Consider the following 72089-nt stretch of genomic DNA (forward strand, 5'->3'; position numbering starts at 1 on the left):
AGGAACGACGCTAAAGAAACGACGATCTTCCCAATTTAGACAACCATGGAGTAGACGCTATCTGACTTGTGGAACTCTTACAGTTTGAAAATGATTTGTCGAACAGAAAGTGAAGACTTCCTTTGGGCTGAAATAATTTTGAATGATCCATGTATTACCTTAGAGAGAAACATATAGTTAAGTATAATTAGTTAAGTTCAATTTATTGTTTCTTGAAAGTTGTAAAGAAATGTAAATTTGGTTTGTTATTCAATGAAGTTATGGGTCTTTGACCCTCGGTGATTTGGACGAGCACGGGTCCTTTGGCAGTGGTGATGCTAGGATAGAGGGAAGATGCCTGGCTGAAAGGCTTTCTAGCCGGGGCAGCACAGGGCAATGGCATTATTCATGTCCGCAGAAGAATCGCCCTCATTCCCTTTATCCTCCAGGTCATCCAGGTCGTCTACGACAACACCAGCACACTCATCATTACTTCTCCGGCATAGTCTTATTGGTTTCTACACCCGCCATTACTTTACTTCAACCGCCTCTTCAGCAATGCTGGGATTTTCTACTTTCTCATCTGTCCATTTATCGACATCATCAAGCGATACCCTCGCTGAAACGGCATCAGTTTTATTGGATTTCAATTCAGTGTACTCTGTGTAGACACTACTACTACTAACCCATCGATGCCAACGGTGCCCCCACCTTGTCAGGTTGGTAGGGCTCACCTAATCTCATGATACCGAAAGCCCTGCCAGGAATCTCAGCTACAGATGGAGCCTCCAAAGCTGGTTGGATTGTGGGGTGAAAGGTTAGACCACCTTCGGTGGCACCGGGGGTTGGAATAAGTCCACGGTGACCCTTGCCTGGTGGGAGATGAAACTAAAAAGGAGACGTAATTCAGTGTTGTTATGTAACCCGTGTCAAAGAATGAATGGCACTAGAACGGTATCCACGCATTCATGCGTAGATCTTTATGGATGTCCACGGATGCCTTTGCTCTTGGGATGCATATGCGAGGAGAAATAAATAAAATGAGGACTCTTCGAGCAGCTGCTCGCAAAAAATGACTGATTTGAGGACTCAAGTGGACCATTAAAATAAAAACGCAAAACTCAAACAGTACCGCAGAAACCGTAACTAGCAAGTGTTGGACTGCAAAACAAAAAATTGTCAGAAGCGCAATTGCATCAACTGAAGAAAGTTAGGAATATCAATCAGATGGCATTTATGTGTGTGATCCTCAGAGAAAGTCAGGATCAAAAATACGGACATCTTCTTGACAGATATATCATAGCTCTGGCTAATATATCTAAATGGAGATCAATATGCGTACAGATTCATGTAAGTCCACAGAAACAGATTTATGCTGAGTCATGAAAAAAGCAGAATATGCTAACAAGAACAAAGAAATACGTTCAGCTGCTTTCTTGCATATTGAGGGCATTTTTGATATTCCTGGAATCGATCATCCAGTCGTCGAGAAGAGAAGGGATAGACGTCATAAGCTGCCGTTGTATATACTGTATGCTTAGATTTAAGTTATTTTCAAGCACAAAATACAAGCACTACAGAAAAATCCTTAAAACGCTTTCAGGGTTTCGATGTTCCAATAAGGTCTCCAATAAGGTTTCCAGCAACTTGAGGGTATGTTTGGTGGCAGAGCTCCATACATGAGAACAATACTACATAGAAAGTCTGATCTAAGCTTTATAAAGCATCAATCGTTGTTGAGATGTGTACATTTTTTTGGTTCGAAACAGTGTTCCAAGCTTTCGAGAAGCAGTCTTTAAAATTCCAGTCCCCAACAACCCCCAACAAACTTATCGAAGCAGAAAGCGGAATTTTTTGTCCTGACATTACCCATGCCTGGGTTTTTGTGGCATTGAATTGAACCTGGTTCTTTTCACCCTAATTCGAAATCCCTTCTAGATCCTCATTAAGATATGCAACCTTCTGCTGCCGGTGAAGACGTGCCCCCGTAGCTAATGTCCTGGAATCCGAATGGTATGCCGAGACAAATGTGCTGTCATCAGCAATGCAATATATTTGATTCTTGGTTGTTGGCGTAAGGAACACGAATTCTCAACACCATATATAGGCCCTGAACCAGCATTATGGTATCAAAAATCTGTTACGGAGAAATGAGTCTATTAGGAACATTATTAGTACTGGTGAAACATACTCCGGAACAGATACGGGAAGAACTTGATAAAATGGCAGTCCCAGAAAAGAACCAAAAGAGGACTACTCTCTGGACCCTATTCATTGAGGGGATACCTGATTCAAATATGGTTTAACAAAGGAGACTTCAGTTGCAGACAACGTAACAAAGAGACAGAAACAGCTCGTCATATTTCATGCGAATGTGAGGTTTCGGATCACAAGAGACTAACACTTTATGAACAACCAAAATTATGTCCAGAAGAAAATGGCATACGTCCAGCAATAGATCTACAGACTGGTACAGGGAACAAGATTGTTGGATTCACTGTCTGAAAAATATGTGGAAATAAGCGTAATTGAGGCTGCAGTGTCTTTCGTTGACTTGAAAGAAATTAATTCAGATGGCTCTTAGAAAGCGAAAAAATATACTACTATTACTACTAGATACTGAGAAAGGGTCAGAACTGCGAATCGATATCAGAATATTTTGGTTGTGCCTTGAGGTTGTAGTGCCTGTAATGTCTTGAAGCTGCAGTGTCTATCGGATACAACATTGAAATCGATCATAGTTTCATTCACCCAGAGGACCAAGACTGATAACTTCGAGGTGAAAAAGAGGTCAAATACCTGAGAGTTATACTATATCTCAGGCTGACCTGGAACCAGCACTTTGAAAGAGTAAAAAGAAATGCGGAGGTAGCACTATTGCTGGCCAGGCGCATCTATGGAAAGACATGGGTGCTGAAACCATGTTAATTAAAACCATGATTATATATGCATTTATGGTTATAATCAGGCAAGGTGCGAATACTTGCATGTTGGGAATAACGGGAGCATTTGAAAATACGAAGATCTAACATGTGCTCGGACTACATGACATCGAAATACATGTTCGACAAGAAATACGCTGTTGAAATTCCAGAACGTGAAGAGTGGAGAATGAACAGTCATCCACAGAACTTGCTCGGCAGAAACACCTGGCTTACAGACGGATCGAATACTATGCGGGAAGAAATCTTCATTAACCGCTCGGTCAGTACACATCACTTTTCCAGTATATGCAGTCTCACAATGCGCAAAGAATACGAATTATCAACTCCATATATAGGATCTGAACTAGCGTTATGGTATTAAAAGCTGCTACGGAACTAGATTTAGAAATGGGACTATAATTAATAATAATAGTACTGAGGAAACATACTCGGCAACAGATACAGAGTCAGCCTGTCATATTTCATGCGAATTTGAGGTTTTGGATCACAAGAGGAAAACACTTCATGAACAACCCAAATTATTAATTATGACGTTGACGTTGACGAACCGGTGGTTCGAACGGCAAGGTTCGATTTTCACTTCCTATCTTCTAACCCATGTAAGGAATCATGCTTTTAAAGGTAAGACCTCGTTTGTCCTCAGCTCGCACAAATTTCGACTTTTGAGAGTTTTCGTTCGTAGGGGGGCGACAGATGGTCAACGGAAAAGCATATGTCCAGCAATAGATCTACAGACTATCACAGGAGACAAGATTGTTGGATTGTGTGATGTCTGAAAAATATAGGAAAATAAACGTAATTGAGGCTGTAGGGTCTTTCGGTGACTTGAAAGATATGAACAATTCAGATGGCTCCCAGGAAGTGAAAAAAAAACTACTACTACTACTACTAATAGATACTGGGTGAAGATCAGAACTGTGAATAGATATTAGAATATTTTAGTTGTGGAAGTGGTACTCTCTCCCACTGTACTCCCATTCTACTCCCACTATTCTCTCTATATGTTGCGATGATTTTTGGCATTAGACACATATCGAGTGGTCTATTGCGACTCTCGAAGTCCATCCATCATGTTTTTGATGATATATAATAAAAAACCAATTTTGTTTTTTTTATTTTCCATCAAGAAGAATGATAATGCCATTACCTTAACGAACTTTCATTGATATATGAGTTGTGATCTTCAGAGAATTCCAATCACTTCACAAATGGTAGACATTCTTATTTTAAACTCACTCCACCAAATATGTTTTGGTATTTTTTGTTAGTTGACCATTCACCATTTGTATTATTACATTTCACAACTTATTTATGAAGTTTGGTGTATAACCTTCATCAAATACATTCTTATAATTGCTGATTTGGACCATATCTCCGATTTTGAATTGACTTTTTCTAGGTTTGGCACGCTGTCTTCATTCTGCATAAATTATTAATAGCCTGATTTCACTCCTGTAGAGTTCATGTCAATAATACACTCAACCACTTGTAATGGACAACTTTTCAGTCGTCTGTTAACTCGTTCCGAAATGATTGGTGTGATGTTTTTCCATTAACGATTAGGATTCTGAATTCTAGAACTCGGAGCATAATTGGATTGCAATTTTCTTGTAGCATTTTTGGCTCACCCACCAATAACTGAATAAAACTTATGGCTGCATTTCTATCAAATTTATTTGCTACAAGTCTGAAAAATCTTCATTATTGTCTTTTGAAGAGGGAAATTTCGTCGCCCTGACTCATGTGCTAATTCAATTCTTCAGTATTTAAGTGAGGATTCATCGGTTAACCATTCAACTTTTGATTTTCCAAAGTTATCACTTGATTGGCTGATTGATTTTTGCCGATGATGAATAGAAGATTGGTTTTTCTCAAACCGACTTATTCTCTGACGTTACAAAGCACTGGTTAATCGGATTGTTGAACAGCGTTCAGAGTTAATTTCTTCATTTCTCTAATATGATCGTCAATATATTTGCTGAACGTCTGTACCGGCTACAGATTTGTAGATATGTTCCGACCGTTTGATCTTGGTGTCATAATTACCATGTGGTATGAGAATACCACATGGTAAAATTGGCTTCCAACATCATCTCTCCTGCGCTCAAATTGATCACTTGTGGTACGAATTGTAAAAGTATCAACTGAGCAAATTTCACATATCATTTTTGACGTCAATACACTATCTCTTCTTCACGAAATTCCTCAATAATGGCTAATATTTTATTACCGTGTTCCGGTTTGTCCAACTTTTCAATAATTCTACCACTTTTCTTTAACACAATTTTATCATCAATGAACTCCAGATACCTCACATCAATTTGCAAATTTTACGTATTTAGGTTCATATAAACTCCAACTTAGCAGTCTGACACACAGGGTAGATCAGGAGATTCAAAGCGAAAGACGCTTTATTGTAGAGAAAGGAACTACTTGGTTGAAAACGAATATCATGAAGTTTGATTTGACATGGGGTGTGAGTTACACTCAAGCCATGTATAGTCAAAGAGGTGTGCTATTAAAAAAAAAAAATTCTCTGAGGTTGTAGGTCTCGGTTATGTAATTTTCAGAAATATGCACCAAGAACAACTCGCCGATATGAAAAGGCGTGTTGATAAGGTGTATGTACCGCCAAGATACACATCACATCAATCTTAAACATGAGAACACCATTGCTGAGCATTTCGAATCAATATATAATGTTACCACGAAAGGGTCGCAAAATATTATATAAATGCCGACCAAGCCTGATAGTCGTCAGTACCCCGAAAATATCACTACACATATTGGATGATAACGGTCATCTGATCAATTTCAACGACGAGAGGATAATATTCAAATAGGAATTGAGAAAAATCTTTCACCTAATAGTCAAGATATGGAATCAGAGTAGTGTAATATATTGATTCAAAACATAGACAACCCTTAGTATATAGTATAAAAATGAGTAAAGGAAGTACATGGGATGAAAAAGTTTCCGCATCAATCAAAGAAGACCTCAGTGTGTTGGGGATAATCAGTAGAATTCTTAAGAAAGAGAGCTGTTGGAACGGGGCATCAAATCGATTGAAACTGATTTGAAACTCATACTGTCAATAATCATTCGAATTGTTGAACTAAAACAAATGGTGAGTGACACTAAACGTCAGATTGCTGAGAAGATCAATCAAGCCTGATGATCGTCAGTACCTCAACGATAGCACTTTACACATATTGGATAATAATGGTCATTTGGTGAATTTCAATGGTGAAAAAAATCACTATTGAGCTGGAGCTGATGAAATTATAATTCAGTAGATATTACCTACGGATGGTGAGAAAATAATTGGAGTCGATAAAGCTACAACTCTTCGATTATTGTTTTTGCATCTCATAATCACATAAAAAATGGGATTGTGCTGCAATTAAGCAGTGGTTGTAGTAGAAGCAGCAATTGAATCAATGCAAAGTGGAGGCTATGATTATGTGTATTCAAAACATCTGAAAATCGATTCATTCCACGTGCGCCCGGAAAACGGTCAGATATGCGCTGGTAGCTCAAACTTTTCCAAAACCAGTGATTTGAGGTGGCGGTATGAAAGAAAGTATTCGAGTAGCCCATGTTTGACGATTTTCTGATCAGCCTCCATGAGGATATATATATATATATATATATATATATATATATATATATATATATATGGCAAACAAATTTCAGGTAATCAATAAAGTTGAAGACTTCTATCATTACCTACAGTGATACATCACCTGAAAGGTATTTTGTTCCTATATTACTTCTGTATTTTTTCCAAATTAGTTTATTTGTTATTGGGAAATTGAATGTTGAACATTTTATTTTGGAAAAAAAAAGAAAATTCGCTGTCGCTCATTTTATTGAGGAAATCAACAAAAGTAATATCAATGGCAACATAATCAACGGATAAAGTGTTCAAAATGACCTCCATCTAGTTCTATACAATAATACAGTCTATTTTCGAAAGCGTTCCTTACATAATTGAAGATGACGGAGTCAGAAATCGGCATTCCCGAGCAATTCTCTGTCGCAGGTCTTCTAGATTTGTAGAATTTAATTAACTGTTAGTAAACGTTTTGAATTGGACGATACTCGTAGAAGATTACAGCCGGTTCTGGACCTCCCCCCCCACTATGACACATTAATTCCTCTTTTTGTTGTTGTTTAGTAACATCAAGGTGATGTAACCTTGAAGTGTCTGGTGCATGGATCGTTCAGAATTTTTTTATATGAGATTTTGTGTGTGTGTGTGACATAGTGGCGTAATTACATTTGATTGGTGTGTGTGTGTGTGTGTGAGAATGCACGGTACAGGGTTTCATCATGTGCTTGTCTATGTACAAACATACGTCTGCATACTTCGAAGATCCTTCAAGTAATGAATGTTCAATCGGTGTGAGCCCACCAAGTTAGTATTGGTGTGACGTCACAGCAGTAACCGTTCAACGGTAAGAAAGCGAGATGTTCACTCCACGGCGTGTGGCTGAGTAATGCGTATTCATCGGTGTGCCCTCACCTCTCTCGATTCGGTGAAGCCTGTGTCGTAACGCATCGCTCTAGCCTCGCTGTTGATGGTGACGCGCTGGCGGCGAGGAGGGCCTTCGGTGAAACGGATGAGAGTGGACAATGCAACACCTATGTATACTTGCAATTGTTGTAATGTGACAATTCCTATGACGCAAGTGAACTCTCACCGAAGAACCATGAGTCATTAAAATAATGCATGTGTTCAATTGTCTGAAGGTGTTAAAATTATAACGAATGTATTCAATTGCCGCATTGCTTCATACAGGGTGGACAGTTCGGTTGTATCCAGTGACTACATGTCATTTTTCAATGAGATTAGGCAGAAGGTCAATGAATTGCTGGAATCGGCCATCAGGATCCATAAAAGCATCAAGGTGAATATGGAAGTTTTTGGGAATTATATTCTCCAGATTCAAAATTCGAGGGACACGAAGTCATTTAAATCCCAAAATGGGCCAAAGTGGGCCAATCTTCAGAGTTGAATGCTGTTTTTGATGGATTCCGCGACGTAATTGTGGCTCAAACGACTGAATTCCAGGAACGTGACTCAGGTATTTATTTTTTGTAAATTACAACGAGATTGAGTAGTAATATTAATTTTTTTTGTAATTTAGGTTGGACTTGTAAAAAAATACTGTTTCTCGAAGTAAACATTAATAAATACAGTCCACTGGGAGGACGTTCATATGTGAAGCTGCCCGAATGCATTGAATAGAGGAAAGCTGTCGTGAATGTTCGTAACGAAGATCAACACTGTTTTGCTTGGGCTATAACATCAGCATTATATCCTACAAAAGGTAGAGTGTCCGAAGTTACGTCATATCCACATTTTTCCAATGTTTTAGATGTCACAGGTATGGATTTTCCGATTAAAGTTAATAATAAGAGTATTGAAAGATTCGAAGATAGAAATGATATTTCAATTAATGTTTACGGTTTAGAGAGTGAATTTGACAAGGGTAAAATGGAGTATGATTAATTGGTCCATTGCGATACTCACAGAGAAGACTCCGCAGACATGTCAATTTGTTACTTATAACTGATGACTCCGGTAATAGTCACTATTGTTGGATCAAAGATCTTTCAAGATTAGTTTCTAGTCAACTATCAGCTCATTATCACAAAAAATATTTTAGTGATGGATGTTTGATATATTTTTCCAGCGAGAGATTGCTTTTACGTCATAAGATGAAAGATTGTAGTCTCGTTAGTACTACAACACTAACCACCAATTTTAAGGTCAATAAATATGGTATGATGGTTGCGGAAAATAAATTAATGTTTGAAAATTTTGAGAGACAAATGAGAGTGCCATTTGTAGTATATGCTGATTTTGAATCAGTACTTGAACTGATTCACGTGAATGAGTCAAATCCCGAAAGTTCATACACGATTAAAATATTCAAACATGCCCCATATAATAATAATAATATTCATTTGTAGTTTCATATAAATACAATAAATATACAATCTATGAAAATGATTGAAAAAACTACAAATAAGGCTAGAAACAACATGTACCGGAAGGATACTGTTGATATATATATATATATATATATATATATATATATATATATATATATATATATATATATATATATATATAGAGTGTGTACATCGCTACGCGTATCTTATTTTGTTATACAAATATGATGGACATTTTTTGATCAATATTTTATGAAAGAGGGTAGCCGAGTGTGAAACACATGTATTTTCCATAGTCAACCAATTGGTTTCTTTAAGTTTATATGAAATTCTGTCATATTTTTTAATACCATATATATATATATATATATATATATATATATATATATATATATATATATATATATACCTAAGACATGATTTTTGAACTCTCTCAATTCTTAAAATATCTTTTTTATCCAGGCATGAACCATATACGACATCACAATATGCAAAATGAGCCAACACAAGAGCATTTGTTAATTATATTTTCAAACTTATTGATAATAAATGACGATGAGAATAAAGCATTTTCAAACTCATATAACTTCTTTGAACACATTTTGTGACATGTTTTGTAAACCTTGAATTCACATCCATTTCGATACCTAAATTTTTTGCCACGTTCGTGGGGCATATTACTATATCACCAATAACAATATTAATATGTCTCTCCACCAAGCTACGGTTAGTACCAAAAACAAGCAGATTAGTTTTGTTTGATGCTGATGCTTCAGATGCTGAAATAAGACAAGCTAAATTTCGATTCAATTTTTGATTAGCAGTAGCAACGTTATTAGGGTTAAATGATTCAAATTTTTATGAAGGATTACATGCATTTACAGAGTATAGTTCAACAAATTTGATTCTGTTATAGGGGAGGTGCTTAAGAATATGCAACATATAGTGAACAATAGTATTTGAGAAAAAAACTTTTTGTGAAAGAGAGGTTAGTATGTATGAAGTGTATCACTGCCATGTAAAACATGTTTCAATAAAATTTTTGAAGACCATCTTCTTTTATTACCTCCTGATATCAGTTTCGCAATAACTATTCATAGCAAATGAATTGTTACTCTTCAAACTCAAAGAAAAAAAGTTTGAATATTTGGCGGTTATATTAAAATGAAACTATTTCCAGAATTTATTAAAAATAGTAAATCTGGGGGATTTTTTGAATATTTTACATTGCGCTGTATCGAAAACAACATTACAAACCAATCGACAAGGGTTCATATTTATACTGTATGTCAAAAATGAGGATTTTTTCATGTTGGCGATCATGATACCGTTCCTTATCTCAACAGTTTTCAAAAAGTTAATAAAACTCAAAAATGGACCTTTTTCTTGTGTCAATATTCTTATTGATTATATTGAATATATTGATTACTTATTGAGCTGACGTTGACGACTACTATAATTTTTTTCGAGTCGTTACCAATAAATTATTAGAGGATGATTGGGAACAAGGAATATATTATGAATCTAACTAATTGATACTATGATACACATTCCCAAGCTGATGAAACAGATATTGGTAGGTGTATCATTTATTTTTCGAAAGTCAGATACGTATGCAAAATTTCGAAATCATGTAATGGGTAATCGTACGGAGCTTGATGAACAGGTATTCCATACGTTTAGCCAATCTCAACAGTACAGTTCCAAGCTGATGAAACAGATATTGGAAAATGTACCGCTCATACTTTCGAAATTTACAGACGATAAATGAAAATTTTTTCAAATTATTCCATTGGCAATCTTAAGAAGCTGAATGAACAGATATTCTTTATGATTGCTCAACTTCAGTAATACTTTCCTTTCTAAGCTGATGAACAGTTATTAGAAAGTGTATTACTCATAATTTGAGGAGAAGGGAAACATGGAAAATTGACTGAAATAATAGGTTGTATATGGATTAAAAAAAAAACAATTGAAGCACAAAACCAACTAATGATTGATCAAAAACAAACCATTCATTTGAAATATATTAAAAATAAGGAAAAACTGTAATTTTCACTGGATGAAACAGCTATTAAATTCTCTCATTATTGGAAAACAAAAGAAAAATACACTTTTCTGCTAATTATCACCACATATTTTCCAAAACTTGAACAATTCAACTTTTTGTATCAGAAAATTAGGCCCATTATGAAGAATGAAGCCCCCGAGAACTCAGTTCTCAACTCAGTTCTCGCTTGGCAATTAACGAGAGGATTTTTATTTGCTGTTTCACCCATTCATTCATTTATCCAAGACAATGAAAGAACTCATTTAAAACTTAAAAAAAATATTTATTGTAAAAGAAACGGAAAAAATACTTTAAATAAACTCACACTCAAATATTACTAAGAAAAAATACATTAAAACATCAAAAACTTACATTATACTGCCACCCAGCAGGATCGAAGAGAAGGAGATGTGCTGCATTGCTGATGATCAATCGATACTCAAATGAATACTGTCTGTTGACTGTTAACTGTTCATGATCTTGACCTCCCTCAATATTTATAAAGAATTATACGCTGACATTGCGACTTTGATCCGGTCACTGTACTGAGGTAAAATGCACAGCATGCAATCTGTGCCAAGTTTGCGTATTTGGAGATTGTTTTATATTCTATATCCTGTGATCGGATCAATTTCGATGTCTATGAAAAATTAAAAGATGGAATTCTGAATACTGAGTGTTCTTGTGTTGAAATATTGAAGTGAGGTTGGAACATCTTTCAATTCATGTATTTAATTAAATGAATCTGAATTATTCCATGTTTATTTCCTATATTTGACAATATTACACTACACCTGGATTATCTTGGGATGATATGGTTTGATTGTAATGAATACACATAGAGTATTGAAATTCAAACAATCACGTTGGATGAAACCCTATGTAGATCTTGATACTGAAATGCGTAATAAGTCTAACAACAAGTCTGTTAAAGATTTCTATAAACTAATGAATAATGCGGTATATGGAAAGACAATGGAGAATGTAGATAACAGAATGGATGCATGAAACAACACTTTAGTGAAAATTTCTTTTTACTGTACACAGATATTGACTCACTCATTCTGAAAGTAAATACAGACTTTTTTATGGATTTATGAGAACTAACATAAGTAGGTTTGATACATCCAATTACAGTATAGTTAACCAATTCAATATTCCAGTTCAATTTTGAGTAACTTCAAAGACGAATTTCCGAATGATCACATAATACGCAAAAGCGTATTATGTGAAATCTGTTGATGGTGAATTTAAGAAAGCTAAAGGGGTGAAACGATAGGTTATAAAGAATAAATTGACATGTAAAGATTACCAAAAAATCGTGGAACATGGTGGTATGATATTCAGAAAGATGAATTCATTCAGAAGCGTGTTGCATGATATGTATACTGAATTGAAGAATGATGTTGCATTATCATACCACGACGATAAACGATTTATCATTCCGAATACTACCCACACTCTTCCTTGGGGTCATAATGATATTGAATTTTATCAAAACGATCCGAATGATAACGCTCGTTGGATAACTAATATCATTCATTAATCACAAACTCACGAGAGTCCACTGTATGGACTAATCAATTTATTGTCTGCCGAGATCAATGACTGAAATATCATTCAATGTCTTTGAAACCGGAAAATCCAATATTGATGTTTATGTAGGTATTCATGAATAAAACTGTAATGTGATATTGATGAATAATGAATATAAAAGTAATAAAAATTGTATTTGTTTCATTTCTATTTTCTTAACCAATTATTGCAATGTATATAGCATAATGTTAATGAAAGGAATATCAGTTTGAAAAGAATCATCGTAGAGTGCACAATGTGTAAAACAATCGATAAGTTTGGTAGAAAAAGAAAATGGGGTGGTAATGTCATTCGAGGTGATCCCGAAAATTGATTTAAATTAACAAAAGATGATCATCATGACACGCAAAGAAAAATATTAAAAAATACAAGCGAACCAATTGACAAGAGTGATTGTGTAACTGTTTCATATCTTGAGGGGGAAATTAATGGAACAAAGGAGGTCATACTTCTAGCCCTACATCGTCGAGCATTCGACGATAAAATTGCAGAGGCTCGGATAACTTTGGCTCGTAAATATGATAATCTTAAAAGTGATGTAGAAATGAAAATGTCTGACATAACAGTGTCTACAATGAAACAATATGACGCCAATGAACAGAGAGTTGTAGTTTTGGAGAAAAAACATAAACTCAAGTCATCAGATGGACTTGGATATCCAGTACTGGACTTTAATCCAAATGTTAGAATAATAGAACCAAAACCAACAGATGACGTATTGATTGAACGAACATGGTGAATTCATTCCGCGCGCGAAGAGCGTTTTTCCGGCCGCCCCACCCGGGAACTACCCACCTACCCGAGGCCCCGCCCACCGCCCCGAAGCCATGCCCACCGCCCCATTCTCAACTCCCAACCTTCACGCATGCACGCACCCACCCCATTGCGCGTGCGCGCCCCTGCCCTATTTCCACCACTCGCGCATGCATGTCTATACCCCAAGGAGAGCACTCCTCAACATTCAGTACGAGGACTCAAGTCATCGAGAACACTCCAGTCCAGTCTAGCCCAGTCTGGTACAGTGAACAACCAGAATTTTGAGTAAGTTAACAATGTTATTTTTTTATATCAAGTAACTTTGTATTATTTTACATTATCAGGCAACCAACACCCAGGAAATAAACAATGCTGTGGCGTCAATCATACTGGTGACACATCAGGAGAAGGCAGCAACTTCGAAAGGTAGGGGGTGATCTCTCAGCCCTGACTTATTCGAGGAGGAGGAAGTCAGGGTTGTGAAGAAAGTCTGTCGACGACCTGCAGCAAGGATTGATCCTATTGGCAAGTTCAGAATTGCTTGCAATAAGACTGATGCTTATAAAGGTAGTTGGCCGACTACTCGTAAGAGCTTGAGGCCCTCCACACCGCCGGCAGCAGCAGCAGTGGAAACACCGCCCGCAGCAGCAGTGGAAACACCTAAGGCGCCTTCTCCGGAGGTCGTCGTATTCACCCCGTTGGCGGTGCCGCTATCACCGCTGCTAGCAACACCGGCGAATCACACAAGTGTGGGTGCCACAAGTGCGACAGCCAATCGGAGAGGTGAGTGAACTGTTGAGCGGTTTCCTACAGAGGTGTAAGGAAGCAGAACATGCTTCCCGAACAAGCGAGGCCGCGTTGGTTAACATGAACCGCCAAAAGGCTGATATTGTTAACCGACGGAGGAAATTTGAAAAAGAAATGGCCAAACTAGTTCGGAAGTATGCATCTCTGGAGGAAAGGTGTAGAGCAGAGACCTCTTCGATAAAGACATGCAAAAAATTAGTGACATTTATAAAGACTTTTCCGTAGATTAAGTGTAAATAAAATATTAGTTTTAGGTTGGTTAGGAATATTTAATTATGGTAGTTTTGAGTTTATATTTGTAATTTCAGAAAAAAGAAATAAAAAAGAAGTGAAATAAAGGGTGTACATTGTTTTGGTTTGGTACACATTGAACAATGCGATGGTTGGAGCATTGTTCTTCACTTCGTGAAGCTCTTCTAGATAAATATTTCATAACAATTTTTGTGTTCTCTAATCTCTTGTGAATAATCTATTGAGAAGAAAATGAAAAAAGACATGTTTCATAATGAAATCAACAAATATATTTCATATAATTCATATTGTATTTCATCCATTCAATTATCTCTTTCATTGAATATTGCTTATGTCATTTTGCAATTCTCACTTAATTCTCACTCCTCCCCACTCCTCCCCCACTCCCTTTCGAAAAGTTTAAAGTAGGAATTATCTGATGGAATATCCAGTTGATCAGCTACCTTCAAGATGGAACCAAATTCAACTAGTGAACCATATGGCGTTCAGAAGCTATATTAAAAAATTATTTTCCTTGATCGCTTTGTATATGTTGGGGAAAAATTTGGCTTCCTTTAGTACATATTTCATTGCATTAGTTATTGTACTACCTGTTTTATCTTTAACTGCTACAGTCCTCAGATATTTTGAGTAATAATCAATTACTACAAGTATATATCGGTATCATTCGTTACTTTTTGCATGAGGTTGTAGTTCAGCTAGATCTATTTGCCATAGATCTGCAAAACCTTTGATGGTGGTTATTCTTCTGCGAAAATTACGTCTTGCAGGTCTATGTAATTCATTAACAACTTGTCGTTTGACATCACTTATTTTATTAGTCATTCTATTTCAATATGATGAAAGAGAAAAAAAGTGATAATGTTACTGCATTGACTGATGATGTAACAGTGATCATCACTTGTGGATATATTAATATATTATACCTTCTTCACGTAATTTTTCAATTATTAAAATTATTTCATTGTTATGTCCAGTATGCCTAGCTGACTTTGGAGCTACCAATAGTCGTATGCGAGCAACTAACTCTTTCGGTGAATTCCAGTACACATAATTCACAAGTGAAGAATTATATGTTTTCTCCATTTTCATTCGTTTGAGTGCTCCACCAATTGTACTTCTACTTCTTATTGGATATTATGGTGAGTCTAATAGAGGTTTGATAACTTCACGAAATTTTTTAGAATTATTTTTTTCAAAACTATCCTTCAAATGATATTGTTTATATGGAGCATTCGTTATTTCAAATATTTTGGAATATAATTGACGACTTTCTTCATTATCAACATCTTGCGGATTCTTCAAAAAGATCACATCATACAAGTCTGGACTACCTGCGCATTCATATTTTTTCACTTTATTAGCATCCCAAAATAAAATGTTTCCATCTGTGAAATGTACCACTAGACTTTCCATTTTCAGCTTTTATGTAATAGGATCCATACGTACACCAAATGTTACATCATATGCTGGATTTCTAGATTTCACATAATTCAAATGTGTGGCCAAAACATCTTCACGACTTTCAGTCATATTAGGTGATGAGTCAGGATCCGAGGAATCGATGTGGGACGATGATGGTATTTCGAATAGAGTTGTTCTCATATCGTCTTGAAGTGTGCTCGTGTCACTATTCACAGATCATACACTACTCAAAGATCATTTTTTCCCTATTGGAGTACTCATGGGATAATTTGAAGTAGATTGAACATTTACATGGTTTGACGATAACACTGATGATTTCGAAGTAGCGTTTGATGATAAAACATTCAATTGTTTCGTTATGGGCTCATACAATTTTTCGAGTGTCGTACGATTTCCAATATTATCATTCTTGATAGAGTTGAATTTCTGCCTGACAGCTTCCGTTGTCTCTACTAGTTGACGTTTCGAATTCATTTCATTGTTTTTATTTTCAGAATCATTTTTTGTATTCATATTGCCTTTTTCAAATTATAGCTCAATTCGCTGATGAAGTGACCTCTACAATATTCAGTGATCAAATAAGTTTGAATAACAAGATCATGGATATATAAAACTATCTAATCCTTTGCGATATCTACCTTCATCTATTTTTCTGTCCTTATCAATGACTAGAAATCCATATAGATCCTCCCAGCATTCAACACACATCAATTGGAATTGTTTGAATGTAACATCGGGTGATACATAATCTGAATAAATGTGGTGTAAATTCGTCTCATCTTGTTTGAACATTATGATGAAATTGGTATTGTCACGCACTAATTGTTTGGGTACCCGTGAATATGTCTGTGCGAGATAAAAACAATCAACATCCTTATGACGTCCCATACAGAAATATGATCTAATAATATTCTGCTTTTCACATATCACATCATCGAAAATGAAAACAGAATTAGGTTCAGCGTCGGAGGGTTCCACTATTTCTGCATTATTGCTGAATGTATAAAAACCTAATCCTTTTATATGTTCCAAAACATTTCGCAAATACTGATGTTTAGGTTGATTGAGTGATTTCGAATAGAGATACACATTTCTGAATCTCAATTATTGTTGATGTGTTAATAGCGATATCATTGCATTCGTCTTTCCACAACTGATAATGGAAGTAGTGGACCATGTCTGAATACCCTTTGTCCATTCAATCCACACCCAAATTTATCATGTAAATTATCTACAGCAAACTTTTCTTTCTGTTTTACAATGCGCATCGTGCCGAGGTTGGAGACTACATGAATGTTATTAGCTTATTCATTTCAATGTATCAAACGATACGGCGTATTGAAAGTGATCGTAAAATTAAAAGAGGTTGTGGGTTTTTCAATGATTCAATAAACAAACTTCCTTTCGAATTACATATACCCGGAGGTTATCAACACCGTGGACCTGGTACAAAATTGAAACAACGTTTAGCTCGCAACGATCCTGGAACCAATAAATTAGATATTGAATACAAAAAACACGATATTCAATATTCTAAGCATCCATCCGATCTTGAAGCAAGACATTTAGCCGACAAAGAACTTGAATACAGCGCTTGGGATACATTTAAATCGCATAATTCTGTTCCCAAGATCGGTGGACTTTTGCCATTGATACCAATTTTTGCTGGACTATCCGCACTAGGGAGTTTAGCGGGAGCCGCTGCTGGTATTACCAAGGCCGTGAATTCAGTAAAAGCCAGCAGAGCGGCTTTAATGGAAGCCAATTGCCACAATAAAACCATGGAAGCTGTAGCATTGGGCAAACGCGAAAGTGGAATATACTTAAAACCGTACCGTAAAAGTTCAGGACTATATTTTAAACCATACAAAGCCACAAAAAAAACAAAAAACTAATTGAACCCCTACCTCAGAGGCCGATCTCGATCTTAGTTATTATGCACAAAAAATGAAAATTCCACATTTTCGTGGTGTTTTTATGTGTGACAGATTACCCTCTTCAGGTCCAAGACAAAACGAGACAGCTATTGTCAATTTAGATGGAATAAGTGGACTAGGAACACAGATCTAGCCCCACCATTGGAACTGACTCGATTCTTTCGAAAATGTTCGAATGTAAAAATCAAATATAACTATGATCATCAACAGAAATTTAATACAAATTCTCTGTGTTCACTTGTGCTTACAGTTTCCGTCTATAAATTTTCCAAATGAAATGGATACAACACCAAAACTGGATCGGGAGGCTATCAAGGGACTGGGGTTTTCACTTAGAATGTTTTCAAAATATGGTACCTTGAAAAAAATGGATAGAGTGATGCTTGCAAATATGGCCAAGGAGGTGATACTTGTATGTGTTGCACATAAGATTGCATATGTTCGAGAAAATTTATCCAAACATCTACAAGATGACATCGATATAATGAAACATATATATTGTTATGAACACCACCCTGATGAAAATTCAGATTCGGATGTGAATGATGGTCCTTTACCTCGAAAGTCTGTATGTTGTATTTGTAATATAGAGGATATGAATATCGGTATCAATAAAAATGATATTTATTACAATACAACACTTTCGAAAAAGTATAAATTGTCTCAAATGTGCTGTTGCTGTGCACAACAATAAATTGAAATGTGTTTCAAAATATTCATCAGTAATGTCACGAAAGTTCGAGCTACAAGCTGTCGGGACAAGTGTCTTGAGTGCGGATTTTTTCCAACTATTGAATTGGATAGGAACAGCCGTTATAGATTAGGACTTTTGGGAATCATTGGATGCAATACAATCAATAATATATAACTGAAGCTGATTATTTAGTGTGTTTCAGAATCAGTGATGACAACTCATCGATACTCCAAAAGTACACAATTGAAATTATATGTGGTGCTGACGAAATAGAAGAGATCAATGCCGTCATACAGAAACATATTATGTACAGGTTGTTTCATGATAAAAAACCAATTGATATCGTTGCAGATGATATTTTCTCTCTACACGCCAATAATAATACATTCAAATGGTAAATGCGATCCAAATATGAAATTGATCTGACACATCCAAATTCTATAGCAGAAATGATGGGATTCGCTCATGGCATATTTCCACCAAATCAGATACATGAATTCTCATTACCAATGAACATTACAATTGTGTTGTATTTTGGATGAAAAAAATGACCTTATCGATTTTGGAAGTGAAGAAGAGATTTTCATTATTTTGGAATTGAAGAAAATCGAATAACTATTGTTATGGGTTTGATTTATAATAGACAAAATCATATTGAACAATCCCAAACCAAAACGAGCTGCACCATCAATCATATTGTTGAACAATCCCAAACCAAAACGAGCTGCACCATTAAAAAGAAAAGTGTGCATAAAAAGAAAAGTGTGCATAAAAAGAAGCTCATTTCACAAGTGTATGCTAAACAGTTAACACATAACGCTCTGTCTGTGGGTGATCTCAAATTTTTGAAATCGATTGGATTGAAAGTGAGAAAATAACAATGGTGCTCGAAACAAACAGTGAAAAGTTGAATATATTCGATGGACCATTGGTCGATCATTCTCCCATAAGTTTACATGAGCACACATATAAGCCCTATGGATCACCGCTATTCAGGAATTCGGATGAAATTAGAATTGCAATCAATAATCAAGATGTTATACTAGATATCGCCGAGAGCTTCATTTACATAGAAGGTAAATTCACCCCCAAAAACGAAGCGAAAACATGCTATCTCTGGAATAATGCAATTGCATTTCTCTTTGATGAAATTCGTTACGAAATGGGTGGTGAACAAGTGGCTGTTGTTAGAAAACCCGAGATAACATCTACAATGAAAACCATGATATCATTTGGACAATCACATGCTAACACATAATTGACATTTTGCTGGGGACAATTAAAACAAGATATCTTGGATACAAACAGTCATGTATTTAGTGGAAAACTACCACTGAATGGGTTGATGGGTTCTACTGAAGATTACAAAAAAGTATCTTGAATGCTAAACAGGAGTTTATTTTGATTATCGCTCGATCATTCAAGAACTCATATATAGGTGAGGTTGATGCTGATTTAGAAATAAATAAAATAGAATAGAAAATAAGACATATTGTACCAGATGATAAACACAAGCTCAAGTTTTTGAATAGAATGAACAAAATCGGTCTGAATGCCAAAATCAAGTTGGCCTATCGTATGTGGGACCTCTATGAACTACCTTCATTACGTGGGACTTCTTCGGACATATGGGCCATCAAAACAAATAACGCTCTGGAAACTCCTCGTTTTGTCATCATCGCATTCCAAAGTACTACCACATCTGAAGATAGAATACAGGATATTACAAAATTCACAACTGCCAACATCAATGATATTCGAGTATACTTGAATTCTGAAGTTTATCCATATGAGCGCTGGAATTTGAATTTCGATAACGAACTTGGTGCTTCTGCTCATTATGCTTTTGAGAGTTTCCAGCGAAGTTATTATGATAAAGATATGAGTGAACCTCTGATGGACATTGGACAATTTATAGAGAATCCACTATTCATCATGATTGTTCCCATCAACCGAATACAACAAAATCACCAAATATTGATATAAAGATTGAGTTTGAGACGAGGAAGACCAAGTTTCCAGACAACACTAAAGTATATGCATTGATTTTGCATGATACAGTTCAAACATGCAATGCATTGGATAGTTCAGTTCACAGCAGACATTGAAACTCTTTACATCATTGATACTATTTCATTTTTCCACTCTATCATGTACTGTTTTATAATTTTCTTTTTTTTAAATTTGTAACTGACTCATATCATGTATTGTAATTTTTCCTTATTCATATTTATCATATTTATTGTTTTGTTATCATTTTCAATTGTATATAATGGGATTTTGATAAATAAAACATTAAAAAAAGACAAAGTATTTCATTTGACAATATTTATGATTTACAGGAACATACAGACTATCTAAAATAACTTCTTTCTCATAGTCATCATTTTCGCGACCATCTTCAATTTTTTCTCGATTTTTATCATTCAATTCAAAATGATGAATAATCCATTCTGGCAAGTATGGTTGGAGACTATACAGGAATCTTCTTAGGTTCAGTTCGATCATAACCTCACAAAGTTGACACAATTCCAATTCATTATCAAAAAACTTGTTACAAACTTCTGCACCGTTCCGATAGTTCTCAGCATCACGAAGACATAATTCGATTTGATTTTCATCATAGCAAACACTCATATCATAAATGCTTGCATGTTCGGCACCATTACCCAACACCTTCAATTCAGAAGACAAATATTGAACCGATGATTTGAGATCTACAACATCGATCCAATTTCGACTTGCATACTGCATCCTCATCTTGGAATGGTGAAAATGAAATCGAATAAAAAAACAGTAAGCAACCTCCAACTTGTTTCCATGATATAGTACTCACATTCCCATTTTATTTGTACTTATAAAGTGAGTGTATTCAACTAAGTTATTAATGTTTATATTTGCATATAATTATCATCTAAATCATCTAATATATGAATATTATTAAAACAGAAAGAAATTCACTATAATTACTATTATTATTCATTTATATTGAATTTGACTAGAGATCGCGTTTTCATGCCAGCAAAACTTTGTTGGCTCTGACCTGAATACGTCATCGTATATTTACCACCCGATGAATTGATACAAGTCATATCGTCATCACTGAATTGCAATGAAATACGTTTTGGTAGCCATGTTAATTAAAATTGAATTACCAAACCTTGTAGAATAAGTTCACATATTTTTAATCATGTACACTTCATCAATTGGCAATGACGATAAGGCCTTCTGCTCTAGTATTTCAACCTCCTGTGCAATCAAATTATTGATTTTATTTAGGTCTACTTTTATATGAAAATATGTATGAAAATATAAACAATATCCAACAGACGAATACACTCACTGTCTTCCTTCTATTACGAACTGAATAACACTCTACCAATTGCTAACTGCTGCAGATATATTCGACTACTGATTTCATAGTGTGCCAGGCATTTCTTTCATGTTAAACAGTGCGAGTCACCCCCACCATTGCTAGTTGCTGCCCACTAGAGATGCCTGACGTCGCAGCCAAGCCCACCTCCCAGCTGGATGCGTTAGCAGATGTCGATACGAACGAAACGACAGTGGTCGTTGTGCTCTCGTAGAGGGTAGACGTTAACACAGTCCTTGCAGCCTGCGCGTCACCATCGACAGCGAGGCTAGAGCGATGCGTTACGTCACAGCCTTCACCGCATCGACAGAGGTGGGAGCACACCGATGAATACGCATTACTCAGCCACACGTCGTGGAGTGAACATCTCGCTCTCTTACCGTTGAACGGTTGCTGCTGTGACGTCACACCACTACTTACTTGGTGGGCTCACACCGATGGAACATTCATTACTTGAAGGATCTTCGAAGTATCCAGCCGTATGGTATGTTTGTACATAGACAAGCACATGATGAAACCCTGTACCGTGCATTCTCACACACACACACACACCAATCAAATGCAATTACATCACTATGTCACACACACACACACAAAATCTCACATGAAAAAAATTCTGAACGATCCATGCACCAGCCACTTCAAGATCACATCGCCTTGATGTTACTAAACAACAACATAAAAAGCAATTAATACGTCATGGTGGTGGGGGATGCCCAGAACCGGCTGTAATCTGCTACTGACACTGTTAGTTTTTTCTGCATTGGTAGTTTCTGTTGAATCTAGTTGTCGCAGAACAAAAAGTAAATAGTTGGCTACCATTCAGACATACTTGTTCACTGTGTTGCAACATAGTTTATTCTACTGAAGAAAGAATAGAAATTGTTGCAACCTATTATCGAAATAATTAATGTGGTAATAAAGCTGCTGCAAGAATTTATAATACGAATCATCCAGACCAAAACGTGAGCCATCAATACATTAAAAAGTTAATGGATGAGTTTCCAACTTCAGGTTCTGTTTACAACAGAAAACATGAAGTATCCAAAACATGAAATATCCCGTCCTGCTAAAAATGACGGAGTTGAAGTTGCAGTTTTAGGACATGCATAAATAGCAAATCAACAATTTATCAGACAAGAAGTTAGAGCGTCTGGTATATCAACTACTAGTGTTTTTTCAGATTTGAATATATATATATATATATATATATATATATATATATATATATATATATATATATATATATATAATTGTCGTTACTGGAGCAATGTGAATCCTCATTTGGTGATGAAAACACATTCACAAACTCCACAAAAATTAAATGTCTGGGAAGGCATTCTTGGTAATTATATTGTTGGACCATTCTTCAATGAAGGTAATCTCAATGGAGACACATACTTGAATTTATTACAAGACTGTGTAGATCCTATGATTACAAAAATTCTAGAAAATGATGACAATTCAGTAAAAAATGAAATAACATTCCAGAAGGATGGTACATCCCAACATTTTGATGTTCGGGTGAGACAGTTTTTGGACGAATGTTTTCCAATGCGTTGGATCGGCAGAAGGGGTCCAGTGGAGTGGCCACCTAGATCACCTGATCTCACACCGTTGTACTTCTTTCTATGGGGACACCTGAAGTCGAAAATGTACTCTACCAAGCCTACAAATCTAGAAGAACTGCGCCAGATAATTGTTCGGGAATGCTGATTGCTGACTCCGGACATCTTGAATAATGTACGGAACGCTCTCGAGAGTAGACTGTATTATTGTATGGAGCTAGGTGGAGGTCATTCTGAACAATGTATCCGTTTATTTTGTTTCCATTGATGTTATTTGTTGTTGATTTCCTCATTAAAATGAATGACAGTGAATTTTCTGTTTTTTTTAAATGAAACATTCCACATTTAATTCATCAATAACGAATAGACCAATTTCGAAATATAAATACAGAGGTAATAGGAGGACAAAAGATTTTTCGAATGATGTATCACTGAAGAAAATAGGGGGGGGGTAGTTGCTGACCGCAAGGGAGTGAAGTTTCGGGTCTGATTTCCATATCATAATTAGTCCCTCTAGAAATAAAAATTGAGGTGTTCTTTCAAATTTTCGAATACACGTCCGTTTCTGACTTAAAAGGGGGTAGATCAAGTTTTCGTTGGAACGCAGTGTATAAGGGCTTATTTTCAGTTTATTGTAATTGTTTCAAAATGTCCTTATAGGACGAAACTGCAGTAACAACAATAGTTACGAATAAAAGTGGTAAAATACCATGGAAAGTGTCATTTCTCATTTTTCATGATGATCTACCACATAGTTAACGGCTACTTCCATTAATTTAATATTTGACTGTGAAGTAAACCCATACGAGCATTGGAATCTGGATTTTGACAAAAAGTTAGACTCAGTCCATTATGAATATGAAAACTCTCAACACTGCTACAATAATAAAGCTATGATTGAACTGATGATGGATATTGGCATCTATCGCAATAATGTACTAATTATGATGTTATGAAGGCATCCACTGTCGCGACCAAAATGAAATTCGGAACACAAAAAATTAATTTTCCAGAATACACCAAAGTATTATGCACTCATCATCCACGATATTGTTTTGTCTGAAAATACCTCTGATGACTCTGTTTAGACTGGGATTTTGATAAAATTTACATTTCAAGTCAACATTATCAATTTGTTGAATACAACTTTCAAGGATTTTTTTTGCCATTTATTCATCAAAGAAACTAATATAAGCACCTCTTCAGCATCATAATATAATTTGACTAATTCCCAAGACAGAAGAAGATAATGTTTGTTTTTACTATGATTTATATTAAATTACTTGCCATGAACCAATTTCGTGCATCATTCATCAACTCATTTGATTCAGTTATTTAATCTAGAAAATGATTTTCTGATATAACAAATTTGTGTCATCAGCATAATTTGTTATCTGATTTTGTCTTTCAAAATTTCTAAGATATCATTCAAGAAAATGATGAATAAAATAGACCCAGTTATGCTTCCCTGTGGGATGCCTATATTACTTTTCTTCGTATCTAACTTAACAACGATACTATCTGAGAAGATTTTCAATTGTTGTCTGCGGTCACTTAAATAAGAGTTGAACCATTCTCAGCATTGTCTCTTATTCCATATATTGCAACTTAATTAATAGAACAATATTTATGATTTAAACAATCGTATGGTTCAGAGAGATCCAAAAAAATTGCTAGTAGTATATTTCCATTCTCAATCAAATGCATTGACAATACGTTATGTGGATTGTACAATAGCAGTTTCAACATATCTTCATATACATATGTTGATTGTTATTTAAAAAAATTACAGTATTTTATCTGTTTAAATCTGTTTAAAATCTGTTTTTCCGATAATCAGGGGTGGTGCACCCCTACGAACAACAACCCTCAGGAGCCGAAACTTGTGCGAGCTGAGGACTAACGAGGTCTTACCTTTTGTGTGATTTCTAACACGGGTTGCAAGTGAAAATCGATCGTTCAGCCTGGGGTTTGAACCAGCGACCAACACGACGGTCGATTTGAGTGAGTGAACGAAGCACCCACATCGAACCAACCGGCTACCGTCATCAATCGATTCATAGCTATTTTAAACAATTCAGAGAATGAACGTAACACGCTAATGGGTCTGTGATTCTCAAATATCTCACATTCTCCTTTTCTGTAAATTGGAGTTATTATTGCTATTTTTAATAAAGATACCTTTCTGTTATATAAATAAAATTTCCCCACAAAGAGAAAATACTATGCAGGTATATTTAAATACTCTATGTTCCATTCTTTCTTGTTCACACAATAGAAGGAAAAAGAGGCCCGTAACTTTTTTTCAACCAAACCCCGCTATCTAATGGTTGAGGACCCATCCCTTCTCTGTAGCAGGTCATAAGCACTTTTCATTCTTACTTTTTATAACGTTTCAGCACTACTTAAACTTTTATCATGACACATTATCAAAACCACATCTACCTGGCCAACCTTTTATCCAATTTGGGTTCATTTGTAATTTTCATTGGGAGGCTGGATATGAAGAAATGACATTATTGGCCTATCGAAAAACTCCAAAGAATTTGAACATATGTCTAGTGAGGTTTATTGTTGGATGTAACATTGAACTCTCTGAATCATTATGACTTCACGAAATGCCCCAATGGTAATCTGCATTTGACACACTTATTGTGGTGTAAATCGTAATTGATGGATAGAATAACACACACAAAAATATGCATATGGAACTTTCCACTTTTGTGGAATTGTTAATGAAAACTTGAAAATTGCATCAAAATTGATTGAAATGATCCGTCTATCGGAATTTAATATCAGTTTTGATATAGAGTGAGTATGCTGTATAATTTCTCAGATGAGGTAGTTATGTTTGTTATTGCAGCTATTTGATTTTATATCCTAGTTTTCAAATTGTATATTATACCTCCAAGAATATTTTTGACAATTTCATTTTCAAAATTTTGTGCAGTAGTTCGTAACCATAGGATTATTGGATTGGATTGGATTGATTAACGGAAAACAGATTTTAAACAGATTTTTTTAAACAGTGCTGAATCTGTATGAGGATAGGGGAAAATATTTTATCGAAAACAGGTACACCAGAAATCTGAAGATGAAATACACTGTGTTACTCCATTTTCTGGAGACGAAAACTTGGTTGGTGCATTGGAACGCGCATTGAAAAAAGTGTTGAGTTCTGGTTCTTGGAAACAGTACGTGTTTTGGATTTATTCTACGTCAAAGTTTCCAGTTGCATCTTTCTCATGATTTTATATTTTTCTGGGCATTTCATTGAGTTGGTAGATCATGTTCACGATATTTAGTAATTGTATTTGTAACTTTATAACATTGTTGACCAATCTTGTAAAAAAAACTTTGTGAAAATTACTCAAAACGAAAAATACAGTGGAACCCACTCGTAAAATCTTGGCTTAAATTAGTTATGTATTTTTAGATTTTCAATCTTTCGAATGTGAAAACTCGCAATAGATATTTAATATTTTTATAAAATTATGACAGAATACCTACGTATTCTTCAGACTTCAGATTTGTGATCAGCGAGTGAAAAAAATATATAAAACTTTAGCCCGGTATTCACAAATTCAGTTTATAATAAAGCCACTAAGAATATTTTTTCTTTTTCCCTCTCTCTGCAATGAAGCTGAAATTCAAGGAGCAATTCTATCACTTCTGACATATCTCTGTTCCAGTACGGTATTTCTATGATCAAAACAAATCATTTTCATCTCGCTTCCAATTTTTTGCATTTTTATGGTTTGTGTTCGAAAAAGTAAGGTACAGTCATTTCAAAGAAGTAGACTGTTTCCATATACATAATATCACCTAATTAATTGTCTGCTTCAGATCTGGTACCTTCGGGAAAACTTTGTCGTTACTGATTACCAATTTGGCAGCATTGACTAATAGAAGAATCATATTCCTCTGATACTTCATTCGAAGATATCACTTTCAATTGGTGATAAAAAGTACCCATAGTAGTTGAATCACAATATAAATTGAATTGTTGGCCACCCTTGCAAGATGAGTTATTTTCCTAATGAATTGAAAAACTCATATCTGCTCTGTTCATTATCCTATCAAACCGATTTCGATTTTACTAATCAGGTATAAACAGTATACTGGTGAGTATTTTTGGCAAATGCAGTGACAGCATCTCCAATTCCATTTTGAAACTCGTTTTTCACAAATGGTGTTTTTATAGCATTACTATTTTTCTCTCATTTTTTATTGGCATCTACCTTTTCAAAATAATGGACGAGATGAAAACTGGATAATCCTTGAAAACTATGCTCTCTGTCTGAAAAGGTCCAATAGTGAAAAGAATTTATCTTCTAATATACTATGAAAACTCATATGTAATTCTATATACTCTTTTGTTCTAGGTGATTTGTATATAAACTGTTGATTTTATATTTGGGAAAGAAACGGTTTGGATTTCGACTGTTCCATATTCATACAAAAAAACCTAAACCCTTCGTATTTGATTTCATACTTCTCTGGGTTTCTGATGGTTCATTGAAAATTATTTTTTCAATATTCTAGTTTAGTTTAGTGAAGAGCTAACTTCTAAATTTTTGTAAAGCAATATTACTATAAATAAATCGTAAAACCACTGCTGCTTTGATGTTTTCTCTCTATTTCGATGGAGATTTTGATGAAAGAAAGATTGACTCATCGGCTGATCCTTTGTTAGTTTTCTCAAATACAAGTTGTTTTTGTATCGTGTATAGTGTACCACCAGTAGGTACAGAAAATTTTATGGTGAATGTCAAATCAAATCAAAATGTACTTTATTGTCGAAGATGAAATCTCATTGACAAAGTGTTTCTATTCTAAGAAATATAAGATACACAACTTAAAAGATATTGTCGAAGATAAAATATCATTGTGAAAGTGTTATTATTTTAAAGAATATAAGTTATACAAATTGAAAGTAATATTTGAACATTTGGTGATTTCAGCATTTTGGGGTGAAAAAGTAGTCAGAGGGTAATAATATATATATGCTACATATTGAAATAAATAATAATGATAATGATTATTCCCATGAAACACATAAATGTAAGTATGAGAATATAAAAGCTATAAAGCATAAAAATATAAAAGTTAATGCATAAAAAATAACAGTAAGTATCAACTTCGTAAACATTTTTAACTATACAGTTCAGAGCAAAATGTAAGCATCAAACAAAATATTAAAAAAGTAACATAGTTTAAATACCAGTAGGTATTGAAACACAATAACTAAAATTAATTGTTTATATAATTCAAATGAAAATTTCTGTCCTGTATTTTTTTTGCATCAGACATAACATTTCCAATATAAGTATGGAAGGCAAGGTCAAGATTTTATGCTTTCTGAATAAAGGTCGACAGGAATCCCTGAATCCAACTCTACACATATTTCTAACTCCTCATTTTTATAGTACAAAAACCCTATCAATGAACTCAATTTTTCTGTTACCGTCATTGGAATGGATAATAAAAGGACAATGAAATTTGTCAATAATTCTGAATTACACAAAAAAACTAAATATATTGTTGTAAATCATGCCTCGAAGAAAATAACTACAGTCGCCACCGGTAGCCATAAACCAATTGTGACGTGGCGAAGACTGCGGTCAGTTCAACCGACATTTCGCGGCTATTCTACCGACTTCGATAGAATTCCGGCAAATTTTCTACCGCCTTCGATTACGATATATAAACGCTAGCTACGGACATATCGACACAGTGGATGACGTTAGCTGTTAAACTGACATACAGAATATTTTTCGCTGCGATAATTTCGAAGTTTTTTCAACAAATACGACTATTTCTGGTGATGATCAGCCATTTACCAGTAGTTACATATCTCCTATTAGTGAGTGCGTTGGTTGTAGTGCGCAAGGACCCTCCAGACTTCTGGTGGGTGCGTGAGGGTGTGAGTTTTTTGACAGCAGTATGGAGGAACTGCTTGACAGCCTGATGGCCAGAGGCAGGGGTGAAGTAATTACCTTCATGGGTTTATTGCCTGATCGCCTGGGCCTGAGTCCATCAGAACTGCTAAGGGGCAGCTCCGTGGTGGTAGTTCAGGAACCCTCTGGCCCTCTACCAGGGGCCAAGGAGCTTCTCGAGCGTCCGTCACGGAATGTATCCTCCAGAGATACTCCCGTCGGCACTACCCTCTCTGCTCAGTCTAAGACCAACAACGACGACGATACGATCAAGCCTCAAGAACCGGCCAACAAAAAGCGTCGCCTTCCAGAAGAGTTTCCTCATCTTCCATCTAAATTAGTTGCTCCAGTAAACAAAAATACCGGCAACAAGCCCAAAAAAGTGCCTAAAAAGATGTCAAAGCTCCGGGACGAAGCCAAGAACAACACTTCGGAGTCAGAACTCTCAACAACAGAGTCTTCCGTCGAAGGTGACCATGAAATGTTGGTTGACGACAATAGGTCTGAAAAATCGATTTCGACTATACAGGGTGGCCCAAAACAGCCATCCCAAAATCTAAATCAGGTTGAAAACCCCAACGATCAGGGAACTAGCTTCCCTCTCCTTTCGCGTCCTGAGATGCCCCAAAGCACCAGAAAAACACGCGTTCCCCCAATTGTCGTTCACCAGAAGGACAAGTGGGTTCAATTCACAAAGCTGGCTGCCTTCCAAAAGATGAACTTTACGAATAAGGCAGTAAACATAGCTGACGGCATCAAGGTTCAGCCTTCTTCGGCCCAAACTATTGGTGAGGAAAAAAAATCTCCACCACACGTATACCTTACCTGAAGACAGGCAAATCAGAGCCGTCTTCAGAGGAGTCCCGGAACATCTGGAGACCACTGACATCCGTCACTAGGATGATGCGAGGAAATCGACCGCTCTCCTTGGTTTTGATTCAAGTGAACCAAAATCAGAAGAATATTTATGACATCCGGGATCTCCCCAACGTTAAAGTTGAGGTTGAGCCCCAACACCAAAAAACACTGGTAGGGCAGTATCATCGATGTCAGCGGTTCGGCCATAGCTAACGGAACTGCCTAGCTATTTCCATTTGCGTCACCTTTCAGGTGAGTTCAAGAAGCCACGAGTAGATTCGCCCAAGTGCAATAATTGCAAGGGTGTGCATACTGCAAACTACCGCGGTTGTCTTGAGTTCCCCAGGGTTCGCAGGAGGACCAAAGTAGCTTCAAATGCCCCCCGAAGTGCACTCACACCTGGAAAGCATCCTGCCGGAGCATCTGGCACACGCCCGGGAATGAGCTACGCAGGAGCCGCCAGGCCGACCGAGGCGCCCAGTAGTCCCCGCCCGTCGAAGGTCAGTGACATCTGTTTCGCTCTGGACCAGATGAAGAAACTCTTCATTCAGTTTCCCGTACTCGAAATGATGTTTACGGTGAACACCAACGTGCTAACTGGAACCTGTTAATGGCTAGACAACCAACATTGCCTAGTTCTCTTAAGGTTGTATTTTGGAATGCCAACAGTATTTCAAACAAGAAATTAGATTTTGAGAATTTTCTAATACAACAAAACATCGATGTTGTACTGGTGCAGGAAACCCACCTGCACAATGAACTTTTTGGCATTCCAAACTACCGTTTTTACCAAAGAGAACGCGTTGGACGTGCTGGAGGAGGAGTTGGCATTTTTGTCAAACGTAATCTTCCTCACGTACAATTCGGCATTGACTCGGATCAGTTACACGGCTCGGAAGCCGTGGGGGTTGAACTCCAACTGAGAAGAGGTCGTCATAGACTAATCTCAGTTTGCAACCCTCCTTGGAATCGTCTACTCCCACAGTCACTGGATGAACTGCTGATGTTGACAAATACCCCCACAATTGCTGCTGGTGACTTCAACGCCAAGCACAATATGTGGAGCAGACTCACCAATGCGATCGGCCGAGCGCTCCTTGCGCATGCTGGTAGGCATGAGTATCGAGTGATGGGTCCAGATGAACCCACGTTCTACCGTGGGGATTTAAGTCCTGATGTGCTTGATATCGCACTGCTCAGGAACGTCTCCATGTCCTGTGAAGTGTACACTTTCTCGGAACTTGACTCAGATCATAATCCAGTCATCCTGATGCTGGGTGATGATCCCCCTCCCGACTACAAAAAATGACATTTCACTTACTAATTTTTGACACATTTTGAAACGTTTTGACACATTTTGTAACAATTGCAGTTAATATCGGCGCAAATATCCTGTCCGTAAAATACCACGGAGGATGGGAAACCTCAACAGTCGCTGAGGTTTACATTTATGATTCGATTTCCAATAAAAAAAAAAGGTTTCAGAAAGCATTCCAAGACAAAAGTTTTGAAAATAGTGCTGCTGCTGCACCTGCATCTGTTGAATTAACAAGTAGGTATCCAAAATCAAAACTTGTCTTTTGCATCTTCTTCGACAGCAGGCATTATTATCAAGTATAATCTAAATAAGCACTTGTTACACATCAGAGTATAATTTGTTTAAATTCATTAAAAATATAATCGGGCCTGCAGTTCGAAGGGCGGGGCGTAGCCGAGAGTAGCAAACAACTGAGGACTTATATTTTCATAAAGGTATATAGAGGTCGACAAAAAATATTAATTCATCTTGGCAAAAAAAACTGTCTATTGTCTCACCTACTTGCTATAACTTCGGCTGGGTTTGGTTATCAACTTGCAGACTTGACAAGAATAGACAGTTTTTATATCCCTGATACATAAAAAGCTATTTCAGTTCGTTATTATCAGTAATTTCATATTATATATGACGTTCAAAACACACCTGTCACACTGACCCTTCGAAAATATTGCCACTTTTAATTTGGTAAACTTCTACTTTTTATATATTTATGTAGAAGTAACAACCAATTCCCCTCCGAATCAAAATCGCGTACGCTGGTGCACTCTTGATGCAACCAAATTTCATTTGGAGTTTTCAATCTTTTACCATAGTAATTATCATGTACCTTACCAAATAATATAAATTCAAAAGGGAATGGAAATGATATATTTTCCATATAATTCAATTTCTGAAACATCTTTCATTAATACTTTTGACAATCCTGTTCACAGTGAGTCTAGAAATAAAATGCCAAGGTTTTTCAGATCATTGACTTCCTAGTCTTGAAACAATAGCCAGAGTTGATGTCACATTGAGAAAATTGTGAAAACTTCAATTTTCATGAAACTCAAAACAGAAACGAGTTTCGATTGGTCTACAGTTTCTTCACCATATTCTATTTCCTGAAATAACTAAAATATTACAAGTTACCAATAAACTGAAACAATAAGTCTAAAACACGCTGAACTCGCTGTATATCAAAACAATTTGATTATTTTTAAAAACTTTCAATTTGAAATGAACTGGTAGCTGTTAGGTATGTAGATTTTTTATTTTATTTATATGTAACATTCACGAGGAGAATAACTATATACTTAAGGTTTTCCTGTATAATAAAATCCAGGTCAATACGATACCTAGTAAAAGTTTGAATTAAATTTCAGCGTAACGCGCGTCGAGAGACCGTAATTTTGTTATGGCATTGGAAAAGTGTTTTCAATAATTTGAATTCAATGATTTTTTATTTTTGTTGCCGTGTCAGAATTCTTCATCATACAAACTTTGAAAATTCTATTTCGTTCAATGAAAATTTACTTGAATTCTTGCTGGTAATAACTGAAGTAATATTTTTCTAGCATTTCCCGCGCAAAACCCTCTTGGTTCCTCCGCCACTACATGATGAAGGAGTAAAAAATAGAAAAAGTCGAACCTTCAGACAGAGAGCATACAAAGCAGAAGAGGACCGGTTTCCTGTTCTAACAGTGACTTTTTGCCTTCGTCGGGCCCCCTCCAGCCTCACCTGTTGTTCGAGTGCGAAGGATACTGGTGTCGCTTCACTGGCCAGTGCTTCGTCTGCGACCAGTCTGCAAGTTCTGCCGTTTGCCGGCTACCGGTTCACATTTTGACTTTCGAAAAAAAATTGTGTGTCGAGTAAATTGGAAATGGCCAACGAAACGCAGTTTTATATGTGAGAGTGGACAATTCCTCATAGCGATTGGTTAGGCTGTTACTCGACGATCTTTCATCGACAGAGTAAGTTTTTTCACAATATATCTTAATCTCATGTATATACCTACTCACATATTCCCTGAAGTTAATGACACAACACAATAATAATTCACCATTTGAATCACCAAGGATCTTTATAAATTCTGTTAGAATTATTCATTATTAATCAATCGACAAACCGTCAAGTTAACTTTTGAAACAGACATTGTTATAGACAAAACCGTTGATTATATCTTGAATTAGCATCCATGTCTGAGGTGGGCGATACAATGTCTAGGAGAAGCTAGATCCAGGGACAGGTTTAGCAAAATATCCAATGTTTATTCGTGTCCAAAATAGAATCATCAAAAATACTAGAATTATATAATCAGAAATTCATAGTGGATGAGAGAAAATTTTCAGAAAACGTCGATTAAGTTTTATCTCTTGAACATCTTAAATAACATAACGCAACTAAACACTTTATATCATATTTTATGTACATATTGTAAACACATCAACAGAAAACCTAAGAGAGGAAGGCCATTTGTTGGTGTTAGTTATTTATTACTATTATCACGGTCATATTTTAATCGCTGTAATGACAAAATAAAATACAAAATAAAACCTAAAGAATGTCATTGGTATCCCAATAAGAAGGGACAACTTTTCTTTATTACATTAAGGGGCATATTATAAAAGGTACAAATCTCCGTTTAAAAAAAATGTTTCTCTGTTCGAATATTCAGTTCTTATTAATATTTGAAGTGAATTTCCAAACTGAAAATGCTGGATGTTGCCGTCTTACAATAATTGTAAAGTGTTATATATATATTACCATGTATTAATTTTACTAAAGGTATATAATTACCTATCAATACATATCAATCTGATCGCCTTACTATTCACGAAGGGCTTACTGATGCCATTATGTTACACTCCAGGTGAGATAATCACATGCAATAAACGAACGAATGAATGAACTAGGATTTGAAAAAACCGAAATAAAAACTTTCTATAAATGATATTTCTCTCATTACTCACAATATATTCAATAACCTTTCGAGTGTGAGACCCCCGAGTCTCATTGATGTCGTAAAAGTACCAATGATAATATACAATTTCTAGCAATTTCTAGGACAGCGTTACGCCGGTGGGTGGAGACTTAGATCCTATATGCTAAAAATGAAAATGCCTAATGATCTCAGGCACCTCGCGATAAACCCTACAACTAGAGTCAGCAATTTTTATACCCATCACGTGGCTAGGGTAGAGCCTAACAGGCTGCGATTGCAGTTCATAGGATCTTTGTGGGTATGTGGCCCTAATTATTAGTATCACCATTACTACATCGCATTCTTCACCTTATACGAAGTGGGTACTTTGTTGCAGCCTTCCATAACTTATTTCGAAACAGTATTCGATATATCTTTTGAAAACTACATAAAACTTTTCAATTCAATATCCTTGGGATATCAGCGTACATTTCATGAAAACCGGAAACATATTTTTTTTAATTCAATATTCATTCAGTTGGTGATTTTTATTCTTACTAGAAATGTTAAGTATGTGAGAAGTCAAGATCAAGACAAAAATTATTTTACTACCGTCATAGGTACTTAATGAGAGTCTTGTTATAACGTTTCAGCATCTTATTAGCCAGGAGAATTTGATATACTCTGAAGTAATTTCATAATTGAAATTATCATGTAACCGTTAAAATCATAAATGTTTCCATTGCCTAAAAATCCGTTCTACACGAAACCGTTCAAACTGGATTTGGTACGTAGAATTGGAACCTCTTGTGTAGAAAAAATCCAACAAAAATATATTTATACTCTGTGAAACAAAGTTGGCGCCAACAAGAGAATATTTCAACTGGAGATGGTTGGTGAAACTCGTGAGTCCCGAGAAGAGTTATAGTTCCTTATTTCGAAATCAAATTTTTTGCTGTATTTCCGTTATTCGCAAAAATATTGAAAATTTGTTTACACTTTGTCAACTATCAGAATATGATCATAGAATTTTTATACAGGGTGTCACCCGACTTGGGCCACTCTCAACTTTGGAATTTTAAATAAGGACCAATAATTCTGTAGCAATATTTTGATAGGAAATGTTCACAAAATATAGTGAAATCAAAGTGTTTCTGATATTCCCGCAAGTTTCGACAATTTGAAGGTTATTAAATGAATTTTTTTTATCGTTATGGCTCGAATGTAGGTCATTCTTACCCTCTTTATGTATCACATCTGATTCCGAAAATAATCGGAAATGTGTAGTTATCTCAAAACCTTTAAAATATTTCTGTTGAGGTTTTCCCACATCGTAAAACAACCATTTTGGCTCTTTCATGGTTTTTATTCGGGAATCAATTAATTATAAAAAATACGAATTATTGTTTAAAGAAATGAGTATTACTGACAACATTGTATATGAATTCATCTTTTCTAGTTTGAAATTCATATGAGATTCCATAGAGGTAGCATATTCCAGAAACCATTAATATACGTTTTGACACGTTCTAAGTTCCGAATATCCTGTGAAATGAACCATAATATCTGGTTTTGTTGGTATCTAAAAACAAAATCATCTATGATCAAACACCATACACGCCATAGGTTTCATTAATGATGCTAGGCGAATGCTTTGTTGACCCAACTGCCCTTGAAGGACGAACCTGACTATAAATAAGCGGAAAGAATTCACATTACGACGACACCATTCATAGGATCGACAGAAAACTTAAAATTATCCAAGAAAAACAAATGGCATCACGATGGTTGTGCTCATTGTCAAAGCTGAGTTTTCATATTGACCGCCGAATGATAAATGGTTTTTTTGCAGCTTTCACTGCAACTATATCAAACCAGAGCCCAAAACGATCGATGTCGAAGCTTTTCTATGCAGGAAATCACCTATTGTTCATCTTCGACAAGCAAGGTTTTTATTTTCAGTCGACCTCATAGTGAGGATACTTTTATTATCTCGATATCTGAAGTCAGTACCGGCTCATTATTATTTAACAGTAATTCGTAACTGTTTATACTACCGATTTACTGAGAACTGAAATGGAAGCTTGACAGGAGAGTTCGGGTTTTCTTGAACTTCCAGGGGTTGTAATGAGAGAAAGCTTGTATATTATGTCTTAACATTTCAGATACTTGGTGGAGTTTTTGCGAATCAACTATGGTAAAATAGTGAGTGAGAATGGCTTTCATTGTAGCGAATATGAGGGAAGGAATAAAAATAAAATTATTTCCTGATATTAAAACTACCTACCGAAACTCTCGAAAATATCAGAAAAACTTCACTTTGCGATATTAAATGAATTTCAACAACGCAAATACTGCTACAAAAATACATGTCCATATGATAATATTCTGATGAAGTGCAATGGCAGATTTCTACTTTTTCTGTTAATGAGGAAGATACAACAAAAAATATTTTCGATAATTTCCGTTCTCCAGAACCAAAAAAGTTATATTCAATTTTTCAGTATCCTCCAATAGCGTTCACGAGATCCCCATGTTAAGACTCGAATTTGGATAGTCCAATATGAAATACTATATTTACGTCATTCAAAATTTTGATAAATAACATATTTCTATAATCATGATTAATGGTGCTGGTGGTCGCACTAAAATAAAAAGACATTAGATATAACTGAATAAGAATGTGCACCTTCTGAAATCAGTTATTTTACCAAATATACCAATTCTTCATATTTCGAAAACAATTCAGCAGATAAAGAAACATGTAGTTTCATGAGGGTTTTCAAGATAGATTACTTTCTATCTTCCTTTCATTAGAAGTTTCCCACATTTTTTCTATAAAGATGGAGAAGTAGAAAGCCAAAATATTTCTTTCCTAAACCTGTATTATTTGATAATGGAACCGATATCTTCGAACATATTGATTGTGACCCTGCGCTGGTGATCTCAAACTGTTGACTGTCGCTTTTAGTGGTGACAGTTGTTGTGAATGCAAAAAGTATCAAAATGATAATTCAAATAAAAATTAGAACTTCCCTATTGTGAATTGAGCCGCGAAAATGTGACACAAGGAAAATGAATTTGACATTAGTAGGTATTATAAAAAAGTCTTTTTCTTGTACAAAAGTTTGACCACTGTGTATACAACTGACTTCATATCATTTTTATGGCTGTCAGCGAAACTCACAGTTCTCTTTTCCCAACCCAAATAACTTTTTTCAAAATCCTTTCCTCGTATTTTTCATTTACAATCGTAGCGTAATTATTAAGAACACATGTCTCTGAATTTTAGGTAAGTAACTATCTTCCATTTGTGCATGATAGCATGATAATGTTTATTTTCTGTCTTCTACTCGTCTGATATTTGCTTAACAAGTCGCATTGTGTCGGTAGGTAGATAGACTGGTTTATTGTTCACTCACTAGTTTTTTATACGGTATTCTCTTCACGGAATTTAATGTTGACTCTTCATTTCAGGTGTCAATAGTCGCACCTTTTTTCTTCCTATCCCAATTCGTAAACCGGTTCAGAACAACATGGAACTCCTCTTAATACGACAAAGCGGAGCTACCTGCTAAGAATGCTATTCTTTCTATATAAACAGGATGCCAAATTTGAAGATTTTCGACCGCGTCAGTAACTTCACTATTCAATTTTTAAGTACATGTTGTTATTTACCAAAAGTAGGATATGTATTTTTGGGAAAGAAAGATGTTGGCTTTTACTTATCCATCATATACAAAAAATGTGGGAATCTTTCAAAGAAAGGAAGGAAGCAATTGATTCAAAAAAATATATTGTCCTATACAGTTTATACTCCAAGCATTCTTTATGGAATTGAATCAGATAGCATTCACAGGATTCCTCACCAATATAGTATATTATGAGGATGACTGTGATGTATGTGAAATTTTTCCTTTTTCAGTTTTTGGCAAATAATTAAAAAAATACCACAGATATTCTCGATGTGAAAAGAGATCATCCTAGTTTAATTTGAAAAGGTTATATTTTTGGGAAAGAAAGTTTTTATGAATTATTTCTGATTCAATTCCATAACGAATGTTTGGAATACAAACTGAGTAGAGAAAAGTGTTTTTTCTATAATTCAATATTCACATAAAAATATATGTTTCAACAGAATTTTTCTTCTTTCGTGTCAGTCAATGTTTACATGGAAGTAGCTGTTTCAGGATGGCTTTTTCTTTCAGTTTGTGTCTGAAAGTTACTTCTTTGCGTGATCTACATATAATCTATGTATAGAGTTACTTCTTTTATAATTAATTGCTTCCTTCCTTTCTTTGGAAGATTCTCACATTTTTTGTATCAATTCCCAAATCGAGTTCCCCAAAATAGGAAACTGTTGTCCAATTCAACCGATCTTATAGGTTTTACCGTTTCCGAGATAACAATAGTGGGGTCAGCTAAAAATGGCGTGTATACATAGGTATATAAATATTTTTTGATAACTTCACTGCTTCATCTCAAACCTCTCATGGAACCTCGTTATACTTTTCAGCTCCAATCCCAATTCAAAAGTGAAAAAGAAAGTAATCATATGTTGCTTTTTTTCTATGAGGTATAACACCACTGGTCATATATTTAAACCTATTCACATTATCCTTTGCCACTTGGCAGTCTACTCGCATCTTGAATTCTCCCAACACCATTGTCTGAAATAATTGCCGAATGACTTATTCGATGTTAGTATTTTTTTAATTTACTGCCTTCTACAGTTATAATAATGATTCTTAGTGATTGTTCGATGGAAAAATGTTGTCAACACTATAAGAACAATGCTAAGGTGGAGTTTGTTGAAAAAAATTTATACAAGGAGACTAAAGTAATATAAGAGTAAAAACAGTGCTGGAGCAGAATGTTGTTAACAACATTGTTAAGAAATTGCATACAACAGTATATACAAGTATTGTTGAATTGCATTAGTTCGGACTTCCATTGTTTACCTAATAATATATAAAATGATTTGAAATCCCTAAAAAAACCAACACAAATTAAAAATTGAAAAGAATAGCTGAAAGTAACAATTATAATAAGCAACAAAACCCTGCGGTAAAATTACAGTGAAATAAAATACAAGTGAAAAATTGAACAATTAAACAAAAATAAAAAAAATTAAGAGATTCCAAACCAAGTTACTTCATTACGTTTCGATTGTTAATATCCACAATCGTCTTCGGGTGATGACTGGACTAATTCCTCCGAGAGATAACTATTAATGGGTCATTCGGGTACTTTCACTTATCTCCTCTTTCCGCTTCACTGGTTTAGTGGGAGATGACCGTTTGGCGGAAGTTGGTCATTTTTCGTTTGATTATGGGTTTCCATATGTTGTGTATCTTTACGCTAGCTTGGCTGAATACTTTGTTAGACAACATGTATGCGACTTCTTTGAATTTCCTCCTGAACCAGTGTTCCCCATGTGTATGATGGGACCACTCGATGTTATGTTGATGGGACCAAACATGCTCTGCTATTACTGATTTTCTTGTACTCGGCAATGCGAATGTTCAATGGGCTCTTAGTTTCACCGATATATGATTTTCCGCACTCACAGGGTAAATGCAATATTTGGAATCGCAGTCCGTCTTAGGTGGCCTGGTTTTCCTGAGGTTGCTACGGATAGTGTTTCCGGTTCTGAAGCAGGTTCTGATGTTGTACTTGGACCCAGTTCTTCTCATCCTTTCCGATAATCCTCTGATGTAGGGAAGTGCAAGCACTGGTTGTAACGTTTTCTCTTCCTTGCGAGGCTCATCTTGCTGTCTTTTTGCCAAAGTCTGTTCCATCATCGCTTTGGAGTAGCCATTCCGTTGAAGATCATTTTTGATGATGTCTAGTTCCTTCTTGAGACCTTCCTTCATATTACAGAGTCCGAAAGCATGGTCTAATAGAGTCTTGATGATTCGTCTTTTAGTCGATTGATTCGTGGTTCAGATACTGTCCCGTGTGAGTGAGTTTTTGGTATACAGATGTTTCCCACTTAGTGGGAAACATCTGTACCTAATATACTTACGTAATACTGTACTATTGTACTACTACTACTACTACTACCGTAATATAATTGTTACTTTCAGCTATTTTTTTAACTTTTAATTTGTATTTGTTCCTTTATGGATTTTAAATCATTTTATTTATTATTAGACAATGGAAGTCCGAACTAATGAAATTCATCATGAAACATTGTAAATCACCTTCAAACAAAAGTATTGTTGAAATTATGAAAACCACGCTGGAAGTGAAGTCAAATTTTCTTATAGTGTACTTTTCAACATATGTATTGAAATGTATTGAATTGAAGCATCATATGGAAAGTACTCGAATAATTACACAAAGAATGAATGCCAGTATTGAAATGAGTATAAACTTTCTTTCGTGTCACATCTTTTGCAGTATGACTTTACATACAACATACAGTTTAGGTAAGCTTGATGATATATAGGTTAATGTATATATTCTGAAATTGATCAAATTATCATCAGACAATGTGAGACATTTGGTTAGACGGTACCAGCATGACATATGAACAAAAATTGTAATGTATGAAATACGTATTATACCTATTAGGTACATAACCTTTTTTAACAGTTTGACCAAATCCAAATTGAATAAACCCTGAAAATATCAAATCAGTTCTACGATAATAGCATATCTTTTTCGATAGAAATCGAGGATTGGATTGGTTCTATGGATGAATGAAACAGGCAGCCTTAATGATGGAATGAAACGTGTAACTTTTTGTACAAAAAATCGTTCGTGGTTTCATTCGTTTTCCACAATTCGAGAAAATATGAAGAATACCTACACGAGAACGTGTAGGTATCTCTTTCGCCAATCAATAAGAATTGCATTACGAAGTACTATAATGAGACGGACATCAAGTTGAGATTTTTTGATTTCTGTCGTTTCATGAGTCCAATTTGCACAATCTGATAAAATAATTTCGACATCTGAGTGACGATTGCAACATCTCTCAGGAAGAGTAAGGATCGTGCGCAAAATGTGTGGCATTCATTTGAAATCGAAATTATTTGGCAAATAAAGATGGACATTTTACTCTTTGTGGATATTTTTGAAAACTTTTGGAACAATTTTCACAGCATATATGGTCTAGATCCGTCTAGGTTTTATGCCATGCCCGGATATACGTCATTGTGCATTTTGAAATACACCAAGTACAAACTTGAGATTTAAATTGATGAATGTAGCCATTGTTACTATGTGGAAGGAAATCATAATGAGAAAAGAGAATTGAAACTTTTTTACCACTTTTATTTGTAACTAACGTTACTGCAGTTTCGTCCTATAAAGACATTTTCAAACTTATACATTAAATGTTTTTCAAACTTATACATTAAATGTTCAATGTATAAGTTTGATTTAATGTATAAGTTTGAAAATGTCCTTATAGGAGGACATTTTCATCTGTGAATTATATCTGATTCAATTCCATAACTAATGCCTGGAATACAAACCGAATAGAGAAAAGTGTTATAATTCAGTATTCATAAAAAAGCAGTAGTTTCGAAAGTATTTTCCTTTCGTGTAATTCAATTTTTATATGAAAGTTTGTGTCTGAAAGTCAATTCTTTGCATGATCTACACATGTTTGTATAGAGTTCATTTTTTTGAAATGATTGCTTTCTTCCATTCTTCGAAAGATTTCCACATTTTTTCTATAAAGATGGAGAAGTAGAAAGCCAAAACTTTTCTTTGCCAAAAATTATTCTCTTTTGAAAATATACTCCTTTCAATTTAGTCACAGTTATATTTTATCATTTTATCACTGTAGACAATGTTCACTGGTGAGCAACAGTGATTTGAATTTCAATTGTCTAAAATCATCATTAGATTTGACTCTTCCAAAAGATAATAAATGAATGAGTAAAGTATTATAAAAACAAAATGTTACTGGTATGTATTCATTTTTCTACTCTTATTTTCAGACTAGGGAGATTCAAACCTCTAACATTCAACAAATCACGATATTTCAAAAGAAATTAGGATTCGAAGTGAGGTAATAACTCACTTCAATAGATTCAATATGATTTGATTCATTTTTGGAGAATTTTACTTATAGAGTTTAATTTCTCATACTGTGGTAGAAAATTGGATCATCGCTCTCAGTTGAATGTTGGCCAACTTTCTAGGCATAGTTCTCAGGCATAGTCTCAGTTATAGTCTTAGTATCAGTCTTAAGGAGTGTGCTTCATAAACCTGATATTCTAGCCAATAAGCTGTATCGCAATAATAACAACTCCACACAAATTATGTGTAGTCATTCGTAGATTCACGCTTGTATGTGAAGTGTCAGACCAAGAATAACTACCTGTGGAAGGGATTTGCTTGTATCATATTACAGTAGTTAGTTCATCGAACAAAAAATTGATACGCCATACTCTTATAACAGCTATACGGCTACCTTTTACTCATACGTACATATACATTACAAAAGGTATAAGATACCTCAGTCTTGAATAAGTATACATAATAATTTTATAATTAATTGACATGTGAGCATCGAAGCGAGCCGGTCAGGTGGGGTTGGCCTCTCAAGGTCAGCCGTCCTCAGCGGCGAATAACCTGTGAGAAATTAGGCGGGTAGAGAGGTTCAGAGGCGCGTGTTTAAATATTTTATTTAGGGTGCAAGTCTAATGTCTGATAGAGAGTTATCTCAAGAAAATGAACTGAAAATTTATTGAACACACCTCTATTGAAATCATTTTTGAAATATTCAACTTTGTTGTATCAGATACGCTTGAAGAAATTGTTGTATAGTGGAATAGGTGTTGAGGTTTTGTAGTTTAGTCAAAATCCCACAATAATTTGTAACTTGAAAACATTGAAATTTCACATAACATCTTATAACTCTTCAGATCCACGATTTACTGTTGACCTAAATCACACAATCTTTAATTATTCGAATTAAAAAAAAAATTTAACTCATCTACTTCATCTCACTACCTTTTAGTGTGAAGTTAGAGGATTATTTCAAAATATTGTGGAACTAATTGATGTGAAACAAAAAAATGTTTCATTCATTTTGTAGCTATGAAATTTAGAAATTGATTCCTAATACTAAGGTTAATATAACATCGTTGAATTAATAGCTCATAAATAAATTCGTAAGATAGCCTTAGACCACCATGAATGAAAGTTTGGTGAACCCGATGTCTTGGGTACAACTCGAATAACATCACAAAATATACGTAAAGGATCTGGTAGAATCTATTCCACCTCGAATATTTATAAATTTGAACATATAATTTTTCATATTTATATATATTTTGAATACAAAGAGACTTCTTTGAGATATGTCGCAAAAAAATATATTTACCAAAAATAAGTTGTTTTGTATAAAAGCAAATAATAAATAAAAATAAACAATTTTTTGAAAAATTATAAAAATCAAATCTGTGCATAAGGATTAATATGTGTTTTTGATCGTGAGTTCAACTCAAAGTGTTTTGTTGAAGAGTTTTAGTTTCACTTAATATCCCTCAATTACGAACTGTAACGAAATGAGACTCTACAACTAATATAATTATAAATGATATTGTACAATATGACAATGACGTCGAACCTTCGAAATCATATCAAATATGCTCGAACTTTGAATTTCGATGACAATTTTCCTACTTTACTGTTATTCCAGATAGCTAATTATTTTATGCATGAAACAATGCAAACAATGTGAAAGGATCATAACAGTAAATACCGAAGAAAACTTTTCTCGAAAAATACTAAAATATTCTTGAACGGGTTCGTCAGAAAATTCTCATAAACTCCGAAAAATGCATAATAGGAAAACTACAATAAATCACATAACATAAATAGAGGTGATTCTGATAGACTTTGAAGTGTCCTTTCTGAAAAAAAAAATTGAGAAGTTACAAGTCTGCTGTCCAATAGATCGTTGATGTATAATAGAAAAAGAGTTGTGAATACGTCCGGTTTGTTCCAAATCTTCCAACACATCTATTGAGTGTTAGTCCTAATCATTGAAAATGCACACAAATGCATTTTAATGCAACGGTTGTTTGTGAAATGTTTAACAAAAAAGTTTTGGTTGCTACCGGAAAATGTATGAACTTATTTAAATTGAAAAGGGAATATTTTTGGGAAAGATTGATTTTTTGGGAAAACACTTTTTATCTTTCTACTTTTCATTTATTGAACAAATAATGAACTTTCTGGTATCTTGGTATCTGGTATCCTTTCCTGCACCAGGTGCAGGAATCTTTCGAGGACTTCAAATCTTATATGCAGAGAGAAACACTGGAAAAAATAAAAATTATCTATACAAACGATCTTTTTCCAACACTCTCTGAAAATCTGTCATGAAACTCCGAACATCAGTCTTTTATACATCAGTAGCTGGAAGATTCTGTAGAACAATTGCCGAGAAAGGTATATATATGTATAATAGCTGAATTAGACTTCTCAACAGAATATTGGGAAGTAGCTATTCCGACCCTCAAAAGTCGAAACTTGTGCGAGCTAAGGACTAATGAGGTTTCACCTCTAACGTGGGATTAACACGAGACAATGAAAATCGATCATCCTGCTCAAACTACCCTTTCACCTAGCGGTTGATTGAATGAGTGTTGGAACAAGTCACTCCCGCCAACTCAACCGTCAACATCCCCGGAAGAAACTCGGTCCAGACAGAAACCAAATCTTTAACATCTTCATATTCATATATAGAATTTGAAACCTCTAGCGTAAAATTTATCTATTTTAAATACTTTTCCACACCAGGCTGGATAAGGTTTCTATCACATGGAATTGTAAAACTTACTTTAGCATCAAGTTGTCGAAAAGTTCTGTAATTAAAAAAAAAGTTTATGAATTCAAACTAGAAACAGAAACTCCTTTGATATTTTGTGATAACCAGAGTGCAGAAGTAGTGTCTGAAAATGGTACCTATCATCATCAAGCATTTTTTGTTTTCATCCTCGAAAGCGAAAATAACCAGTACTGCAATGACACATTGGTTCAAAAACAACTTGGCTATGTAGTCATACATTAAGAAAGTATCATTCAATACTCGTACAAATGTTCTCAATCTCCAGAATGAACAACACGCTTTTGGACCAAATCATATTAACTTGTGATGCATTGTTTGGAACCTTTGGTATAGTAATGAATATTATATTGCTTAGGGAGGTAACTTATATATCCCAATGTCTAATAATATTGTTAGGTATATTTATTACTGACAATATTCGTAAATTTTGTAAATCAACGTCTCAACATTTGATGTAAACTTCTGATATGTTACTCATATTATTTACACAAAAAAATCAAAATTTTGACAATGAAATACACCAAGTGATCCTCTTCAAAAGGATCACTTGGTGATCGCAACACGTGTCGAGGTGTTGAATTAACGGTTTGGGGTTGGGAAAATTGAATCAAAATTCTTTATTGCCTATTTCTCAATAGTAAATCTAAGGTCTAATGTACAGAGTATATATACAATATTTACATTTCTCACAATCGGGAGTCGGTAGGGGAAAGGAAAAGGGTTGGAAAAGAAAAGGTGGGGATCAGCAAGATGATTCTTCAATATTATGAACGCTCACAGGGTAAAGCGCCACCTCATACACCCACGACAGGCCGATGGGAGGTGTCCCGCTGGTGTTAACGGGTGACTCTCTGCCCAACAGAGCCTCATTATAGCATTCTATCAAATACTTCCCGCTTCCTGCCGTGCCTTACGCGAGAATTATCGAGATGTTGCGATTTCGATATCTAAGTGTACTAAGTGGGTGTTACAGGATTATCACTAGCCACCTGGAAAAAGTTAATGAGAAAAACAGGTAGGTAAGAGTAATTCAGATGTCACGAGAATACGTGAATTAATTATCTTAGTCAGATTTTCCATGAACTAAGCGCCATCGCATTCGCGCCGTAAATGGAAGATATCTAGCATTTCATAAATCAGCCCGTGTTTACGGGGTTGATTTTGATAACTCCTAAACACCGTGACGTCTCTCATCAGCGGGCTTTCCGGCTCTTTTTTCAACGGATAGATCATTCCAATAAATTTAGCAGATCAAAGTTGTTCATACTAGTTGATATAGTTCAAAAAGGGGTTTTGTAAAATTGCAAAACTTTGACAGTTTATACTTTTCAGGTTATGATCCTCTTTTCTAATATCTCACGATCCATAGAATCAATGCGAGAATTAAATTCTCTCAGTTTGTGATTAAAATATTTGAAGAATACGGTTTGAAAACCAATTTAAATTTTTCTCACTTTCTTTTGACAATTATACTTCCTGGAGCTCAAGAATAACGGACCTGAGGCAGTTATATGGAAGACGTTCGACTGAATTGATTCCTCCTGTATGTGCAAGTATATCAGAAGTATGAAGCGAAATGCACTAATTAAGAGTTTTATCCCATGGAAGTTATTTGGCGAAAGCTGCTAATGTGAGATAAAAATCTTTTTTCAGACGCGACTATCAATGGTTGTTTTTGAGATATTCATTATGTCTCTTAGCTATACCGAATAAAGCTTGTCGCTCACTTGTCCGGCACAGCACAGCGCGTACGTCGCCTGATGGCGACGGGCAATAACATCGCCCACTTGTCTAGATACAAACAGCATACTGAAGGTGCTGTTAGTTCGATTTCAAGGTAATTTCTCTTGACATTGAGCGGTGATAGAAACATGTCTATCACTAGCAGTTCTGACGAAGAAGTCGTCATTACAGTGGCCGCATTATTGAATGTTGAAGAAAATAGTCACATGAAAGGAGGATGTGGGTCCGTCCATCCCTTTAATCAAAAGAGTTCAAATCAGGGAGAGTTTCATCATCTTTTTAACGATCTGAAAGAAGTCGAAGAGAAATTTTTCCAGTATTTACGAATGACTCCAGGCAAATTTTCAGAACTTCTAGATATTCTAGAGCCTGCCTTAAAAAGCAACTCAATTTTTCCTCGTCCATTTTCGTAGGTACCGTCTGACACTGCGCTGTCAACTGATGGAAACAACAGAAAGACAGAAACTTTTGGACAAGTTGATGTTGGCAAGCGCTGGCCGGCGAGGCCAGCGTTTTCATGGTTTCAATCCTATCCGTATTTTGACGGGACAGGCCGAGCTGTGCTGTGCCGGACAAGTGGGCGACAAGCTTAAAAAAAATAAGACAAAATACATTTTTGTACAGTTTAATGTTTGTTGTAATCTGGTACGGACTGATTTTAAATACGACGTTTCGTTCGTTAGATTCCACCATCAACTTTTTCAATACGAGTATCTAGTTTTTTCATCAATTTAAGTAGCCACGAATTCAGCCAGGTACACATGTATTCAATCTACATTTCTCTTCGGAAAACACATCATCAGTATCAGGTCAGACAATTTCCCGCCAGAAAGATGCCTCAGAAAAATTGAGACATTATTATTCGTATTTAGAATTTGAACAAATATACTAACTCTCAAAAATTTGCAAAAAGATCTTTATTGTCCTTCCAAATAGACAACTTTTATCTAATCTAACCAAGCATTCAAATCTTATTATTTCCGAGGTAGCAATAGTCAGATCATTTAAAACAAATGATATGTATAATCCGCTATTCATGCTCCTATGTTTACAATTATTACATAACAACCGAGTCACTCATATTGCAAATACCGTTAATCCAATCATCAATAATGAATCAACATCACTCATAAAAATACCTACATTGACTAATGATAGGGAGAATTAGAATATATCTATAAGTATTTACTAATAGCTTTATAACAACACTGCAACAATGTTAGTAGTGCTAGTGGCAAATAACTCATATTGAAATAATCAGCTTTGAAAGTCATGCAGAAACTTTATAATATGAATATAATATTATAATCAAAAGTATTGAGTTTGTTAGGCAAATTATGTTATTGGACCAGTCAATATTTTTTTATATAATTTCCGCAAACAACATCGATGTTCATAAATATTTTTATTTAAGTTCTATTCATCCTCTACTGCAAAGTTGACCCTGTTCTGGACCTTGCTTTTACTCCGGGGGTGGAAGCCACCCCTTCTCGGAGTGAAAAATGTCCGGGAATGAATGGATTGACCAAGTTTAAGAAACTTTTCCAATTTAAGGTTTTTCTGAACATCAATACCATTCGCAAGTGAAAATGTTGATTGTTCAACCAATATACGAATGATTCAAAAAGTAAGTAGGTATTTTACCGAAAAAAAAAAGAAGAATAATGGGTTTGTAGTGCTTGTAGACCCAATACAAATGGAGTGATAGCTTGTTGAAGGTTGAATCTTGTTTGTTAAATGCGAAAATTGAAGGTTTTAATGTGATGTGACCAAAAACACAATACACTTTTCTAAGGAAACTCAGGACTATCTGTAAAGTGCTTGAAAAAAACCTGTTTAATAAAGTTCTTGGCATCAAAACTAAGCGAGTTATGACGAAAATGATGTTAGTCCTAATTACCACTCCAATTGTAAGTGCTGTCATTAATTTTTTACAGATTCTTTCAGGGATTTCAAATCAATTTATATCATATTGGACAATGAAAAATTGTCAACCACCTTCAAAAAGAAAAAAACAACCTCCAGCAAGCTTTCATTCCGTTTGTGTTGGGTCTGCAGACACTATAAACTCACCATTCTTTTTATTTTTTACGAGCTATTTTTCACTATGATTGATTTTTTTTATGAAATATATTGTTACTTTATTCGTGATAAATCGTCTGAAAAATTGATACTTTCGCTCGCGAATAAGTAGAAAAATTGTTACCAAAACAAAGTAGTTAGAATTTATCGTTCTATCTATTCTCGGACTTGTTTTCAATGAAAAATGTTTCACGTCCTAGAAGGGGTGTCATCCACCCACAGGTGAAAAGGAACCTCTGAGACAAAATTACCTTTGAAGTAGAGGGTGAGTGGAATTCATTAAAAATCCAAATTTTTGTGAAAATCAGTGCAGTTTGGCAAAATGATAAGTATCGCCATATTTCATCTCTAAATGGACTTTATACACTTTCTTCTGAGAGTTGTCATTCATATGGGGGCGACAGCTGATTAACGGAAAAACATATTTTATACAGTTTTTTTTTCATTCATATAGTGCGCAACAGGCAAGTTCAATAATAACGATAATTATTATATAAGTTTATTCATGGAAAAAATAATAATATTTAAAAATTCATACCTTATTATATATAAACTAAAATATGAACCTTACGACGAGAACTTGTTGTCAGGTTAACTCAAAAATAAAAATCAGAACATTCCTTATTTCATGAACATTAGTAAACCTAGAATTCATACAGGTATTCTATAATGTGTATGAACATTTCGAAAATAATTTGATTTTGATTATTCAGAAGATCATTCAATTTTTTCTAGAAATTCCAATTATCTAATTATTAGATTTTTTTATATATAAAAAATAATTTTATTTCCTTCAGTTATTCAAAAGAATAACTGATACCTATCATAAAACAACTACTCCCCTGGCTATTACCACGAAGGGCGTTGGATTACATCCGACAGGTGTCAGTGCAGGATTCTTCGCTGAAGTCCTGCATATGCTATTGGCGATACAACTGCCGAAATCGATTTTCAATTATCAATCATCAGACCGGTTTCGGGCTGTTTGGCCACTCGTCAGTGCAAGGTAGTGTCTATCATCAATATAAAGTCGATGATTTCCGATAATTGAAAATCGAATTCCCTCAAAGTATCATTCCTCAAACTAGGATGAAGCGAACGACAAACAACAAGTTTGTCATCACCCCATCTGCCTGTAAACGAGGTAACCAACCGCATATCCAAAATTCGGATATGCGGCCTTCATGGTATTATCCATAGGAGTAAGTTTTTTTCTGATAGGTCTCAGTCCATCAACCTTTAGTGAAGGTAATTTGAGACTGCTTAAACGAATTGTTTTTTAGATAATTCGATTTACAGCCAATCTCCAAGTATGACCATTTAATTTGTGATATTTAATTTCTGCAGTTATTTTAGTTTTATATAAGTTTTACTTTCTTCAAACAATAATTTAGTTGAATATTTCCGATTCACTAGATTCCATCCAGAAAAGAGCCATCCGCCTGATTGAAGACACGAACATCACTGGCAACCTTGATAGTCTGGTCTGGAACATGAAGAAAAGTTGTGAATTTGTCTGTTTTCTATAGATACTTTCAAAGAAAGTGTTTATGTGACTTGGCACATTTGATTCCACCAAGAGCGTTACATATCAGCAATACGCGACGGACTGTGGCTGCTCATCGTTTTGAGGTTCAACTCAGTACACCTCGAACTTCACTATTCAAGAACTTTTTCATTTGGAGAACTGCGTTTATGTGAAATAAACTTCCCGAGAACGCTTTTCCAAATGAATTTAATCTCCAGCGATTCATATTTAATGTGAATCGGTACTTTCGCACAGGCACTTCTATTATTTCAATTTTTTTTAATGTATTCTTTTCACACCACCCTAGTTTAAAATTCCATAACCCATCTGAGATTGTATCAATGAAAAATAAAAAATCTCAAGTAAATGTATGTTTGAAAGTCGTTTCACAAGTTTGGAAGAAGGTTTCTAATTTTTTCAACAATATAATTCATTTGATCGTCCCATCATTATTTCAAAATATTTGACACAGTCACTTTCAAGAATTTGTGTATTATTGATAATTTTGAGAGGGCCTAAGTTAGGTAATGAATTTTCATAAGGAGTGAACGAAAGACATGGTTTTAACAAAAATTATTCTAAAAATTTATTGACAAACCACTGACTAATATTTTTGAAATCATCTAGAATAATGGTTTTCAATTCAGTCCAAGTTTCAGCTGTATATAGAATAACCGTATCACCTGCAAGCGGGTGAATTTATCCTTTAATTCCTAGTGAAAGCAAATTATTTATGGTAAAAATCTAAGAATCAAGCAAAAATTATAATTACTTTCAATCGATAAACGAGATGGCAAATGAATGATGATATAGGTATCTAGTAATCATCTGTCGTGCATCTATATAATTTATATTAATATACGGTTGTAGTGTTATGAAATAACTAATATCCTATTTTTACCGCTCTGCGTATTATTTATATCTTTCATTATCTATTTCATATAATATGTTTAATATTGATCTGTAGATGGAAAAAAATAGGACTGCTCACGTTACTGACTAACAGCAATAAAAAGTAAGCGGCTTCATTTTGAACAACTGCAGTTATTCATCTACGATTACAATTTCTCTGGTAGTTTCAGTATTCCAATATATGTTCTGAGCTTAACTTAAGATATTTTTGCTCTTGAAATAACCAGCTAGCAACATCTATAGTTTAATATTCCCTCCTCCTGGATATATCTTATAGGTGATATATCCCACTACGAAGACCTTATCTATGGGGTCGATTGAAGACTCATTCCACGAATATCAAGGATAAACGTGGCTCTCCAAGGCAACTAGATGATCTCGTGATCAAACACCAAACAGCGCTGTGTTGACCCGCCAAGGTATCATCAGTTGTGCTACGCTGAATCAATCAACTGTACTAAAATAGACAAGCGTAAAAGTGAATGTGATGACATCTCCCCTTACAAAGACGCCATCTATTGGATCGCTAGAAAACTTAATCCACGAAAATCAAGAATAAACGTGGCTCCCCAAGGCGGTACGATAATCTCGTGAACCATGTGCTGAAAAATTTTTTTTGTTGAAAAACGTACCTTGATAAGTGGAGGAGAAATAATATAACTAAGGAAAAATTCGTTAAAATTTGCGAATAACTGAAAAAAATTTACTTTGAAAAAAACATTTTTAGTGTTTACGTTTTCTGGCAAATTTTCCAATGGATATATTACTCATTGTGTACCATCTAGAAAATATTTCAATAAAAAAAGACCATTGCTGATTTTGAAAAACAGTTTCTAGGATATTTTTAGGTTTGACATCAAAATAATATGTATACGTCAGTTTATCACCGGTACAGATGAAAAGTTGAGTTGGATGGTATTTATTAAGTAGATAATTAGAATTGAATAACATTTCTGTTAGAATGATAATCAACAATTTCCATGAGTATTTAATTTAGTTTCTTATATAACATAACATTTGTGAATGGTTTACATTCTTAGCTATATATTTTATAGAATTTTATATTTCATAAATATCACCGAATCTGATGAATACATTCTTATGTACTCAAAAAATATGTCAAATCATATATTTTTTCACTAGCCGATATCATTTGAAAGCTATTGTTCAATACTCATACTTCGTTTGGAAATGTAACATTACTTTCTACATTTTTGAAAAATTCCAACCGAAACTTTCTGTAAATATCAAGAATTTCAACTATCACTTTGAAAACGATTATTTTAAATCACGTTTCAGTTATTCGCATTTCTCGGACAATTTTTTACAAATAATCAAAACATGTTTGCCATTATTTTGGTCAAAAAAATTTAATTATCAGTAATTTTCCAATAGCCGAGATTAATTTGAATAAGTCAGTTTTCGAAACCTTTGTTCCTAATTAAATAAATAAATAGGAAAAATATCATGTGGTGTAGTTTCGTGAGCTAGGGCGTCAGCTAACTGTTAAACAAGTAACACATTTTTTTTGTTTCAGATTTTTTCAAGAAATACTCATTGACGACATTGCATCCCGTATACGTAAGTAATGATCATTATGACTGCGGGTTCAAGTTCAAAGTTGGAACCTGAAATTAAAATTAAAAATATTGTAGTCAGATTCGAAATTGTTTTAGATACCAACTCATAGTTTTTGCAACTCTGTATCAACAGTTTCAATATTTCTTATTTTTATAAACTGTTTCAAATGATAAATTTCTTTTTTAACATTTTTTTCCAGAAACAAATTGACTTTGATTTTTCCCTATCTCCGCTTCCAAATCTAATTACTATCAACTTGACAATGTGTGTTAGCTTGATTTGTGTAATAGTAAGCAAATTGGGATGTCTGCTTCCTTGTAGTAGGAATAACAGAATCACTCGTGGTGCTATTATTTCCTTATCGGGTGGTGGTCCAAAAATGGTTCTGTCTAAGGCGTATATATCCGTGTCGAAAGAATGTATGACTCAATCAGTGTCACCAACAGAATCTTTGAGATACCGAGCTCCCTCTCGTAGAAAGTCCTGTCACGGTAATACCGTGATGGACCTTTCCCTAACAACTCGTGGGATTCTTTATGAACCCTAAAGCAATCAAAATCCGGTGAGAAAAAAAACAACTTACTTCTGTTTTGTTTGGTTTCCGGATTTTGTCGTGATCTTCTTTGGTAACAATCTCCAAACGTTTCATATGCTACTGCGCAGTCATCTTCAGTGGCGTGGTCGAAGTACTCTTCTTGACGTATCAAGTGAAAATATAGAAGAGTTCTTCGACCACGCCACTGAAGATGACTGCTGCAGTTGCAGTTGAAACGTTTGGAGATTGTAACCAAAAACGACCACGGCATAACGTGGAAACCAACCAACGCCAACCGTACATTCCTGTAACCTCCTTCTATTTAGGTTTGTAAACTCTTACACTCAAAAGAAGTTTCACCAAAACCAGTCGCGAAAAAGCTCTGCTCGGCTGATGTATTGGCAGGTAGAATAGGAGAGGATAGGACAGGATAAGATAGATATATGATGGAATCGGCCGATACTTGATGAAAATCCATAACTACTGTATTCTAAGAATACTTTATTTGTGATTTTCACTAGACAGTTTTACAAAAACGCAACACCTGTTTCGCCACACAATGGCTTCTTCGGGCGTATCTTAATCTCAAGACACGCCCGAGGATAGGATAGGATAGGATAGGATAGGATAGGATAGGATAGGATAGGATAGGATAGGATAGGATAGGATAAGATAGGATAGGATAGGATATAACAAATTGTATGTCCACACATAACGTACTCACAATCGTCATTATATATACAATGAGTACAAAAAAATTGCTAGTTAAAAAATTTGGGAAACTTCTGAAGAAAGCAATTAAGTTCAGATACAGAAATCACCCCCCAATTTGTATTTGGGAAATCATTAATTTGTGTCTGAAAGTGAAAGTAAAAATATATCCTGTAAGATATATATATATATATATATATATATATATATATATATATATATATATATATATATATATATATATATATATATATATATATATATATATATATATATATATATAGGGAGGGGATTAGTGTTAGGAATTAGTCCAGTTTTGGTTATTGAAACGCACATCGAAAAGGGTTGCAATTCTGATATGTAGGAATTACAAGCAATAACAGTTTTTCATTCAATGCTGATAAAACAAAATGGAATCAAACAACTATGAAAGTTTCTATTCACAGCAGATATTAAAATGAATCATAAATACACTGACCCGTTTCTTAATGAAAAGCAATAACCCTCCATGATAATAATCAATAGAATTCTTACAATAAATAATATTGTGAAAATTCTAAAATTATTATCATGGATATTTCTGTTTTGAGCTATACTTAAATTGATTCTATCTACAATTCCTTCTTGAACTTCAATTATAGCAGATCTTGTGACAGCGCGAAAAACTTCTGTAATTTTATTCTTCATGTTCTAGTGTCATTGGTTTCTCATATAGACCTCTCCTTCAATATATTCGATAGGAGAGTAAGATCTAGGGAAAATGCTGGCCAATCACTAGGTCCGTTACTTCCGATCCATTTATTCATTCGCCACCTGTTCTATATCTTTCAATTGAATGGGTATTCAGTTGTGTATTGCAACTGAGGTTGATACGTACCCTTACGTAGTTTTATATTATCACAGGTCCAATTGAATGAATTCGATCCTAGAATGTAATCATTAGTCATCACATACCTAAGTTGTGGTTTTGTTAAATGTTTTTCCAGAGGTTTCAGGAACAGTCTTCAGTTGATTATTAATTGAAACTACATCAAAAACAAGCACTTTTTCCATCAATCACAACTGTAATACTCTACTCGACGAGCGTTTCAATAACCAAGTTGGCGTCACCAGGAGATGAAGAAAATTGTTTACTTCATCTTCAGTTTTATCTTTCATTGAAGTTAAACTGCTTTTGAAACATCTCTATTAGGCTACCATCTCATCAGAACTTTTTTTATTAGATTTATATTATCTGGAGATAAGTTAAGTGATGGATTTACTGAAAGAAACCAACGACGTTAGAAGATATTATTAGAAAAAAAAATTTTCAAGTACAGACTTTTATTCACCAGCTCTAAACAGAACAAAATCAGTTTTAATACTCGTATAATGAATTGATGGGTTTGATGCAATTCAATGTTTATTTTCCTTTTCAGAACCGGTGAATAAAAGCTTGAAAATGTTTTACTAATACTTTGTTTTTCAGTTCGTCGTTCATTTCATTCAATGCTTCATTGAAGAATGGTCGGTTTCTACAATATTTGTTGGAGCACCACCAAATTATCCTTAACGTTTGCCGTACAACTCTTAAAAATTGGTATGAAGGCTGATTGACCAAACAGAAAGGCGAAGTACTAAGTGTGGCACGTTATTGAAAAGGTAATTTCATAAGAAATTCAAACATGTGACTGTTCACTACGTTACTTTTCATTTCGGCGCCCTCTAGCGGAAATAAATCGTTTTGTGTTCCAATGGTGATACTTCATAAGAAATATAATGTGAGGTTATAAAAATATAACACAAATTGAAAAATTATACATCGTATGGAACAAAAAATGAAAAATCGTGCATAATTTTAAACTACATTAGTTCACATAGTTCACACAGTTCACCATTAATTGACATACGTCAGTATGTTAATCTCCTAACGTTATTTGATATTTTAGATCAATTCTGGAGTTACTTGGTGATACTGTTTTTCCCGCAAAATAGCACTAGAATGAAAAGTTACGTAGTAAAGAGTCACTTGGATAAATTTCTTATAAATTCACCTTTTTAGTATAGCCCCCAGTAAAAAAAATCCAACAGTCACCAAATATGTTTGAGACAAAAACTTTATGAAGATATTTGATAATAATGAAAAAACATTCTGTCAATGATGTTTTGACTCTGTTTTATATGTCTGTATGAACATTTTTGATAAAGTATTCAAGTAACACTTTTCTTCTTCTTCAACTCATTTTTGTTTCTGTTTTCTAATTGAACAAATATTTGAAAAATACATTTCAAAGGGAAAATTTGCCTCGAGGGTGTAATATTTTTGGCATCTAACCGACGCGACGGTCATCGTGCCTTATCTTCTCTCTATGTATCTGTAGAGTAGGGAGGGTGAGTGTAAGCCCACGCACTTAGGCCACATGTGACCCATTGTACATCCTCCCGAGGAGTTGTCCTCCTAGGTCATCGTCCACCCTGTCCTTTCCAGGAAGGTGGACAGGTCGCTGGGAGACATCTCCTTTATATCGGCAGGTGTAGGCCAAGACTCGCCAAACACACACTCTCTTATTGATGATAACTCCGGGCACTCGCACACAAAATGCCTGACAGTTTCATTTTCCTGTTCACACATCCTGCATAGAGGTGTGTCCACTAGCCCCATATTATGGAGGTTTCTTTAGTTGACAGAGGCCAGTCAGAAATTCTACTGTAAGGCGTAGATTTTTCTTGGTCATCGCCAGATATTTCTTCAGCGCCAGCTTCCTAGGGTCGCCTAAGGTGATCCTGGCAAGATTACATCCTTTGATTCCATCCCATCTCTTTAAGGATTGAGCATGGATGTAACATTTGACTAGTTCCGCAATTGTCGAAGTCATCAGGCCGTGGGTGCCACTGGGTCCTAAAATTCTTAGTCCACCCGCTCCCTTGGCTAAAGAGTCGGCAATGCGATTACCTTTACTCCTGTCGTGCCCTTTAACCCACCTCAGGTAATGTTATTATCTACCGAGGCTTTGGCTAAATCTTGGTGGCACTCTAGTACTAGCCCTGAGGTAACACGCTGTTCAAGGCTATCAAGGCTGTTCAAGTGCTTGTCTGCTATCAGTGCAGATTGTTATGTTTTTGCCAGAAATTCCTTTCCTGGTTATTTCTTTTGTGGCGATTGAGATACCAGCCAGTTCTGTTTGGACCACGCTGGTATTCCTTCCCATTCCCCACTTAATCCTTAGGCTTAGTGATCTGGAGTACACTCCACATCCTGAGCCTTCTTTGGTTTTCGAGCTGTCTGTATAAATCCGTATTGCATTTGTAGCATCTGACTCTGTGTTCTGCTTAATTTGTATTTTGTAGGGTTTATTAAACACAAACCTGGGTTCAATTGCATCACTTGTTACCTGCAGCAGAGGTTGCGCAGTAAGCACTTCCCGCCATAGGCCCAGCCTCAATTGACCCATTCCTACTTCGAGGTTCACACCAGCTGTGCGCAATCGTACCATGGCCATTAACGCAACCTCCTTAATGTACAGATCCAGAGGGGTCAGACCCGTGATTAATTCCATTGCCGCGGTTGGTGTTGTTCTCATGGCTCCTGTAATGTTTAAACAAGCCAGTCGCTGTATTTGATATAATTTTTGGATGGACGTTGCTTGTAGAACTTTCGGTCCCCATGCAATGGCTCCATACGTTAACATAGGTCTTATTATTGCAGTGTAGATCCAGGCGACCACACGGGGCTCATAAGCCACGTATGCTCTTTTTGCTCTACTCTGTAGATGAGAGTTTCATGTCAGCTTCTTGTCGAGGATAGTACCAAGGTATTTCACCTCTTCAGAGAAGTTTAGTTGGCTTTTGAATATTTCGGGAGTTTTTAGGCCCGTTAAACTTCTTCTGGTGAAAAGGACCATCTCAGTCTTCTTGGGATTGATCGACAGTGAGTGTTCCCTACACCATATTTTTATTAATTTGAGCCCATCCTGCGCTCTATCGCACAGTGTGTTTACAAATTTGCCGGTCTGCAAGATAACTATGTCATCTGCGAATGCAATTGTGTAGAATCCATTTTTGTTAAGGTAATTAATTAGGGTATCCAGAACTATGTTCCAGAAAAGGGGTGACAAGACCCCTCCCTGTGGAAATCCCCTCATGACCAGTCCTTTCACTGTGATGTCTTCTACATTAATACTTATTGCTCTACTAGAGAGCATCTGGAGTATCCATTCTCCTACTACTAGGGGTACATTTCTGGAGTGTAGTTGCTGGGTAATTGTTGGAAAGGTTGTTTTATCAAACGCTTCCTCGATATCTATGAATATACCCAGAGTGGATTCTTTGTTGTCCATTGATCTCTCGATTCTGCCAACCACATGGTGAAGGGCCGAATCAGTAGACCTTCCCGAAGCATATGCATGCTGATTTGGATGACGTAGGTTGTGAACAAGTACTTCATCTCTCATGTACCACTCACATAGCCTCTCTATGGTTTTTAAGAAAAACGATGTGAGGCTAATTGGTCGGAATGCTTTTGGTAGGGTGTAGTCCATCCTACCTGGTTTGGGTATAAATACTACTCTTACTTCTCTCCACTTACTGGGAATATACCTCAGAGCTAGAGAGGCTCTGAATATTCCAACCAGGTGCGACCTAAGAGTGTCCAGTCCCCACTGAAGTACGGCTGGTCTTATACCGTCAGGTCCTGGTGATTTGAAGGGGGAAAAGCTCGATATAGCCCATCTTATTTTGTCCTCATCAATTACTGTACTAGCATATTGCCAGTCATATTGTGAGGGTGTTATTGGTACATCCGTCCAGTTCGCCATTCCAGGAAAGACAGAACCTGGGAAGTGAGTTTCCATAAGAATCTCAGCACTCTCGTGGAGGTTGGCGGCTTTGTCGCCATTTTCCCTCGTCAGGATGCCGATACTCTTATGGTGGTCATTTGAGAGTGCCTTCTGTAGCCTAGAAGCTAGTAGGAAGTCTTCGACTGCCTCACAATGCTTCTCTTTGCTTTTGTCTGCAGTCCTTTTCGGGTGTTGTACGTTTTGCCTTGTTGAAGGACGTTCTCGCTGTCTTCCTGAGGTGTTCCAATTCAGGGCACCACCATGTGTTGGTTGTGCCATGCGTTTTAACCATCCTCATCGGACAGGATTCCTTATAGGTAATGTCTATTTTGTTGTGGATAGATACTGTGTACCTTTCCAGTTCTTCATTGTTGCCAGGAGTCAGGACCTCTGTTTCCCGCAGAGCTCCTCTTAAGAGTCGATTGTAGAGAGCTACATCCGTCCTCTTCGGGTCACGGGATTTTACAGTAGTCCTGAGATCCTGGCTTACCGTATAGGTCAGCCAGCGGTGGTCTGACATAGAGATATGGTCCGAGACTTGCCAGTCTTGGATTTTGTTTGATATTTCGGCTGTCGTGAGCGTGATATCTATTAACGTTTGGCTACGGGCATTAATAAATGTTGGCTCCGTGCCTCTGTTCAAGATTGTTAGATCTTTCTGTATTATATATTCATATAGTGACTTACCTCGGGCGTTGATATCCTTGCTGCCCCAGCTCACGTGGTGAGAGTTTGAGTCGCAACCCAATATGAGCTCCACTCTCTGGTTGAGGCAGTTTTCCACTAGTACCTTCATTTCTCTGGTCGGTGTTAGGGTGGCTGCATCTGAAGGGAGGTACACCGATGCGATTATCAACGCCATATATTTGCCTTTCCCAATTGGACATTCAACTTTAACCGCAGTGAGATTTGAGGTGCTGAATTGTGCCATCGGAAACGCTCTGTATTTCCTAGGAACGTAAACAGCCATCCTAGGTTGCTGGTTGCTTGGTAAGCTGAAAATTTGACCAGTTTGGCTACTGAAACCAGTAATTTTGGTCTTTATTATCCAGGGTTCCTGGATCAAAGCGTTGCCGCCTTTTTGTGTTGGAGATTGCATTGTATTATTTTTACTTTTTTTCCAACGTCCTTGCCTATGAGACAGTTGTTGGATTCAAAGTTACCTTTAGAGGTCCATCTACTCCCCCGTTAAGGGCGGTAGCTTGGGGTGAACATTTCCGTTCATCCCCAGCCCTCGCCCTGGATTGAGGTGAGCATTGCTGTCCAGCTTCGAGATTGGTTGTTTTTTTGCTTTTTCTTTCGTTAGTGTTCATGTATGCTTCCACGAGTAGCAAGGAAAGGGTTGGTCACCTCTGGCAGAGCCCCGCATTACCATAGGAAGGCTAGTTACAATGAGGTTTCGCCCGGTTCCTCAAGGGGATCGTTTAACCGCGTATCACCCTGCGGCCATTCAGCTGTCGGCACGATTCCTTACACCTTAGCTTGGGTAGGCTGGTCCGCGGTGGCATGTTTTGCAGGGCTTTTGGGGGGTTTTAGTTCCCCTGACCCTACTTATTTCTGCCACTGACCAGGAGTCCGGCAACCACGTCCGTAAGGCCACATTGGCTTCCCGGACAGGGCCTCCAGTCCCCTGGCCGTTCCCCTATCCGCCACTTGGGTACGCGCCTGATAGGTAGCCCAACCCACGGGGTGTTTTATCTTATTACAAGGTCACGAAACATTGCGATAACACCAGTTATAAAATTGTAAATGTATACAACATGCCGGCCACTTGAACGAATCGATACCATGTTTCAAAAATCGAATCGAAGTTAATTTAGAGAATTACACACTGAAATACCATGCAGGTACGCTACTGGGTTGGTTGTGAACTTGATGCCATTTACCTCGGCCATGAATTTGCTACCTAGAGGCCGCACCGCCTTCCACTGCCTTTCTAAACGAGCCAGTGAACTCGGCTCAGTATTCAGTCACCTCAAAAGAATTGAAACTGAAATTTTAATTCGAAAAATATTTTTGTGAGTAAAGTATAAATTATTAGCAGTAATTTTTTTATTTCTTATCTTTGTGTTTCAAGGAAGCTCTTGAATGAATCATATAGTGTATTCCAGTTAAAACGACCACCCTCAATAGTTTGTCAGATATTGAGACCTTAAAAATCGAGAAACACATCAATTTCAGTTTTTAGAGGGACACAGTTTTAGAGTTTAACATTCATTCACATTCAAGATGTTTAGTTGAATGTAACTCTGTACCTACATAAAATTGTCGTAGAATAGTAATAATCTCTCAGGTAAATTTTGAGAAATCTCTTTTATATTTGAATAAGTGGAATATTGGTTTTCTTTGCTCCGCTCTAAACAAATTTTCAATACCTTGTGATGGAGAGGATCAACCCATTATACTAAGATAAAAGGGTTTCATCATTTAGAAGATTTCTCAATTTTTTGAAACTATAAATAAGTACCACAGCTTTTTCATTGAGTTATTGATCTGGATGTTCCACTTGGGTTTTGGGTCCATAATTACCCCAAGTTATTTGATTGATTGGGTTATAATAATGAATGTTTTGAGTTCGTGTCATCCAATTGATTTTTTTTGGCATGGTAGAGTTATTTTTATGAGAAGTGTAATACATATATGTTCCGAAATGGACTTTCGAACCATTCATCTTTCCCAACGTGAATACACAGTATGTTCTGATAAATGCCTGCCGGGAAATAACTACTTTCCCTGCTAATACTTTCTAATAAGTATCTATCTTTCCTCGATGTAGTCATCAAATTTATTTTGATTTCTGTTAGAGTATTGGTACATGGGACTTTGTTCACGAGATGGAGCTGTAACTAAATCCAAAAGAAATACCTTTTCCAATCACTAGAAATGCCATACTCTTTTTGATACGTGTTTCACTAACCAAGTTGGCGTCTTCAAGAGATGAAGTTATTCCCTGGTGATTGAGAAAGGTGCTTGTTTTGGATTTATTCTACGTCAGAAGTTCCAGTTTCACCTTTTATGAGATGTTACTAACTAACAATCTTCCTCTGACAAAGATTTCATACATGAAGTCGATGCGCGTTGAAATCAATCGAGACCCAGGCACACTACTGTTTGGATCATTCGGGTCATTCTTGTACTGGCGAGAGATAATATCTCGAAACCCGTCTGTATTTGATCAACTCGATTGATTTCAGAGTGGATCTGCTGTTGGATGAATCAGAAATACCTGCAAGACTAACCTCTGTGAGGTATCTTGCGTAATTGTCTGTCGGATATATCCGGCGTGCTATTAGCCAGAGAGGTAGTTGATTTTTGGCAGGCATTCACCAGAACTTACTGGTAAAAGCCAAAATATTTATTTCCTCATACGTATGTATCTTTTCTTGATACAGTCTATAGATTCATTCTGAATCTGTTACATATATTTCGTTTTAGCGACATTGATTATAAGTAGGTGATAGTTTAACAAGTCTCTAGCCATATCATCAGCAAATGCGACTATTTTTTTCATTTATGTTTACATTTATTATATCAGTACAAGCATCGGACGGAACATTCGATACTAAGTTCCATTCGACCACGGCTTGCCGGCTCTAATTTTTTTCTCTAATTTAATAGGTCATTTGCGAATAGTGAGGGCAGAACTATTATTATTTAACATCTGAAGTTCTAGTTAACAAATTCTCTGAGTCTCTTCCTTTCATTCCATTTATAATTTTTCATTCAGCTGAGAGGTAGGATTACCATCAATACATTGAATCCTAAAGAAGACACTTGAACTACAACACTCTTCTTGATACGCATTTCACCAACCAAGTTGTCGTTTTCAGGAGATGAGGTAGTCTAACTAAATACATTTTGGTTTTGTCATTCATATCAAGGTATTTCAAAATTAAATCAAACCAATTTGGATGAATGCTATTGGCAAAAAATTTTGGAACATCGTTATCAGAAATAAGCAGTCCACCAAAAAATACAAGCAGCTCTTGGAAAGGTAAAACCGTATTTGCTGTTCATCACAACACTATTTACCTTTAACTTACCATAAAAATATTCTGCATCGATTCGCCATGAAAAAAGTAAAAATATCCGTTAATGAATATTGATTTTTTTCAGTATGTGGTGGAGCTTCTGTATTACATTCAGTTTTTATGGCAAACAAAGGTTCTTTATTGCTCCATTTCATTCTATGTTCTTTTTGTTTGTTTTTCTCACTGGGTAAATTTGACTTAATTTTTTCAAAAGATATTCAGAAGTTCTGATATACATTTTGATTGCAAAAACGGAGATGGTTGCAAATCATCTTCATTGGAATATTCGAGGTCGGACAAACGTTCATCTAAATACTGCTTTGGATTATTTGACGTAGTTCACAATGTGAACCAAATCTTTTAAAAACACTTTCACAACATTTTCAATCAAGTATGAGAATGCTTACTTGGACAGCGAAACGCGAGACAGTATTTTCTGTTCTGGTATGTAAAAATTGTTTTTAATAAAATCATTTCGTGCCAGAGGTTTCACTTCAGTCTATCTATCTATCAATGCACAATTTTGGTATCAGCTTTCAGAGTTGTAGGTTCCAAATGATGTATGCTGTATGTATGCACTCGTCGTCGGAGTAAACGCTATCTTGGTTCATTCATTGGTTGCAAGTTAAATGATACCCTCTACTGAAATATTTAGACATGAGTAGTTCCGTAACAGATATCGTTATAATTTCTTTGAACTGCCTGATGATAATGTGACCACTTATAGTGGACATTTACTGCAGGCAAGTGGCATGCGGTGAAGCATGCAGTGAAGTATGCGGAGCGAAAGGCAAAAGTCGCTCACCTTTGACCGTTTATCCAGTCATAGGAGTAGCGCTATTCCACTTAACGTTGAAGAATGACCTAATATAGATATATACATTCATATCCAAGTACACACATATATACATAAACCTGTGTAACTGCAATGATACATTTTCCTAAGCCTTATTATATAAATTCATGTAATACTAAATGCACACTGATAATGACCAAAGAAGAAGAAAAAAAATGAGAACATCATATACAAATGTGATAATTCATATGCATGCGTACCATTATATATAGACGTAAGCCGATATATAGCCTTGATGTTTTTGATGTCAGGTGGAAGCTTTTTATATGTTCAAGATATGTTAAACTAGAAGAATGACTTGTAAAGTGTAATTAAATACTCAGTGACGTCTTGAAGATATATTCATCGGATGAAAATCCCTCGACAGACGTTGCACAAATTGAAGTGTAATCAAATAAATTATCTAATTAAAAAATTCAGAGATCAGATTATTTTTGTAGTCAAACTTTTTCAGCACCATCTCTAAATAATTTTTCGCTCCACCAATGCTTTGAAAAACTCGGTTGAAAACGCTATCAGAAGAGGCGCGTAAAAGGTTAGACACGTTATAAAGGTGTGCACCTGACCTACCTGAATATCAAAATTCACCACAGGTGCTGTTTGACTTTCAGTTTCGAACAAACAATGGAGACGCATAAGGCATATAAACATTTCCTGTCTACCTTCTCAAAAATATGAATAAAACTTCAAAGACGTTCCCTCTTGCTTACACAATCAATTGATAATTTTTACTTTTCCTTATTCATGACAATATCTGATGGATCAGACTAGTCATTTTTGAGATTATATTGAAAAATTGCAAAATTTACACTTATCGAGGTCATCCTATAAAAAAAGATCGGAGAAACCATACATCGTAAACATTTGAAGGCCTGTATATGATTTGTTTTTCTTATATATATATTTCTCTTTGTAAGTTAACATACAAATGAGAGATTTAAAAAAATCTTAGTGATTTTTTAATCGATTAAAATTAATAAATTCATTTTCAATCATCTCGCGGTCGTTATTATGATCCTGATTGCTGGTGAGTTTGAGATATAATATGAAAACACTTCAAAAGATATTCAAATTTTCATTTGCTATGAGGCCAGGGAAAACCCTCTTAAAAAAAACTTAAAAAAATAGGGAAGTTCGACGTTCGGACACGACGTGTACCTGAAATACGAGAACTAAGTCGAATGTAACACAAGAAAGTCCTGTCGGCTGTTTCACAATTCGTTACGGTTTCTTGGACTTGTAATTTATTTTACCTATTCCTCAGTTTCTCAGGTCTATAATAATCCCACTAAAAATCATGCATTCTCACAAATTTATAATTAAATGAATCAAAACACAGCATACCAATAAACATTATCCATGTTTCACATAAAGTTGTTTCGATCACCTGTTTACCATTTGATTAGCGCCATCATCATCTTTTTCTATATAGAGACACGAATATTGATTGGCTTGAGATAAAAACGGGTAAAATTTAATCGATCTGCAAATATGTATTGACAGAAAAAATCGGGAAAAAATCGACCAAACCAATAATTATTAGACACCAGATTCAGTCCGGTCCGGTCATGTGATAACTCCTAATTTTTGAATGTTGTTCAAATTAACTGTCGTAGTAGACATAACAAAAATAGAAAGGTACGTAGGTACTCCCACTATTGAAATGAAGATATTCGATCCGATATTTGATCAAATTATTGGTAAGTTGGCGCAGTAAATTGACTTGGTGGTCGATTATCCGACTCTCGACCCTGGAGTCTGCGAGTAGCCCTGATTTCTAGTGGATTGGTGAGCTATTATCATCATATATCCAGAACATGAGACTGCTGTTATATATCAAATGAAACAACTTATGTGTTCTCGTCGACATGTCGATGGCAACCCTTTCATTCATCTGTATATAGACTTAACTTTTATCAAAATTCAACTTGTATTGTAGCAAAATTGAATACGTACGAGTCTAGTCTACAGTCATCTTAATGAGTACTTACCCCACCAGAAATATGTAATCTGGCAAAGAAATTGTTGTCTTTCAAATTTGCCACTTATAAAAAACAAGGCTTTATATTACACTAACTTGTAAAGAGCTTGGTAGAACAACTCTGGGCTTGTTAACCGATGATCGTATTTAAAAAAATACAAATCATACGTACTGCAGTTTTTTTCAAATTCTTGTCAACCACTACAAATATTTCTAATACAAGTAATAGAAAAAGTATAGTATTCAACTCCTGGGGAATACTCAGACTTGATATTCCAATTCATATATCAGTTGCCAAAAAAATCATGGTACTGTTCGACACTTCAACACACACACACAGATTTTAGTTTTAATATGAATTTATGATTTGGCAAGAACATTTACTTTCAGTTTCAATAAGCCTCGAATATAATAAAAGTTATGCTGTATAAAGAAAAACTATGAATGATCAAATTATTTCAGACCATTTAAAAAATAGTCTCAATTCTGGTTCACGGTATGGCAACTTGTCAAGTGAAAATATTAACAGACATCTATAGGAATGTAGGCTTTCACGGCTGGCGTCAATGTTTTTGTTGGTTACCGGGTTTTGCCGTGGTTTTGTTTGGTTACAATCTCCAAACGTTTCAACTGCAACTGCGGCAGTTATCTTCAGTGGCGTGAAGAACTCTTCTTGACATATCAACTGAAAAAATGAAAGTTTTAGTTGATACATTCACAGACGTTGCAAGAAGGCGATGAAAAACCTATTTGGAATATTGTTTATGGGCCCAAGGGAAATATTTGAAACTCAGAAATTTTCTCGAATCTTTCACTACAAACGAAGTAATATCTTTAGTAAATTGTCGCCGTTGGTGAGGAAAAAATTTCTTTTGGGTAACAAACTCTAAAAGTCATTTTCAAAAAATTTCAAGGAAAACATGAATGCGCATACAACTTTCAAACACCGACGCCATTCACGAGCTTCCAATAAATGAAAGATTGCATTTTTTATTTGTCCACTTGTGTTCAATTTATTGTATCAGAGCCATGCGGTTTTAACGTAATACCATTAACAAATTTTCCTAACCGGAAAATTATTTTTGATTTTAATTGATTTTCTTCAGTATCAGTTCAGAAATAGTTTTCAAAACCACCTTTTATATGATTTTGGTGACGTAAAACAAATATGATTTATGAACATAGCTATTTTAGTCTTTTAAAAATGTTTGTCTTTTTACTGTTGAAAAATTTATAAAAAGTGTTTGATTTAACTTTATTTGTATGTTAACTGATTATCAAATTTTTTCTTACAAAATGAATTGAAGAATTGTACACATTTTTTTGCAGGATAAGCTCACATCTGACTCCCATGTAAGTCTTGGATTTTTGGTATGGAAAGATGAGAAACATTTCCCTCGGATGACCTTCCATCGATAATAATCATAGCAGAAAACATGGAACACGGGTGACTTCAGAAGAAAAGGAGTGAGTAGTGAGGAGTGGTAACTCCACCACCGTTGGCGTATTTTAAAATGCCAGCGGTTGAAGAGTTCCTCAACCTCGCTGCCATTCTACAATATTCTCCACGTCAAAGTGTCATTAGTTTGACAGGAAGCTTTCAGTAATTTTCTAAGATTTCACCAGCAACAAAAAAACCTTTGGTTTGTGTGTATGTATGGTGGGCGTCACAATACGTATTGTGACGCCTGAAGATGCTATTGTATAGCGAAAATTTGTTTTAAAAAATATGTATTACCAATATTTTATCTGTTGTCTACTTCTTCATTGATATTTGAAAAAATGGAAAACTCATCAATTGGTGTTTTTCTTGAACATAATTTTCAACAGTTCCATTCATTAATTGTATTCATAATGAGAAAAAAGTAAGTTATGTCTGTTCCTGTATTTTAATATTGATAAAAGAAAAGTAATTTCAGATATTATATTTATTCCGTTCAGTATCTGAATTAGCTTTGGAGTAAAGAAAAAAATTTCATTCAATAACCCATATAACTCGTATGCGAAGCCCAAAAAACCCTAAGACAAATCATCCAAACTGTAAAATGAAAATAGACGAAACGATAGTGGATAGCAAAATAAATTTTCATTTTAGGAATGTATTCGAATATCTGTTCATTTCTAAATAGAACAGAAAATAAGTTATAAAAACGCATCGGCATTTAGCATTATTTCTTTGAATATTTCTTTGTAGTTGGATGAAAGCTATTTCAGTATTTTGAAGGTAATATCCAATTCTTTAAGAAATATTATTCTTCTAATATTCATTCACAAATATTTGGAGATTTAGAATCAGCAATTGAAACCACTAACTAACATGTGGCTATGTTAGTGTTTGCACTTAATTGTGGGTGTATTTAGTTCGTGAAAAATTATTTTAAATGGAAGGGAAGCACTATCAAAACCGCCCAGTAATTCGTGGAGTCCACTATTGATAAAAATATCTAGAGATTCATAAAAATAATAACACTATTTGGAAAAAATAGAGAAGTTCACTACAATTCCAAAATTAATACAATAAACCCCCTGTTTTAAAGTCACCATTTGAAACCATCTAGTCCCTTTATTTTTTAGTTTTTCAATTAACTTAGAAGAAAAAGTAGAAGTTATATAGAAAAACTACAGCTATGGCCTGATTGAATGGTTAAGAACTCAAAACTCTATAACAACGTTGTTATAGTTCTTGGAAACATCTGCCTGCAAACACAAAAGAATTGGTTGCTGAACATTTGACAGAGCTAGCTCAACCTAACCCTAATAATGATTGGATGAAATAGCTATTCAAGAAGAGAAGTATTGGTGCCCTTATTGACCTATCTAATACTGAGCAAGACCAATTGGAGCAGCAGAGCCTAGGGGATTGTTTATCATGAAAAAAACTTGTCAAGGTTTTGGCTACTATACTGTACCAGAACTTGGCAAAAAAACTCTCGAACATATTTTTCCATTTCGTACCATATGTTTGTGTGAAATAACCTTTTCTGAAATGTGCAACCCGAAGCCAGCAAAATTAAAACAGACTGAAGAACATTAAAAACCGATTTAAGGTTAGAGTTAATGAAGTATAAGACCCCTGCTTCAGAGCATACAATAATGCGTCATCGTGTTACTACTGTCCAGTTCGATTTGTATGGTAAAGTTGTACAGTACCTATGTAAAGTTGCACAGAGGCAGGGACATAGCAACACTGTTTGTGAACCACAATTTCCTATGCGCGGTGTGATATAAATTTCTTTATTATCGCGAGTTTAGTATCAATGGTTCACACATGTTCATATTCAAAAATAAAGCATATATCGAACTCCCATCAGGGTACTTCCAATCGTTTTCTTCCCTAGTTTTAATATGTTTTGTTCTGTATTTCTCCAGTGGTAACATATAATGTAGCACTTTTGAAAATTCTGGTATGTGTCAAAAAGCCTTATTTTTCATAACCAGTTTTGGAATTTTTTACTTTTCGTAACTCATCACTGACATTAATTGCATAACTACGTTGTGTTAGAGACCTAGATCAAAATAAAATACTTGACAATGGGATTTCTACTTGCACGTATTTTCAATTGGCTACAATAAACCTTTATTCTTGATTATGGTAGTAGCAGATTACAGCCGTTTTTGGGCCTCCCCCCACCACTTTGACGTATTAATTGAATTTTTTGTTGTTTAGTAAAGTCAAGGCGATGTGACTTCGAAGTATCTGGTGTATGGATCATTCAGAATTTTTTTCATATAAGATTTTGTGTGTGTGTGACATAATGACGAAATTAAATTTGGTTGGTGTGTGAGAATGCACGGTACAGGGTTTATTATGTGCGTGTCTATGTACAAACATACGTCTGCATACTTCAAAGATCATCCAAGTAATGAATGTTTCATCGGTGTGAGTCCACCAAGTTAGTAGTGGTGTGACGTCACAGCAGCACTCGTTCAACGGTAAGAGAGCGAGATGTTCACTACACAACGTGTGGCTGAGTAATGCGTATTCATCGGTATGTCCTCACCTCTCTCTCGATGCGGCGATGGCTGTGACGTAAATACATCGCTGTACCCTCGCTGTCGATGGTGACGTGCAGGCGGTGACGACTGTGTTGTCGTCTGTCCTCCAACGATGGCGCAACGACCACTGTCTGTTCGTATCGACTTCTGTTAACGCGTCCAGCTGAGAGGTGGGTTTCATGGTGGAGGTGACTCGCGCTGTTGAACATAAAAGAAATGCCTGACACACTATGAAATCAGTAAACGAATATATCTGCAGCAGTTAGCAATTGGTAGAGTGTTATTCAGTTCGTAATAGAAGGAAGACGGTGAGTGTATTTTTCTGTTGGAAATTGTTTATATTTCCACACAAATTTTCATCATGTCCGTTTCAAAAGTAGACTAACATAAAATCAATAATTTGATTGTACAGGAGGTTGAAATACTAGAGCAAAAGGTCTTATTATCATTACAAACTGATGAATTGTACATACTTAAGAATATGTCAACTTATTCTACAAGGTTTGGTAAATCAATTTAATTAACTTTGGAAGATGTAAGCAATGATAAATTATTCAAAACATGGCTACCAAAACGTATTTCGTTGCAATTCAGTGATGACGAAATAACTTGTATCAACTCATCGGGTGGTAAATATATGATGGTGTATTTAGGTCAGAGCCCATAAAGTTTTACTGGCATGAAAACGCGATCTCCAGTCAAATTCAATATGATTGAATAATAATAGTAATTATTTATAGTGAATTTCTTTTTGTTTCAATAATATTCATATATTAGATGATTTAGATCAAGGTCTCCAAACTACGGCCCACGGGCCAAATGCGGCCCGCCAGTGTCATCAATCCGGCCCGCGACAGCCAATGATTTACTGTCATCAATCTGGCCCGCGACAGCCAATGATTACCTAATTGTTGTAACTATTGCTGTGATAAGTTGAAGAAGAAAACACAGAATGATAATTACTCGGTTTTATTTACTTGCAAGGTAAAACTTAGCGACAGAAATGATGACAAAGAAATCTCAACTTAAGTATCTAAGTTTAAGCATATTAATAACTAACAAATAATTGAAATGAAAAGAAATAATTTTCTAAATGGGCAAAAGGGCGCTGCTTCTCATTTAAAAAAATTTCGTTCTCTGCTCGAAGTTCAAAAAAGCGCTTAAGGACTTATCCGCAACTAAGCCAGCGTACGGCAGTATGATATGGTAAATCATTTTCTCCAATCTGTTGAATAAACTCGCGGAATTGTCGGTGATTCATCCCAGTGGATCTGATGAAGTTAACAACTGATATGACTGGTTTTAGAACTTCAGACATATCCAAACATTTTCCGCACAAGGACTGTTGATGAATGATACAATGTAAGACTGATGGTTTCGAACCACCATCATTGTCTACAGCCTTTGACACAAGTGCAACCACTCCTTTATTTTAACCATACATATTTTTGCCTCCATCAGTTGTTATAGATTTCAAATTTCCCCATTGAAGGTTCTTTTTATTAATGGCATTTTCAACTCCCTTAAAAATATCTGCTCCAATTGTCGTACCGTGAATACTTCCAATATCAAGAAGTTCTTCGTATACTTCATAGCTTTTATCTACTCCGCGAATAAAAATCAACACCTAAGCAGTATCTGACACATCCGTTGACTCATCCAATGCTAGAGAAAACCACTCATGATGTCTATTTTCGTTAGACAGTTGAGATGATATATTTTCTGCGATGTCTTGCACCCTCCGAGCCACGGTGTTTGCTGACAAACTGACACTTAAATAAATTTACCTTTTCGGGGCATATTTCTTCGGCTACTGCAATCAAGCATTCTTTTATAATTACTCCATCGGTGAATGGTTTGCCACGTTTTCCGAATTCAAGAGTCACACGAAAGCTGGCGCGAGTTGCAGACTCTTGTTCAGTATTCGCTTTGGTAAACAAAGATTGCTGCGATTTGAGTCCGCTTTTCAAAGCTTCAAATTTTTCCTTCCGCAAACTTCCTGTATACTTGAAGTAACTTTGAAGATGTTTCGATTCATAGTGCCGTTTAATGTTTTAGTCTTTGAGAACAGCTATAGTTTCATTACAAATCGAACATAGCTCCTTATTACTGGACTCAATCACAAAATACTG

The 72089-nt window shown here is 35.5% G+C and overlaps 1 long non-coding RNA gene across 1 annotated transcript; it reads left to right on the plus strand.

Annotated features, from left to right (window-relative positions):
- Nucleotides 1-31504: 31504 nt before the first annotated feature.
- Nucleotides 31505-53714, plus strand: LOC141482100 (uncharacterized). The gene is made up of 3 exons (XR_012465340.1): nt 31505-31696; nt 33019-33415; nt 52990-53714. It is a non-coding gene; the product is annotated as an uncharacterized lncRNA (long non-coding RNA).
- Nucleotides 53715-72089: the final 18375 nt, after the last annotated feature.

This window comes from Leptinotarsa decemlineata, unplaced genomic scaffold, assembly GCF_025532065.1.
Source record: "Leptinotarsa decemlineata unplaced genomic scaffold, Ldec_3_MD MMD2_tig00000690_RagTag_RagTag, whole genome shotgun sequence".
Taxonomy (NCBI): Eukaryota; Metazoa; Arthropoda; class Insecta; order Coleoptera; family Chrysomelidae; genus Leptinotarsa; species Leptinotarsa decemlineata.